The sequence below is a fragment of the Panthera tigris genome, chromosome E1 (assembly GCF_018350195.1).
Source record: "Panthera tigris isolate Pti1 chromosome E1, P.tigris_Pti1_mat1.1, whole genome shotgun sequence".
NCBI classification, from domain to species: domain Eukaryota; kingdom Metazoa; phylum Chordata; class Mammalia; order Carnivora; family Felidae; genus Panthera; species Panthera tigris.
In genome coordinates this window covers 19651114-19721972 of record NC_056673.1, presented here as the reverse complement: position 1 = coordinate 19721972, position 70859 = coordinate 19651114, and the positions used below count along the sequence as shown (strand labels likewise).

The window sequence follows — 70859 nt, the reverse complement described above, 5'->3', positions numbered from 1 at the left end:
CCAATATTCCCAGATAGAATAAGTTACCAATAGTGCATATGTGCTTGTCTACCCTATTAGCTAATGCCTATTTCATCTGTGCATCTCTACAGCCTGTTATTCAATAGGCATGCAACAAATCTTGGTTGAACTAGTCAACAAAGGAATGAACATATGGACATAAAGTTGTTTCTCTACTGCTTGGTGGACATCAGAGCTTGCCCTTAGGTGAATATTTTAAGTATTTTGAGGAAAAGTATGAGCCAGGATACCTAGGTCCTCTAATCCTAGCTCAGCCAACATCTATGTAGCCTTAGAAAAGTCACTTCAACTTTTCAGGCCTATTTCTCTACACAATTCGAAGAATTTTTTTTAATGTTTAATTTTGAGAATGAGAGAGAGGGAGAGAGAGTGAGAGAGAGAGCATGAGCTGGGGGAGGGGCAGAGTGAGGGGGGCGCAGAGGATCTGAAGCGAGCTCTGTGCTGACAGCAGAGAGCCTGATTCGGGGCTGGAACTCACAGACTATGAAATCATGACCTCAGCCCAAGTCAAATGTTCAAGCGACTGAGCCACCCAGGTGCCCCTGCACAATTCAAAGATTCTACTAGATCGTTTATTCTCACTTCTGAAATAGGATCATCGCTTAAAATATTTTGGGTCAGAAAAATCTTGTTAACTTAGATTTAAATTTAAAAAATTCTCAGAAACTATAAATTGTTTGTATACATTTGCAGATCTAGAAATCACTTATTTTTGAAACTCTGGCAGCAAATCAGAAAGCACAAGTAAAAAGTAGGACAAAGCCAATGCTGTGTTAAGTGAACTGAATGGTAAAGAAACTATTTTATACTTCAAAGGAGACTAAGTTTATTAGTGAGCAAGGGCCAGGAATCCAATTTGTGAAGATAACTGGAGATTATACATATGACTCCTTGGCTCTGAAACACTCTCCTGAATATAATAGGTTCTAGAGGCCTGGAGAAAAGAAAAGAAAAAAGAAAAATCTTTGTGATCTTCTGATGATTACTAACCCTATGAAATCATGAAATATATGATTTCTGTCTAGCCTATAGCTCATTATATCTTTCAAGTATATTTTTCCACTGCCTTATACTCTAATACTTCCATTTATTTTTCATATTATTTCCATGACATTTCTTCCATTCACATTTGTAAATACTTCACAAACTTAGCAGCATATACTTTAATATTTCCACCTTTCCCATACACTGATAGCTTAAAGAAATCCTTTGTTGGTTCACTCTGAAATTTTTGTCCTTAACCGAATAAACCAGCAGTTTGTTCTGAGGACATCTCTTTTCACTTAAAAAAAAAGAGAGAGAGGGGCGCCTGGGTGGCTCAGTCGGTTGAGTGTCCCACTTCAGCTCAGGTCATGATCTCATTCATGGCTGGTGAGTTCGAGCCCCGTGTTGGGCTCTGTGCTGACAGCTCAGAGCCTGGAGCCTGCTTCAGATTCTGTGTCTCCCTCTCTCTCAGCCCCTAACCCAGTCACATTCTGTCTCTGTCTCTCTCAAAAATAAATAAACATTAAAAAAAATTTTTTTTTAAAGAGAGAGAGATTAGCAGTCTTCAAAATGAACTCTTTTTTTTACCTTTAGGGCTTGTGATGAGAAAGCATATAATGCTTAACGAAACAAAAACCCCAACCCACTAGTAGACCTAAAAGACAAGGAAAGACAAACTGAGTTTTTCCTTGGCAGATCCCCCATGCTGAATTAGTCATTTGCTAGGCATTCCTATAGTACTTGTGCATGGTGTGTGTGTGTGTGTGTGTGTGTGTGTGTGTGTGTGTGTGTGTGTTTTACGGTACTTATCACATTCAATAGTATGTAAGTTTTTCTTCTCCTACGCTGGGAGTATCTCAAAGAAAGGAAATGTATATTATTCATCCTGGTATCCTCACTCTCTTGGTTAAAACCTTGCTTATAGCAGATGCCTGATCAATATTTGTTTAATAGACAAGTAGGAAAGGTGGAATGTGAATTGAGGGTTAACTGTTGAGGTTTTCAGTAGGCAGAGAAACAACAAAGAGTTTCACTTAGGGAAGTAACGTGATCAGAACTGTGTTTAAATTACTCTGATTTGATTTTACTATGTTAGGGACCATGATTTTTTACTTTGAAGCAGTAGTTTGCAGGAACTGGCTCCTACCAGTTTGGAAAAACCAATTGTTGATTTTTCAGGAATTTTGCAAGCCATTTGTTAAACACAGTCATTATTAAAAGTTCAATTATATAAAGCTACAATTAAATATATTAAAAACAAAAGTAATAAGTACTAAAAACTTCTCACTTCCAAATTACTCTCCTACATATATTATCTATGTTCTTGAGATTATTTGTCTGTGGTGTGTATATGGTAGAAACACTAATACACTACCATGCCTCACTTCCAAGTCTGCATTCAGTGATGTCATTTGGTAGCTTGCAAATCAGCCATGGTGAAAGTATTTACACTACGGAAATGGGCAAACAAGGCTTTTTCCTCCCCTTCTAAGAGCTGCTTGTTAGACATTTACTAGCACACCATTATTTAGAAGACAAAATGGAAAATAGAAGATGAAGAGTTTAGAAATAGAGTTGAGAAAATTTGCAGACAATAAAAAGAGCAAGGAGAAGTGAAAGAAAAAATGATTGAGAGGATTAGGATTATTTACAGATCCCAGGATACAAATAACAGGAATTTGTGAAAGTGAGAACAGAGGCACCTGGGTGGCTCAGTCAGTTAAGCACTGGACTTCGGCTCAGGTCATGATCTCATGGTTGGTGGGGTTAAGCCCCGTGTCGGGCTCTGTGCTGACTGCTCAGAGCCTGGAGCCTGCTTTGGATTCTGTGTCTCCCTCTCTCTCTGCCCCTTCCCTGCTCGCACTCTGTGTCTCTCTCTCAAAAATAAAATAAACATTGAGAAAGTGAGAATGGAAAAGTTAGTTAAGCACTGGACTTCGGCTCAGGTCATGATCTCATGGTTGGTGGGGTTAAGCCCCGTGTCGGGCTCTGTGCTGACTGCTCAGAGCCTGGAGCCTGCTTTGGATTCTGTGTCTCCCTCTCTCTCTGCCCCTTCCCTGCTCGCACTCTGTGTCTCTCTCTCAAAAATAAAATAAACATTGAGAAAGTGAGAATGGAAAAGATGGGTGGGCAATAGAATAGGATAGAGCACAGATGTGTAGAGGGGAGAGATCTCATGAAGAATGCAAAGGAAAAATAAAGTAATGCAAGAAATTTGCCAGAACTGAAGGGCAAAAGTTTCTAAATTAAAAGGGTCTGTGAGTGTCTACCAAAATGAATGAAAATATCCATATCAAGGCATATCATTGTGTATTTTCAAAACATCAAAGATAGAAGATAAAGCTTCCAGAAATAGTAGTAACAATAGAGTAATACACAAAGGTATATGGGTCATGTACAAAAGTAAGAATTTCATTAGAATTGTCAGCAGTAAAATTGGAAGGTAGAAGACAATTCACAGTTCTAAGAAAAAATGAATTCCAACCTAGAATTATATACCCAAACAAATGATCACATCAGTCAAGTGAGGAGGTCAAATAAACATATGTTCAGATTTGCAAAATCTCAACAAAAAAATCTCCTTTACACCCTTTCTCGGAAGCTACCGGTGGACTGGCTGTACCAAATGACAGAGAAAAACAAAACTCGGGATCCAAGGACACAGGGCTCCCAAAATGAAGCAAGGAAAATTCCCAGGATGATGATGAAGGGAAATCCCAAAACAACAGCTGTGCAGTTGGCCTAGAGAGCAACACTTAAGATTGGAATGGGAGGAATAGTTCCAAGGGGGGAAAAACACAACAAACACACACACACACACACACACACACACACACACACACACACAAACAGACGTATTACCTGAAGAGTTTGAATGAATGGAAATTTACAGTTATGGTACAGCACTGGGAAAAAAAAATTAGTGACAGATACATAGAAAGCTTACAAAGAATCGAGACAATGATCAACCGCAGGGAAAAGAAAAAGTCTGATGAGAAAGATACCATCGTAGTATATGACACAGACCCGCTGCACAAAGTATTTTCAAATGCATTCTAACGTACATTAAAAATTGTTTAACCCACATTCTCGAGGACGGTTTGGGGAGGATGGAGGAGGATGAGTGTGTGTAGGGGAGGGGACGGTTGACGAAAGGCCAGTGAAAGTATACATTTCGTCGAAACAGACAGACCGCCACCCCCCAAACAAAGGAAATTTCCCTCGGAAACTGCTTAAGTCCTGGACCCCCTCAGCACAATAAAGGACTTAAAGAGGGGTCAGGGGAACGTGGGCGGGGATTGGTGGAGCGGTTTCCGAGGAGCAAGTCTGCGGGAGTGTGGGCCCAGCCCCCCACCTTCGAGAATGGGGGGCGGAGGTGCTCCCAGGCGCCCCAGCCGCAGGAGCCGGGAAACCCGAAGCCCGGAGCCCGCCCCATGCCGCAGGCCCGAGGCGGCAGCGACCTGGCCCGCCTCCCACCGGGAATCTGTTGCTTGGGGCCGAGGCTGTCGAGTCGGGCTGGGGCTGCGGGCGCCGAGGGGCCGCGTAGAGGAGGCCGGGGCCGAGGTCGGCGCCCGCTCCGCGCGAGTGCTGCCGCCCTGTCGAGCGCCCGCGGTACACTTCCAAAGGGCCGCGGCGGGAGCGCCGGCTCCCGTCCGCTGCCGCCCCCAGAGCCCTGGCCCCTGGGCTAAACCCAGACGGCCTGACGTCCCCCATTCCCCCTCCTTCCTCAACCGCCGCCGCGACCCCGCGACCTCAATCCCCGAGCCCTGGCCGGGACCCGCGCCCCCGCCCGCCGACCGCCACCCCCCTCCCCGACCGGACCCTGCTTCTCGCCCTCCGCACCCACCCCCGCCCCTCGCCCCACGATCGCTACCCTTGCCTCAGGCTCCGGCCCTCCTCCCGAAGTCTGACCTTCGCCCTCCTGACCCCAGCCCTCGCCACCCCCGCACCTCACCCCAGACCCCACCTCGCCCCTCGCCCTAAACCCCACTTGTTCCCAACTCTGACCTTCGTCCCCTCCCTCCCGGTCCTCGCCACCGATTCTGTCTGACCCCTGACCCCAAACCGGATCCCCCAACCCCGACCCTGGCCCTCTCCCTGCGACCGAAGTCCTTGCCTGCGACCAGGGCCTTCGCCTCAGACCCTCCTCCCTCACGCCCCAACCCTGGCCCTCGCTCCCCGACACTTGCCCCCCCAACCCAGCTGTCACCCCCGGACTCCGACTCTTGCGTGCGACACGGCCCTGGCCCCGTGATCCCGGCCCCGTGCCTCTTGACTCCGACCCTTGCCTCCCTGGCTCTCGCCATCGCCCTGTCCTCGCTCTCAGACCCTGACCGCCGCCCCCGACGCGCAGCCCGAGAAGGGTCTGGGAGGAAGGCCGGGAACCGAGGCCCGGCCGGGCCGGGGAGGGTGGTTTCTCAGCCCTGGCCAGGCTGGTTACCGCAGCGGTCGTGCTGGAGACTCAGAGTGAGCGAAGAGAGGGGACCCGACCCAGGTTTCAACCTGAGAAGGGAGGGTGACCCGGTGAAGTACAGAGGGACGCAGGGAGTTGAGGGTAGAGTGGGGTTTTGGTTACATTGTTAAATCTGCACAACGCACCGGTTATTCATTTGGAAATACAGGGCGGTAAACCAGCAGACCTAGCTTTAAAAAGTTCCAAGTAGTTGCACTGGAGAGTTGTAATAGGAGGGAGGGGACGAGTGGGGTAGGGGAACGCTGTTTTTCTTTACAAGTTTTAGAGCACTATTTTTATTTTTAAACTAGTTAACTAAAAAAAGGGGGTGGGGTGGGAGAAGAACCGTTAGTGACCTTCAGTAACCCCCAAGCCTAGATTTCCCAGCAGGCTCCCCCTCTTACTAGCTGTGTGACCTTGGGCAAGTCACTTCACCTCTGGAACCCCGGTTTGCTCATCTGTTAAATGAAACTTGACCCACCTAACAAAGTTGCTATGAGGATTAGTGACAAGGTAGGCAAAAGTGCTTGGTCAGAGCCTGTGATGGGTACAAACTAGTTGTTCAATGAACCTTATGAATGAAGTTATTTTAGAATGAATAAAGGAGTTTGTAGCCAAAAGCGGCCTCTCACCCACAATACCTGGGTGCTGAAGGGCTGGAGTGGATGTGATCCAATTTGAATGTGGGTTTTTGAGCAGACCAAGGCTGTAAAGGAGAGAGCAATAATAGAGCTGCTTGTGTGAACAACTTGAGGTCTTTTTAAATGTTAATTTGTACCTGGACAGCTCCCAGGTTGTGGAGGCTTGGGGTGAGATGGGGAGAAAAGAGAGGATTTGCGAAAGAGACAGAATATGCCCTATTTATTATGGGTATTTTATTAGCAAACAGATAAGTTAGGGAGTGAAGTTACTCACTTTACAAAGTGTTCTTCATATTTAAAACAGATCAAAAGTCCCTTAAGGCAGAATCTTCTCTGGTGTTTAAAAACGATAATGTATAAACAAAAGCTGAGATATTTCAAGCAATTGCTGTGAAGTGTCAATCTGAAGTTAAAATAAAATAAGATAAAAACAGAGAGGGAAGCAAACCCTAAGAGACAGTAACTATAGGGAACAAACGGAGGTTTGGCGGAAGGGGGGTGGGTGAGGGGATGGGGTAAATGGGTGATGGGCATTGAGGGGGGCACTTGTTGTAATGAGCACTGAGTGTTATACGCAAGCGTTGAATCAATTAATTCTACCTCTGAAACTAAAATAAAAATAAAAATAAAGCAAATTTTCATTTTAATACTTGAAGCAACTCTAAAAAGATGATGGAGCTAGGATTTGAAACAGAATTTGATTCTGAAGCCTCTTTCACTTTCCTTTTCTATGCAAATATTTTATTTAAATAGAAATCACAAACATAATTCATCTTTGTTATATTACTCAATAGTATACCAATACTCAATTTATACCAATGTAAATTTCCCATCCCACTTCTCAGAGGTGACCACCATGTGAATGGTTTGGTGGGCAATCCTCCAAGCTTTTTTTTTTTTGCTCATAACACATCTAGACACACATTTAAAATGGATTGTACAATAACTACTGTTCTACAACATGCCTCTTTTAGATTAACAATGTATAATTCATCTTATTTCATACACTCCTCATAGTATACCTGTGTACAAATGTACTATAATTTATTTAACCACTTGGCTGATAGGCAGTTGAGGGTCTTTGCTGTTACAAACATTGGTTCAGTTACCTTCCTTATACTTCTGTTTGTGCACTTTTGTTAGTACTTCTGTAGGAGAGATTTGTAGATGTCCGATTGCTGAGCCTTAAGACATGTATATTTAAAATGTTGGTAGAACTTGCGAAAATGTACCCAAATAAAGCTGGTGGTCTTAACCGTTGTGCCCCACTGCCTCTGGGAGCAGAGTAGCGAGTGCATTTTGAAATAGCCGGCTTTCTCTGTGGTAGTGACAGCTGTGTGGACCCACAGGGGAGGGCTACTAATGGAGAAGGAAAAAGAAAAAGATTGTGACCAAGTCTTTGAAGCAGAAAGCCCTTTTTCCTTAGGTGCTTTGTGTTTACCGTCGCCAATGGTATTCACTGAAACGTAGCAGGGGAACTTTAGGTTTGTGGCTCTCTTTTGGTCCATAAATCCTCACTTTTTCAAAGAATGCAGCATTTGAATTTCCGACAGTATATTGCTTTTGTAATAAGACTGATAAATAAAAGATTGTGAAAAGTGACCGAATGATAATCTATTGCTGTAAATCCAGAGTTTCAAATTTGTTTAAAGCAAGGTACACGCACGCTGTAAGTGGATTCTAGCTTGCCAATAGAGTATGACTTTAAGGGAAACCAAATGGCTCCAAAGAGAACATCCCCCTCCCACCCCACCATGCTTCTTAATAAATGCTCAAATCTCCAAGGGTCAATTGCCAAAGGCTTTGAAGAACATGTCAAATCTATCATTTGGTAGAAAATATTCTCACTCTTCTACATGTGACAGCAAGTGTATGAACCAAGAACTTAGTCAAGGTTGAGGGTTGTAAAGAATAGAGACAATCTCTTGAGGCACCCTAAGCAATTGGGTGTTATTGTAAGTTGATACAGAGAACAAGACGGATCTTCAAGAGAACTGTATTCAAAACATTTCAAAATGGGACCTCAATTGCATGACTTTGTCCCTCCAAGTTGCTATTATTATTATTATTTTAATCTTGAGAGAGAGAGAGAAAGAGCATGAGCAGGGGAGGGACAGAGAGAGAGGGAGACACAGAGTCTGAAACAGGCTCCCGGCTGCCAACACAGATCCTGATGCTCAAACCCGTGGACCGTAAGATCATGACCTGAGCCGAAGTCGGACGCTTAACCAACTGAACCACGCAGGCTTCTCTCCAGTGCTCTTATTAATGGGGTTCAGTGACTATCCATTTTCTCTTAGGTACTGTGTTCCCACCCCACTCCCCCCCTTCACTCTGTGTACCTTTTCCATATTTCCTAGTTTCTGCCTCCTTACCACTTTGCCTTGCCAAGTTCCTCAAGCTTCTATCTCTGACTCATGGATTCTCTTTGGTTTTAACTCATATGTTCACATCACGTAATTCTCTTTTTTCCTCTTAATTCAGAGTCCAAAGAGGGAGAGTTAAGTTAGCCCAGTTCATCTTTTCATGCCAGATTTTTGACCAGCCAACAGACTGATTGTCCTTGAATCAGGAGCTTACTGTCTGACCAGTAGTGGCAAATTGTCCAGGGTCAGGTGGTAAGAAAAAAAATAGCTGTGGGCAGACAGGTTTCCTTTAGGAAGGGTTCTGGGCACATTAAACATGGTGAGTGACTTTTATACCAGGTGTTATGCATAATGTAGCGTTGCTTCTTTTCAGTGAATGTTTATTGAGTACCTAATGTTTTCCATTGCTAGGTCCTAGGGACTTCAAACATAAGTAAAATACTAGTTCTCTCTCCTACGGCAATCATAATAATATGAAGGCATATAAAAAGACATAAGTTGCAATACAAAGTAATGCAACTATACAAACGTTCATTTATTCAACAAATATGTAATGAGCACGTATTGCATGCCTAACTCCAGATTCAGCAGCAAACAATTTCAGCTCCTTGGTGTTTATGTTTTAATGTATGTGTGAAGAGAGACAATAAACACTACTATATTGTAGATGGTGATCAGTGATATGGAGGGGAAAAAAGCACGTAGAATAAGGGTTGTTGAGGGTGGGAAGTGCAACTTTAAATATGAATGGCGTCCTTGAGAGAGTGACATTTGAGAAAGATCTGAAGGAGTTGAGGGAATGAGCCTTGAATTTATCTGGGAAGGAGGATTCCAGAGAGAATTCCGGCCAGCGCAAAGGCCCTGTATTGCCACATTGCCATGCTGAGGGGATACCAAGGAGGCCAATGTATCTGGAGTGGGAAATAAGGTCAGAGAGGAAAGGGAGGGGCAGGGCACCAGACCATATGGGACTTTGTAGGCAAGTGAAAGGATTCTAGTTTTCACTCTGAGTTAAGAAGCCACTGTAGGGCTACGAGCAAAGTGATGTGGTCTTAGATTTTAACTTTGGCTGATGTTAAGAATAGATTTCTGTTAAGAATAGACTCAAGAGGGGCACCTGGATGACTCAGTTGGTTGGGCACCTGACTCTTGATTTCAACTCAGGTCATGAGCCGAGGGGTGTGGGATCGAACCCCATGTCAGGCTCCACACTGAACAGGGAGACCAGTTGGGGCCATAGCAATAACCCAGGTGAAAATTAACAGGAGTTTGTACTAGGACGACAGCAGTAGCAATGATGGGGAGAAGTCATAGTCTGACTATATTCTGTAGAACCGAGAGGATTGCTGACAAATTAGATGTGGAGACAGGGACAACTCCCAGGCTTTGGCCTGAAAAAATAGAAGAATGGAATTGCCATTAACCAAGATGGAGAAGATAATAGCAGGAGCAGGTTTGGAGGGAGAGCATCAGCAGCTTGGTTTTGCACATACTAATTTTGAAATGCCTGTAAGATCTCCAAGTAGAGATGCTGAGTAGGCAGTTGCATATACTGTCATGAGTCTGGGGTTCAGGGGACAGTTATGGATTGGCGCCATAAAATTGACTGTCCAGGGGTGCCTGGGTGGCTCAGTCAGTTGAACGTCCGACTTCGGCTCAGGTCACGATCTCATGGCTCCTGGGTTCGAGCCCTGCGTCAGGCTCTGTGCTGACAGCTCAGAGCCTGGAGCCTGCTTCGGATTCTGTGTCTCCCCTCTCTCTGTGCCCCTCCCCTGCTCATGCTCTGTCTCTCTGTGTGTCTCAAAAGTGAATAAAGATTAAAAAAAAATTAAAATTGACTGTCCAGGGGCACCTGGGTGGCTCAGTCAGTTAAGTGTCTGACTTCAGCTCAAGTCATGATCTTGCGACTTGTGGGTTCGGGCCTGGAGTTGGGCTCTGTGCTGACAGCTCACAGCCTGGAGACTGCTTCGGATTCTGTGTCTCCCTCTCTCTATTTGCCCCTCCCCTGCTCATGCTGTCTCTCTCTCTCTCTCTCTCTTCCTCAAAAATAAATCCTTTTTTTTTTTTTTAATTGGCTGTCAGATGTGGCAGGCACTAGCTACATGTGGCAATTTAAACGTAACTTAATCAAATGAAATAAAAAATTTAATTTCTCTGTTGCTCTAGCCAGATTTCAAGTACTCAATAGCTTACATGAGGCTCAGGGCTACTGTATTGGACAGTGAAGACATAAATATTTCCACTATCACAGAAATTTTTATTGGACAGCACCTTAGATGACATTTAATGTTCTGAGGCTGGATAAGATCACCTAGAGAATTAGTGAGGGGAGGTGGTGAAAGGATTCAGAGACTGAACCCTTTACATAAATGGCTATAAGTACACAAATTGGTGGCGATGGTAGGATAGTGAGGTGTCAAGGGCAGGCTTCCTTTTTTTTTTTTTTTTCCATGGACTAAATGGGGACTAGGACACAAGACATTCCAGAGTAGGGAATAGTGTATTTTAAAAGAAGTATAAAATAGCATGCGTGGTATGGTGGGGAACTATAAGAAAGCTGGCATTTCTGGAGCAAGGCCATATTATTTTAGTATAGTTAAACACACACACGTACACACACACACACACACACACACACACACACACACAGAACTCTAAACCTCTTCTTTGCTTAAACAATTTGGGACAGATCATGAGGTGCTGAGGCTAATCAGTTCAGGTCTAATTGGAGGGCAAAATGAGAAGGGTAAAAAAATTTCCTCATCAACTTGTAAATTGTGAGCAAAACTGGATGTGAGAATTAAATTGAGGGAAATGGATATTTACCTCAGAACAGATACTATTTCTTTCAGTGATAAAAAATTAAGTGTGATATTCACTCTCAATTTTTTGAAGCTTTGTTCGATAAAGACCTGGGAGTTACTTCAGCAGGGAGTGGGTTTCTATCTGGAGTGGGGGCAAACTGAAAAAAAAGTTGACGTACCTAATCAGCTATGGCTTTGATGAAATGTACTCATACACAATCGCCAAGCCCCATCCTGGAAGCCAATCATTTCAGAACATGTTTTTCCAAGATGTCAGTTTGTTTTAATAGTACGTTGCTATCCCCAAACTACCATATTCTTGGTTTTCTTTTTGTTATTCTTTTTTTTTCAAGTTTGCAAAAAGCAATAACTAAGCCACAAGAAAAAACCCACAAAAATGCTGTTCACCAATTAAAAGAAACTCTTTCCATTTACATGTGTTTTGAACTAGAATAACCTAAAATTAAAAAAAAAAGATTTCATTAGAATAAAAAAAAAAAAAACTTTTCAAAGTAGACTCTATTAGAATCTCACGTTGTCATTCTATGCTCCTGCAGTTAAAGACTATGTCATTATTTCCATTATACTTACCTCCTAATTTTCAGGGCTTATTAGCCCGGCTGTAAAAACTTGCTCCAGTTGAAACTTGGCAAGCTGACAAGGCTGCGTGCCAGAAGTAATTTACTATCCAGTGTGGTTTGCAAAGTAAAAGAAGCTATATATAATAGAAAAAGAAATGAAAAGTTCCTGGTTCCAAATATTTTAATGTGTGTAATGTGTGTCACCTCAAACTTTTCAGCTTTTGTTGTTAGCAACGTGAGATAACATGAAAGGTTTGAAAAGTACAGATGCTTTGCATTCACATGAAATTGAGGGCTCCGATGTTCTTAGGCATCAAAGACCAGTCTGTGTCTATCACTTCAGCTTGACTTTGAAGTCTACCCAGAGCTCTGTGCGGGGAGAAGCAGGCAGGGGACTTCGAACAAAGTAGGGGGATGGGATTCCAGGTGTCACACCTCTCATTATCACTGACATTAGGTACCTCTCTTTACCTAATAATAATGACCATCATCATAATAATAATGGGAAAAAAAAAGAGAGCGTTCCTTTGGGGACAAGAATAGATGATTTAACTTGATCTGCAAACTCTGGCTACTGTTCATTTGTCAGAGTCCTTAAGACATTGTCTTGGGACCCTAAGTGAGACAGCCTCTTCTCTATTTTCCAAACTGGCTCATAAGCACTGTAATGAGGTCAAATGTTTCTCCAGCATGAGGTGAGTAGCATACACCTTTCTGAAATTAATCTTACATGACAATCTGGAAAAAAATCACGAAAGTTTATATTAAAACAAATATTAAGGGTGCCTGGCTGGCTCAGTCAGTAGAGCATGTGGCTCTTGATCTCAGGGTTGTGAGTTCGACCCCCACATTGGGTGTGGAGATTACTTAAAAAGATAAAATCTTAAAAAAAAGAAATTGTGAACAAAAAAATTAAAAAATAAAATGAATAATAATACATTGTGGGCTAGAATGTAAAATTTGTATGGACTCCTTTGCAGAGGGAGAGGGCTTTGATCATTTGTGTTTCAATATTTTGACCCTGCCACATATATACAAATGATAATTGAAGCTTTTGAAGAGAATGATATCCTCAAAGAGAGGGTCTGCTCATTAATGTTTTCTTTTAAAGTGTAACTTTCATAAAGTGTACAAATCTTAAGTATGTATCTCAATGGATAGATTTCTACATATTCACATATCCATGCATATGTATAATGACAACCCAGATCAGCCAGGTATAGAACACTTCCAACATTCAGAGGGCTCTCCTGTGCCCCCTCCCAGTTAGTGCCTGTTAATCAATCTGACATCCATGGTGAGTTTTAAAGATCAAATGAAAGAATAAAAGAAATGTCAAGCTTTCCAAGGCGCACCTTAGAGCTCCAGACTCAAGAGCACTTTTTCTCTGGCCTTAGGGTTTCTTAACTAGAAGGTGTGCTCAGCTAAGGATTCTGAGACTCAATGGACATTATTCAAACACAATTTCTTCTGCCTGTACTGGGCTTCCTCTAGCAGGTGTGTTTTTTTGTTTGTTTTTTTTTTTTACCTTTTCAAGAGCTCTTTGAGTTGATATTTAAAAATATTTGTGATCAGGGGCGCCTGGGTGGCTCAGTCGGTTAAGCGTCCGACTTCAGCTCAGGTCATGATCTCGCGGTCCGTGAGTTCGAGCCCCGCGTCGGGCTCTGGGCTGATGGCTCAGAGCCTGGAGCCTGCTTCCGATTCTGTGTCTCCCTTTCTCTCTGCCCCTCCCCCGTTCATGCTCTGTCTCTCTCTGTCTCAAAAATAAATAAAACCTTAAAAAAAATTAAAAAAAAATATTTGTGATCAGAGTGAGTTAATACATAAGGAACTTAGCACACATAGTGATTGGGTACATAGAAGCAGTAGATAAGAGATAGCTATTATATTGAGATGTAGAGGAAATAAAAGAAGGCTTTGCCAATATTATTATAATAATTCTTAGAACAACATAAACATAGATGCTAAATTTGAAAATAAGGGAGGAGAGTATAGTTGATTTGAAAATCATAGGTATCTATCAAATTAGCCTTGAAATGAAAGATTAAAGTCTCTCAGCTGGCTGAGCCCCTTGGTCCTAAATAAATTTAGCAAATGCCTTTTGTTATTTTCTCAGGCATTTTTTAATTGAGCACTTATTATTTTCTAGGCACTGTTGTAAGCTCCCAGATGTCTTAGTGAACAAAGCAAACATTCCCTACCCATTTGGAGTGTACTATCTAGTGACATTCCTACTCTCACTCCTAACACAGACTGGGGATTTTTCTGTTACAAGGAAATTTCATCTTTATTTTACATCCCTGAGTTTCTTCCCCTCTCTCGTGTCTTAAAGCTGAGGGATCAAGAAATGAAGCTGAAGCCAACCTTTGCCTCACTTCTGAGACCAGTGGGGTAAAGTGTGAAAGGAAAAAAAAAAAAACAGGAAAGGCACAAAGGCGGAACATGGTTACCTGTTAAGCTTATTCCCTTTCATAAATCACAAGGTGCTAATGCAAACGTTGAAATAAACAGGTCTAGCAAGAACTCCTGCTTTGGTTTTTTAACCATCTTCCAGACTTAAAAAGAACTGATTCATGTAGTTATTATTTTAGGTTTAGCAATTATACCAACAATGTTGCTTCCAAGCTGGGTTGTCTGATGGTTCCCTTAGAAATGCTAACTAACTTCCTTGGGCAATGGTTTAAGGAGGGTCCATACCTTACTGATTTAGTTTCGTAACTCCCAAACTTTTCAATACCAAGCTCCCCTTTTCTAAAAAATATATGTACTTTCTGATACCCACCCAGGGCCATGTGTTTTTGAAAAGATCTTGTCTATAAAGGCAGAATAATTGTTTAAATAATGAAAAGGTCTTCCTATTTTAAAATTAATCAGCCAATTAGAGATTCTAATTGGCAGGTGAAAAACCGGTGTTATCACACTGGTTTACTAACCTAGCCGAAAGCAAAGCTATAGTGTTATGGATATCTGGTCAGTTTCCCTACGCTTTTCATTACTGACTTTTTGAAACATTTACTACTGGAAAGCGAAGACATGGGACCGCAATAGAATACAAGGAGACAGTATTCTGCAGAAACGAGTTGCACTCCTTTCAGGTAACCCCTCTAGACACTGGGAGGCGCTCTCTCGAACCCCCGCCCACGTTTAGCCCAGGGCGCGTCTAGCCCCGCCCCCACTCTGGCCCCGCCCCTCCACTCCAGTTCACGTGAATCCTCCCGAGCCGGAGGGGTGCTCCGCGGAAGCCCCACAGTCTGCCTCGGAGAGGTGACAGCCGCCGCAAGGGCGGGAGGGCGGTCTCCGACGGCGGAGGCGGCGGAAGCGGAAAAGGCGGGACCTAGGGCGCACGTTACGTCAGCACGTGCGAACGCTAGGGCTAGGTCTCCGGAATAGATGGTGGCCGCTTCGTGCGCGTGTTGGCGGTCGAGAGGCTCGCCGGTGGGCTGTAGAGTTGTGACCTCATGGCGGAGATAATTCAGGAACGCATAGAAGATCGACTCCCCGAATTGGAACAGCTGGAGCGTATTGGATTGTTCAGTCATGCGGAGATTAAGTGAGAAAGAGCTGAGGAAGTGGAAGAGCTGGGGCGGGCTGAAGGGAGGGGGGAGCCTGGGGGGGCAGGGGTGCCGGAGCATCTAGTTGTGTTTATTTTTTGTAACATGGCAGAAGCCCATTTTCAGATTTTGTTGACTCCCAGAATTTCTCATTCGTTGCACGGTGGTCTGTTTGTACTGCTCTAGAGATGCAAACTGCAGTGGATGCCAAGAGATAAATCTTTCTAATAAGACTTGAAGATGGGGACCATTTAATTCAATTTTGTATTCTACCCCAGGGTTTAGCCAACAACGTCCGGCACGAGGTTGGCATTCAGTAATTTGTTACAATTAAGCCTAATATTTTTTAGTGGTTTTCTGTGACTGTTGCTGCATTTTACAATGGCTGGGAATGTAGTAATGTGACTATGGGGGCCTTAAAGTAAACCTTTGTTAGTGAAATGCAGCATAGTGTGGACTCAAAAAATTTTTCTTTAATGTTTATTTTTGAGAGAATAGGGGGAAGGGCAGAGAGAGAGTGGAAGAGGATCCCAAGAGGTTCTGATGCCAGGCTCTAACCCAAGAACCGTGAGATTATGACCTGGGCCAAAATCAAGAGTCCACTGCTTAACTGACTGAGCCACCCAGGTGTTCCAGCAGTGTGGACTATCAGTGCGTGTTCAGTAAATGTTACTATTACCATTAACTAGAGACAGTAATTGACCTCGTACATCTTGCATTAAATTCTCTTAACATACACATGTTATGTTTTCTCTTTAGCTAAATACAGTCAATCCTTTCCCATGAGTCCTTTGTACTGTTAATAAACCTTTCTAGATAGAGACAGTAGAGACAATCTAGGTGTTTTTTTTTTTTTTTTTTCCTAGTTTGAGTGTTGGAAAACTCGGAAGTAAGGAATTTAAAAAAGATACTTGGTTATTATTAAAACCCAAGTGACCAGAATTTGGAGGGAAAGAAATCTTTACTAATATCACATACAAATAATGTAAAGTACTTAACATTATTTGTTTTGCTGGTGGGAATGTCAATGGTCCTGGCAGCTGACTAAGATGATTTTCATGAAAATTTTAAAATACTGGGCGCCTGGGTGGCTTGGTTGAGCATCCGACTTCAGCTCAGGTCATGATCTCACGGTTTGTGAGTTCAAGTCCCCTGTCAGACTGTGCTGACGGCTCAGAGTCAGGAGCCTGCTTCGGATTCTGTGTCTCCCTCTCTGCCCCTCCCCTGCTCACACTCTGTCTCTCTCTCTCTCATAAATAAACATTTAAAAAAAATCCTGATGCACACACCCTAAGCACACAGAAGTAATCAGGTAAGAGAAAACTTGCTTATGAAGGATAATTTGGGAATTTCAGGTTTTGGAAATGTTTAAATATATATATTATGTTTTAAATATATTAAAATAAACTTAAAACTCCAAAATTATTTAACTTATGCTTTTTTCAACTGTTATATCTTAAATGGCTTTCTCCTCAGGGCTATCATTAAGAAGGCTTCAGATCTGGAATACAAAATACAGCGAAGAGCTCTTTTTAAGGAAGATTTCATCAATTATGTTCAAGTAAGTGGATAAGTTCACTACGTTTTAATCCCCTCACAAATTTTAAATCAATTCTAGAATGGTGAGCTTGATTCAGTGTTTTTTGCAAAATTCTAGAATTGATGATTAAACGGGTAATTTTTGAACAGGAATAGAAGTGGTCTGGGAATAACGTTGCCCCACTAAGGCTTTAGTCCTTGGCAAACTGAAATTTTCTTTTTTCCTTCTATGGAGTTAGTAGACCAGATACTGCCAAAGATACTGTGTATTAGGATTTAAGCAAGAGAATTGACATACTATTTCTTGTGGGGAGAAATAAAGGAGAGTGAGGTTGATGATGGTAGATGGTTGGAAAGTTAATATTTATGTGTCTGTAAGTCTGCTACCTTAGAGGGATACTGCAAATTCTTCAGTACTATAAATGAATGGGAGATTTGAGTGAATCTAAAGTTTACATGCTAGACCAATTTTCAGGTGGAGGAGAATAGCTAATATGTTAGATAACAAGATCTGGACCCAGTGGTAAGACGTAATATTATAAGACTGGAGGTTTTCTGAGTTTAGATTGGAAAAACAACAACAGGTGAACAAATGAGACCTGGCTAGGAATCTTGTACTTGGAAGAGGTTTGGGAGCTCATGGTGGATTGCTGTGTGTCAACTATACTTCAGGAATAAACTTGGAAAAGGACAAAAGAAAAAAAATAATGGACCATATTAACAAAAGTAGAGTGATGAGTAAGTTAGCTGAGCAAAGAACACTGCAAACAGTAGCCATTCAGAAGATGTTAGTTTGGAAAAAGGTGTTTTGCACTTAACAGACAGTGTCTGGAGGATTGTATGAGGCTCGAGACTGCATTTTAAGAAGGACTTGGAAAGGTTAGTTAAAAGGCAGCCAGGATGGAAACCTTGTTCTAGGAAGAATCATTGAAAGAATACAAATAGACACATTTAACCTTAAGGAGACCTGAGAAGTGGCAGATAATTCCACTCTTCAAATATTTGAAGAGGTACCTGTGGATTAGGTTGATTAATTTTAGAGGCCATAACTGAAATAAGTAAATTAAACACACACACACTCCCACACGTACATACTTTCACTCACATCCCCGCCCTGTGCACACAACTGTCACAACCATATAAACTTGCTATAAGACGTAAGTGGCATTTTAAATCAGTGAGGTTCTGGTTGTCTGCATTGAGGAAATAAAATTAGACCCCTCTCATATAATAAGCAAAGTGAAAATCCTTCTGAATGGAAAAGGTAAATTTGGGGAAAACTTTGTATCTCTACAAGAAATATGAAAGAATGACTTTGAGTAGAAGAGGTTTTCTTTTTTTTTTTTTTTTTTTAATTTTTTTTTTTCAACGTGTTTTATTTATTTTTGGGACAGAGAGAGACAGAGCATGAACGGGGGAGGGGCAGAGAGAGAGGGAGACACAGAATCGGAAACAGGCTCCAGGCTCCGAGCCATCAGCCCAGAGCCTGACGCGGGGCTCGAACTCACAGACGGCGAGATCGTGACCTGGCTGAAGTCGGACGCTTAACCAACTGCGCCACCCAGGCGCCCCAGGAGAGGTTTTCTTAAATGAGACTATGAAAGCACAATGACAAGAAGATTGATTTGGCCATGTTTAAAATAAACACTTCTGTGCAAAAAAGGTGCCACAATGTAAAAAGACAAGCCACAAAATGGAGAAAATAATTTCGGTACATAAATATATGTGTATACACACACACACGCACACACATATATAGACACTTTTTTTTTTTTTAAGTTTATTTATTTTGAGAGAGAGAGCAAGTAGGGTAGGGGCAGAGAGGGAGGGGGGAGAGAGAATCTGCACTGACAGTGCAGAGCCCAATGCGAGGCTCAATCTCACAAACCAAGAGATCATGACCTGAGCTGAAATCAAGAGTTGGACGCTTAACCGACTGAGCCACCCAGGTGCCCCGCAGCACATATATTTTGAATCTAGAATATCTAAAGAACTACAGATTCAGAAGAAAATGACAACTATGAAGGATAAAAACAACAAAAATATGAACATGCAATTCACAAAGAGGAAACACCATTCACTGATCAACTTATGAAAAGAATGTTAGCCTTATTAATTTTTTTTTAACGTTTATTTATTTTTTGAGAGACTGAGACAGAGCATGAGCAGGGGAGGGGCAGAGAGAGAAGGAGACACAGAATCCGAAGCAGGCTCCAGGCTCTGAGCTGTCAGCACAGAGCCCGATGTAGGGCTTGAACTCACAAACCACGAGATCATGACCTGAGCCAAAGTCGAACACTTAACTGACTGAGCCACCAGGCACCTGCTCATGCTCTCATTCTCTCTCTCTCTCTCTCTCTCTCTCTCTCTCTCTCTCAAAAATAAATAAGTATTAAAAAAAAACACACAAAAGCATTCAAGAAAGCATTATAATAAAATCCAAAGTTTTGCTTAAGAATGATAAATAGTCAAGATAGTCATTTTTTCTGGGGAGGGAAAAGAGTGGAATTAGACATGATACATAGGGAACTTCACCTTTACTTGAAATGTTTTATTTGTAAAGACTTTGAAGCAAGTTTAATAAAATGTAGGCTTTGATGTAGCTGTGTAATAGCTGCTTGGGTGTTCTGTGTGCTTGAATATTTCATAAAGCACTTGTAAAATGAAGCATAGAATCTTGTGAAGCCTTAAGTTTTGTGTCTCTAACAGTCTTCAAACTGAGGCTTAGAGAGGAATTGAATAGTAGTGGTTTTTAGAGAACCTTAAGAGGTTTTAAGTGGTCCTTCAGAGGGTAGGGTAGGGAGAACCAATTAGGCACAACTGTGTCTTTCATTTGCTTATGTTAAGCTAACATTTTTGCATGGTTAATTTACTCAAAGTTGGAACATGCTGTTGTAGACTAGAAAGTCTGATATTATGAACCTTATGTCTTTTTTTTTTAAGTTTTTCTTTTCTTTTTTTTAAAGTTTGTTTATTTATTTAAATAATGTCTATTCCCAACGTGGGGCTTGAACTCATGACCCTGAGATCAAGAGTTGTGTGCTCTTCCAACTAAACCAGCCAGGAGCCCCAAATCTTAGAAATATTATGATTTTAGAAACATACTTTCTTTGCATCTAAGATGTTTATATGCTTGCTAACATGGATTTATGAGTTTTGTAGATGTAAGGTGAATTATCACTGACTTTTAACAGACATTTACTACAAATTATGCTTGATAGAATATTATCTTCTTTTATAGTCTTTTTTAAAAAAAAATTTTTTTTAAAGTAAGCTCTATGCCCAGCGTGGGGCTTGAAGTCATGACCCAAAGATCAAGAGTTGCATGCTTTACCGGCTGAGCTGACAAGCTGCCCCAATCTTGTTTTATATTCTTGATTTTTATTTACTTTATGATTTTAATTAAATGCAGTTCCTGTTATAAATTAAGGTTTATAAATTAAAAGGTTATAATTTAAAAGGTTATAAATTTTTTTTTCTCTTATATGTTTTTCTTCCATAGTATGAAATTAATCTTTTGGAGTTGATTCAGAGAAGAAGAACTGTAAGTAGATATTCTGGAAATTGGAAAAAATTTAGATTAGGTAGTGTGGCTCTATAGCTAGAACTTGGGTTTGGGAAGCAGTTGGCACTGATAAATTGTGTGGTGCTGTGTTCATAATGGATGTTTGTAATCATTTGTTTTCTTTATCAGCACCTTTTTAAAAGTACTTATTTATTTAGAGAGAGTGCACGCAAGTGGGAAAGGGCAGAGAGAGAGGGAAAGAGAATCTAAGGAGGCTCTGCACTGTCAGCACATAGCCTGATGCGAGGCTTGATTTCAACCAACCGTTAGATGATGACCTGAGCGGAAATCGAGAGTCAGACGCCCAACTGACTGAGCCATCTAGGCACCCCTATCAGTACAGTTTAAGATCAAGTAGGAATGTTGTTATGGATAAATGTGATTAAATTGAGGCTTTTTTTTTTTTTTTTTTTTTTAATGTCACCTTTAAGCGCATCGGGTATTCATTTAAGAAGGATGAGATTGAGAATTCTATTGTACACCGGGTACAAGGTGTCTTCCGGCGTGCTTCAGCAAAATGGAAAGTAAGTGATCAGAGCATCTTTAATTGTAAGAGATATAAAGATACGTATTATATGTATTATGTTTCAGTATTCAAATGTATTGTTTATTCTTGGGTGTCTCAATATTTAACCTAATAATGGTATTATTTGAAACCACTTATCAAACCGTGAAGAAAATTGATCTCATTACCTTATAGTTCTTCTTTGAGGATGGTACTGAAAAAGGTGGATTTGATACATGGTTAAGGATTAGAAATTTGGGATGTATGGATAAATCTCTAAGTGAAGAACACTGAAGACTTGGAGGTGGAAGATAAATGGTTAGAGTAGGGGCAGCACCTTACTAACTTGATGTTCTTCAAGTTGGGCTCTGGGACTGGGAGTACTTTAGATCCTGGGAATGACAAATTTGGGGTTGCTACCCCTGATTGAGACCATTTAAGAACTGCATTGAGCAAGGGGCGCCTAGATGGCTCTGTCTGTTAAGCATAATTCAGGTTATAATCTTGCGGTTTGTGAGTTTGAGCCCATGTCAGGCTGTGTGCTGATAGCATGGAGCCTGCTTTGAATTCACATTCTCTCTTTCTCTCTCTCCGCCCTTCCCCTGTTCTTCTCTCTCAAAAATAAATAAAATATTTTTAAAAAGAAAACAAAGGGCGCCTAGGTGGCTCAGTTGGTTAAATGTTTGACTTCAGCTCAGGTCATGATCTTGCGGTTCGTGAATTCGAGCCTCACATCAGGCTCTCTGCTATCAGCATGGAGCCTGCTTTGGATCCTCTGTCTCCTGGCCCCCTCCGCCGCTGCCCCTCCCCCTCTCCCCCTACCATTAAATATAAATACACATTAAAGAAATGAAAACAAAACCGCATTGAGCAAATTGGATAGACAACAAATTTTGTCTTGGAGCATGGTAGGTGAGAACGGGTGGCCAGATGGAGTTAACACATTTAAGAGATCTAAGACCTCAGTGAGTAACAGCCTAATAGGCTGAGCAATGTGTAACACATTGGCTTTCCTGAAATCTCCGTCTCTTTCTAAAAAAAGTTAATTAGTGCAAAAGTGTATTATGTATTAAGTTCAAATTCGAGCAGCTTACTACATTGCTTTTCTTGCAGGATGATGTTCAACTTTGGCTATCCTATATAGTCTTTTGTAAGAAATGGGTGAGTATTGCGCAGTTGTGTCTTGCTTCCTTGTTCTTTTAGTAAGTCTGCCTTTTAAGCTCCGTGCTTGAGTACTGAACTCCATGTTTGCTCCAAAGTTGTGGGGTTAGTAAATCAGAAAAGACTCCAAGAAGGCTGAACTTCAGTGTAACAACATTTGCATATCTGAAGACTATATAAATGGTTTCTAAGTCAGAAGATGATCTTTGTTGTGTGTATTTATTTAGTAAAGTTAGATTTGTTTAGATACTTAGAATGTTTGCATGTAGTGGTTTAGGTAGAAAAAACTATGAGTGTGTCTATATTTGTTTCTATGTCCCTACAAGAGCATATCTTGCCCCATTGGATTTTGAGTTGGTAAGGAAACAGTACAGATCACTTAGAGATGACTAATAATGAGTTCAGCGTATAGGAAGTAGAATTGCTTTTTCTCTCTTACAGGCCACCAAAGCTCAACTTAGCAAGGTATTTTCTGCCATGTTGGCCATTCATTCAAACAAGCCAGGTATGGTGAGATCCTTGTCAGTTCTTCTACCTTTTGTGTAGACTCAAGCTATTTTGGCATTTATTTTGCTTCATAAACCTAAAAGAAATTAGTGTGAGAACTTGAGCATAGGTACTAGGCCTCAGCAGTTCTGGTTTCTGAATAGCTGCCTCTTAGTTCATCCCTGTATATTGTGTATCATTTATTGTGTTGAGTATTGTACCTGTGGGCAAGAAGGACTAAATTTCTTTTTTATTTACTTATTTATTTACTTACTATTTATTTATTTATGTTAAAAAGTATTTTATTCATTTATTTTTAAAGTATGTTTTACTTTATTTTATTGTTATTTTTAAAAATATGCTCTGTGTAGGGCGTCTGGTTGGCTCAGTACGTTAAACCTCCGACCTTGACCCAGGTCATGATCTCATGGTTTGTGAGTTTAAGCCCCATATCGATCTCTGCTGTCAAGTGTGTAGCCTTTTTGGGATCCTCTGTCTCCCTCTCTCTGCCCCTCTCCCACTTTCTCTCAAAAATAAACATTAGGGGCGCCTGGGTGGCTTGGTCGGTTAAGTGTCTGACTTCGGCTCAGGTCATGATCTCGCGGTCTGTGAGTTCAAGCCCCGCGTCGGGCTCTGTGCTGACAGCTCAGAGCCTGGAGCCTGTTTCGGTTCTGTGTCTCCCTCTCTCTCTGCCCCTCCCCTGTTCATGCTCTGTCTCTCTCTGTCTCAAAAATAAATAAACGTTAAAAAAAAAAAATAATAAATAAACATTAAAAGTTTAAAAAAAAGTTCTGTATGCAACATGAGACTTGAACTCATGACCCAGAGATCAAGAGTCACCTGCTCTACTGACTGAGCCAGCCTGGCACCCCACTAAGTTTCTTTTTAGATGATGATAAAAGAAACTCTTTGGTCCTTTGAGAGGCATTCTATTTGGATGTATTCACATTTAAGGGGCACTTAGAGGGGAAAACTTAAAAACTTAAAGGGGAAAATGTTAACTCAGATTTTGCAAGAGTGCCTGGCACATATTAGGTACTCATGTTTTGTAAGAGAAAGACGTCTCTTGTGAATACTGTGTGAAATAGCACATAATCTTATAGGGGAGGTACTCCAGTGCCTATTCTCAAGTATTAGGCTCAACCAGGTTCACGCTACACAGGCTAAGATAGGCCACATTTGGCACCAGTTAATTCACCAGAGGATACAGCATTAGGTGAGAGTCTTTAGTAGAGTACTCTTAGCAATTTGGAGGCCAGTCCTTGGTCCCCAAGATGACAGTTCAGGTGTGAGGGAATGAGACCATGTGAATGGGTGGAGGAACAGCTCTGATTTAGAAGTCCTGTGGATGGGCACAGCTTCCAGGGATCCTAGAAAGGACTGTGCTCAATTTCAGGAGTCACATGCTCAGGAAAGCCCAAAGCAGTCATGCTCTCTCATTAATAACCCTTCTAGTCCAGACGTGGTTACTAACCATGAGTCATTTTTACCGAAGGCAGTCTTGTCTGGTAACATAGCTGACTTTTATTAAGTTTCTAGGGAAATAGCTGGAATGTTAACTCGACGTTGATTTCCTGTGTAGAAAGACAAAGGTTTTTGTTTTTAAAGCCTTTATTCCCAACAGGTGTGATAAAAATTTTATTTTTAATGTTGAGCCATTCAAAAGAAATTATAAGCTACTTAAATAAAGAAAAAGAGTGAAATATTTTTATTTCATTGATTCTAAGATGCACAATTTCTTCCAGTATTTTTATAGTTCTAAAGTTTATATGTGACTTATAGTGATGTTGATCTTAGATTGAATGAGGCACATACGTACCCACAGATGTTATCATTTACCTCTTCGCTTCAGAATATTCTAATTTTTATTTATTTATTTTTATTTTATTTAAAGTTTATTTTGAGAGAGAGAGTACACATAAGCATGCGGGAGGGGCAGAGAGACAAGGGAGAGAGAGAATCCCAAGCAGGCTCTGTGCTATTAGCTCAGAGCCTGACACGGGGCTTGAACCCATGGACTGTGAGATCATGACCTGAGCTGAAATCAATACTCGGATACTTAACACACTGAGCCACCCAGGTGCCCCAGAATACTCTAATTTTAGGTAAAGCAGCAATACTTTACAAATAACCATTGAAATTCCCTCTCTCCATCCCTTTCCTCTTTTGGGAAGATTAAAAAAAATTCTTTGAGTATTAAAATTGGAGCATTGATCTTTTTTTTTTAGTCTGACTTGATTGATTTATTGAAATGAAGTCTGATGTTTTTTATTTATATAGCTTTGTGGATTATGGCAGCCAAATGGGAAATGGAAGATCGCTTATCTTCAGAAAGTGCAAGACAACTATTTCTTCGAGCTCTGCGCTTTCATCCAGAGTGCCCAAAACTTTATCAAGAAGTGAGTTGTGTACCTGTAAGGTGAAAGAGTGATGTCTCAGTTTTGGTCCTCTGTAGACTTACATTCTTGATTAAGTTAAAAAGACTTGCATTTGTGGAGGCTAGGGATAAGTAGAGGAGCTGCTGGAAAAGGAGAGTGGCGAAGCTGTTTCTTGGCCAGTATTAGGTGTTGACCGTGTGCATCTTGCAGGTTGTTAGTGAGATATTAGAACTCTTACTGCCCATTATGGTTGGGAGGGGTGGGGAACTGGACCCTACCTATTTTCGTTGTGGGGCCAGGGTTCAGCCATCTTTATACCTTTGTTGTTTTTTCCCTTGCATCTACCTTCCCTACTTCTTATCTTCTTTCTCTCCTTCCTTTCTCTCTCTTTTTCTATCTTCTTCTTTTGGCTTCTCTTCATTTTTCCCCACTTATTCTTATTGTCTCTTTTTTCTTGAGATACATCCCTCCTTCCCCTCTTGCTGGACTTAACGCCTTAGAGGGAGGCACTAGAACAGTGATGGCCAGACTTTCAATTAAGAAAAAAGCAAGTGATAAAAATGGTGTATTATTAGAAGCTGCCCTTTTTTGAGGTATTTGTCAGGATAAGGGAGAAACTACTGTCTTGTCTTCAATTGAAGATGAAGCCTTATTTGATGGAAAAAGATGTGGGTCTTTTTTTTTTTTAATTATTATTATTTTTTTTTATGTTTATTTTTGAGAGAGATACAGAGCGCTAGCAGGAGAGGGGTAGAGAGAAAGGGAGACACAGAATCTGAAGCAGGCTCCAGGCTCTGAGCTGTCAGCACAGAACCCAACACGGGGCTTGAACTCACGAACCACTAGATCATGACCTGAGCCAAAGTCAGATGCTTAACTGACTGAGCCACCCAGGCACCCCGATTTGGGTCTTTATGCTTGTAGGTTCTGTAGTTGTCCTAACTAGTGATTTTTGGTCTTGTAGTTCTTTAATGATGTTTTATATTGCAGCTCAGCATTTCTTCCCTTGTTTTCATATTCTTTTCGATATCCCTTTGCTACCTGTAGTATTTTGATTGAGAAACAATAAGTATCACTCCTCCCTGCCGTTGTAAGGTTATTTTATGGAAGTATTGTTTATGTTTTTTGGAAGTTTTCCTAAATACTCAAACTGGTATTTCCAAAAATAGAAATAGGTTTATTGCTTATTCTTTTTCAAAGTAAATTAGAGGGTGCCTGGGTGGCTCAGTCAGTTTAAGAGTCCACCTTTGGCTTAGGTCATGATCTCACCGCTCGGGAGTTTGAGCCCTGTGTTGGGCTCTGTGCTGACAGCTCAGAGCCTGGAGCCTGCTTCGGATTCTGTGTCCCCCTCTCTCGCTCACGCTGTCTCTCTTTCCTTCAAAATATAAATAAACTTTAAGAAATTTATAAAACTTTTTTTTCACATTTATTTATTTTGAGAGAGAATGCAAGTGGGGGAGGGGCAGAGAGCGAGGGGGAGAGAGAATCCCAAGCAGGCTCTGCATTGTCAGCATAGAGCCCAACACAGGGCTCGATCCCACAACTGTGACATCATGACCTGAGCTGAAATCAAGAGTTAGTCCCTCAACCGACTGAGCCACCCAGGCACCTCCTGATGGTTAATTTTATGAAATTATAATACATATATTAAAATCAGGAAATTGACATTGGTCTAATGTGTGCATATGGTTGGTTCTCTGTCATTTTTTTTTTTTACATGTGTAGATTTGTGTAACCACCACCACAATCAAAATGCAGAGCTGTTCTACCATCACAAGGAACTCCCTTCTTGTCAGTGTCATCTAGTTTCATAACAAAAAATATCACGCTATCCCCAGACTTTCACAGATCTGATATTTATGGGTAAAAAATGGCATCTTATATATTTCCAATTAAAAAAATATATATTTCCAAAGATTTTCAGTTTATAATTTCCCTTGTGTAGTACTTTAGGATGGAGCTGATGCATACTGAGAAACTGAGGAAGGAAAAGGAAGAATTTGAAAAGGCCAAAATGGATGTGGTAAGATCCGAACATGTCATCACACATTAACAATTAATAGTGCTTTGAGCCTTCTTAGGAATAAGAGACACTTTTTTAAATGTATTTTTTATTTAATGCCAGTTTTGAAACTTTGAGATGAATCTAGAGTTGATTTAATTAAACGGGCTTAGTAATAAAAATGGAATTCTGTGCTTTAAAAATACACATTTGGACTGTTTGAAGTAGTCCTCAAAATAATTTATTACTGATCGAAGGGTAAATGGTTTCCCTAATACTTTATGGTTTCATTAAATGACATACTAATGGGTTGAAGGAGCTCGAGGAAGGTTGTGAAATGTGTGGTTCCTAGCTTTTTATATAATTTTTTTGGTGACGGTAATTTTAAAGAAAAGTTTTAGAATGTTTGAGCTGAAAAAGGAACTTTGCTGTCATCTGTTATTGTGGTTTCCAGCTGTGAACTTTTTTATTCAAATAAAAGTTTACCCAGAAGGGTAAACAAGCCATGTAAAACCTGACCTGCTCTGGTCTAAGTAGAGTCAGGCCTTAAGCCATGTGATCTTGTTATTGCTCTAGGAGCCTGAGAGAACACATTGGGAAGATCAGTGGTCTTGTTCAGGCTGCACATTTTACAAGTGAGGGAAGTGGCCCAGAGAGAGACGTGGTTTGCCAGAGGTCATATGGCACAGATAGTCTAGGGCTGTTAATTTTTATCCTAGTGCTTTTTCTAGTTACTGGCACTATCTGTTATGTTTACTATAATACTCTTTAGGGGAATCTTGATTATCCTGAAGAAATCCTTAAGGGCGAGTTGGCACGGATTATCTACAAAAATTCTGTGAACATAATTAAAGGTACGTATGTTTTGAATATTTATGATGGAAAGTGCAACATTCTATTTATTATGTTTATTTTGAGAGAGAGAGAATGCAAATATGTGTGGGCAGGTTGTGGCAGAGAGAGAGAGAGAGAGAGAGAGAGAGAGAATATGAATCCCAACCAGGCTCTGCATTATCCGTGCAGATAGTGCAGAGCCTGACATGGGGCTTGAACTCATGAACTGCAAGATTATGATCTGAGCTGAAGTTTGATGCTTAACTGACTGAGCTACCCAGTCACCCCACAATGTTCTATTTAAAATGAGGAAGACTGGGGCGCCTGGGTGGCTCAGCCGGTTAAGCGACTGACTTCAGCTCAGGTCATGATCTTGTAGTTTGTGAGTTTGAGCTCTTCATCGGGCTCGGTGCTGACAGCTCGGAGCCTGGAGCCCGCCTCAGATTCTGCGTCTCCCACTCTCTCTGCCCTTCCTCACTCATACTCCGTCTCTCTCTCTCTCTAAAACATAAGCATTAAAAAAATTAAAAGGGAGGAAGACCTTTAGCTAATGTTGAAAATTTATGTTAGAAATTCTGTTAGAGTGTATATAAGATTCTATGGGAATAGTGTCCTGTTTCTTTCAGAAAACATTGATAGCCCCTTAGGGTATACTTGAACATTTCAGTAAGTTTATCGAGTATTTAATTCACATGGAGAGTTGGAAAGAAATAGGTGATTTAGAACATTTCTTTATGCTTTTAAGATGTTTAGAAGAAAAGAAGTACTTATGAATACTCTAAAATATCACTAATGACTTTGCTTGTGTAGTGGGGCTATGGGTGATTTTTTTTTCTGTTTTGTCCTATTTCTCAAATAATACAAAAGAATTAGCTCTAGTACATCAAGAAAGTGGTACTTTCTTGTAGAAGAAAGTGGTTCTTTACAGTAAAATGACACTTGACAGTCTTACTCCCCTTCCCAATTTTTAAAATTTTAGGTGCAGAATTTCACGTGTCACTGCTTACAATTGCACAGCTATTTGACTTTGCCAAAGATCTGCAAAGAGAAATTTATGATGAGTAAGTAAGTTCGTGGAAAGGTGAATATGTCTATTTCCGATCTTGTGGTAAAAGTTTGAGGTTGGGTGTTTAGAAAGAGGGAAAGAAGACACTGTGCTAAGTCCTTGGAAGAAAGCAAGGTTTTAGGGCTTTTGTATCATAGTAAGTCATAGAAAAGTAAATATCTCTGGAGAACTTGTTTGACTCACTTCTGGGCTTCTCTTGGGAGTTAGTTTGTCTTTACTCAGTGACAAACATATCGTACAGCTGATATTAAGATGTATATTTCTGCTGTGCTGGCATGTCTTTTGTCCATAGAATGAGAGTGGTCCTCATAAAGGTTTGCAGTGATTGCTGTAGGTTATTTTATTCTTCAATGTTGGAGCATATTGTTTGAGAATTTTTTGCAGCCTGCCTTGTGGGTACATCACTCTTAGGTAGCACCCCTTACTTTCACAGGAGATAAAACAGAACTTGGCTTGTTTGCCCTTTGGATGCCTTCAGAGCTTTGGTAGAGGTTTAGGTCGTGCTTTTTTTTTTTTTTTTCCTTGCCTCTGTTACAGAAAATCAAGAGCCTGGATATAAGGTTCTCCAGGGCTCGAGGACTGTCTCATCACACATACCTGTTGATTTAACTTTGAGAGCTAACTTGTGAATGAAATCTGAAACATTCTGAAATCTAATAAATGTGCCACAACTCTGATTGATTGACAAAATTTATACAGTGAGCGTGAAGATCTCTGGAGGGCTTGCTGGGGAATTGTCTCCTGGTGATGGAATTGTTAAAGGGGTGTCCCGAGTGCACTCTTAAAATTTTTTTTTTTTTTTAACGTTTACTTTTGAGAGACACAGTGTGTAAGCAGGGAAGGTACAGAGAAAGGGAGACAGAATCCGAAGCAGGCTCCAGGCTCCAAGCTGTCAGCACAGAGCCCGACATGGGGCTCGAACTCATGAACCGTGAGATCATGACCTGAGCCCAAGTCGGTTGCCCAACCGACTAAGGCACCCAGGTGCCCCTGGGTGCATTTTTAGAGCATTGGGAACTCTGTTTGATACTGAGTTAAGTTTCGTGTCATAGGGCTGATGCCAGTGAACTGCTTTTCAGCCTTCAGGCTCTACACACAGATGACCCTCTCACTTGGGATTATGTGGCACGGCGAGAATTAGAGATAGAGTCACAGCCAGGAGGAGAGCAGCCTGCGACGAAACAAGCCAGAGCAGTGGAGGTGGGCCGGAAGGAGGAGAGGTGCTGTGCTGTGTATGAAGAGGCGGTGAAGACTCTCCCTACAGGTGAACTTCACCAAACCTTGGGGTGGTGTCGAAGTTAGTATTCACGAATGGGAAGCCGAAGCTTCCGTTCCCATTACCAACGTCAGTTTCAGGATTCTCTCTGTGCTAGTTTACAGTGTGCCTGCCTTTCCAACTTGTTCTGTGGTGGTCAAAGATGGAGCTTTGATGACCTTCTTCAATAGTAATGGTATCCGTTTGGGGGAAATGGTACATAGGAAATGATAATTCAGAAGATTGTCATTCTCTAATTCTCTTTTCATACAGACTTGCTTCCAAATTTTATATATTGGAGTGTTAATGTTTAATTTTTGAGAGAGAGAGCGTGAACAGGGAAGGAAGGGGCAGAGAGAGGGAGACACAGAATCTGAAGCAGGCTCCAGGCTCTGAGCTGTCGGCGCAGAGCCCGACGCGGGGCTTGAACTGAAACCAGCCATGAGATCATGACCTGAGCCGAAGTTGAATGCCTAACCGACTGAGCCACACAGGCTGCCCTTTACTTTTTATAGCTAAGTCATTACTCAGTATTTGAGATGTTTGATTAGCTGTAATCAGAATAACTAGTTTTTTCCACCGGACTAGCTTAAAACCTTTTTCAGAGGAATTTCCCTTCAAAGGAAAGATGTATGATGACTGTTAAATGGAGAGAACTAGTGATGTGATCCGCATAATCTGACTTTTCCAGAGGCCATGTGGAAGTGTTACATCACCTTCTGCTTGGAAAGATTCACCAAGAAGACAAGCAGTCAGTTCCTCAGAGAGAAGGTGAGGACCTACGTTACATGGTTATAGTGGCTGACTAGAAAGTGACTGTTTTCTGTAAAAAGAGCAGACACGTGGCTCCTTTGGGGCCTGGGACAGCTTCCAAGAACTTAACCTAAGCTCTTTCCCCTTGTGGTTGACCTGTCATTCTGAAGGTCTGAGCCTGCTGTATCCTTTTTCCGGCCACCTGATTAAGAAGCACCCTGTTACTGGGCTGTGTTTGGTGTGCTGTTTAGCGGGTCTAATCATAAGGGAAACTACCTCAAGTTCCTTTTCTTGGTTGCACTTGTTCCTGTCAGAGGCCACAGACCCCTGTGGGGATGTTTGTAACGAACTGAGAGATTTTTCTGATTTCAGAGGCTGGAAAGAACCATGATGGCGTTCAGGAAGGCACATGAACTCAGACTTCTACCGGAATTTCAGTACAAGCAGTGGGTAAGGGCACATTCACTGCCAGTAACATGTACTTGATTCCAGTTGGCTCATGATGGTGTCATGTGTTTTAATATATTGTTATGTGTTATGTGACTAAACCCATTTGGATGTTTGGTATGGAAGATGAGTGACATTACATTTGACGCTCGGTATTTGGTATATGCCGGAAATGAAATCTGTACAGTAAAGAATGTTACGTGGTGGAAAATAGCCAGAACAGGGAGTTGCAACTTGGGTTTATTTTGTTTACCCATACATCTTGTCCTGAACATCCCTTTCCTGAATATCTGCCTAGCCCAGATTAAGCATTGGTACGATAAAAATAAAGAGAGGTTAGATGTGTTCCTGTGTTTCAGAAGCTGACATTCTAGTAAGAAACCTGTTAACCCATGCCTACTTTCTGGGGTGGGTGAGGATTGGTATGGAGACCAGGATAATGCGCTGAGGTATTTCTACATTGGGTTTTGTCACTTACTAGCTAGACAACTTGGGCAAACCACTTAACTTTTCTGAGTTTGTTTACTTGATTTTAAAACAGTGTTAGTGAGGAGCGTCTGGGTGATTCAGTCAGTTGGATGTCCGATTCTTGATTTCGGCTCAGGTCATGATCCCAGGGTTGTGAGATCAAGCCTGGCCTTGGGTTCCGTGCTGAGCATGCAGCCTGCTTAAGATTGCCTCTCTCTCCCTCTCCCTCTTTCTTGCGTGCATTGTGTGTATGTGTGTTCTCTCTCTCTCTAAAATTAAAAAAAAAAAATAGTGATCCTTGTTTTTGGCAGCTCACAAAGTTGTTAACTTATAAAAAAATGTTCGTACGTTAACATTTAAAAAATACTTTTTAAGAGTTTTTGTTTTTGAAAAAGATACAAAGGGCAAACGGGGGAGGGGCAGAGAGAGGAGGAGACAGAATTCCAAGCGGGCTCTGCACTGTCAGCACAGAACCCGATGCGCGGGGCTCGAACTCACCAACCCTTGAGATCATGACCTGAGCCAAAATCAGGAGTCGGATGCTTAACCGACTAGGCTACCCAGGCAACCCTTAAAAAATACTTTTTAGGGGCGCCTGGGTGGCTCAGTCGGTTAAGCAGCCGACTTCGGCTCAGGTCATGATCTCGCGGTCCGTGAGTTCGAGCCCCGCGTCCAGCTCTGTGCGGACCGCTCGGAGCCTGGAGCCTGTTTCAGATTCTGTGTCTTCCTCTCTCTGACCCTCCTCCGTTCATGCTCTGTCTCTCTCTGTCTTAAAAATAAATAAATGTTTAAAAAAAAATTTATTAAAAAAAAATACTTTTTAAATGTTTATTTATTTTGAGAGAGAGTGAGAGAATGTGGGGGCAGACATGGAGGAGGGGTAGAGAGAGGGATAGAGAGAACCTCAAGCAGGTTCCACGCTCAGAGCCTGACGGTGGGCTTGATCTCATGAATTGTGAGATCATGACCTGAGTCGAAATCAAGAGCCTGATGCTCAACCAACTGAGCCACCTAGGTGCCTCCAAAATACTTTTTATTTAGTTTTTATTTTTTATTTATTTATTTTTTAATTTACATCCAAGTTAGCATATGGTGCAATAATGATTTCAGGAGTAGAATCCAGTGATTGATTCATCCCCTATGTATGACACCCAGCGCTCATGCCAACAAGTGTCTTCCTCAGTGCCCCCTTTCCCATGTAGCCATCCTCCCACCCACAGCCCCTCCAGTAACCCTCAGTTTGTTCTTTGTATTTAAGCGTCTCTTAAGTTTTGTCCCCTTCCTGTTTTTATATTATTTTTCTTCTCTTCCCCCGTGTTCATCTGTTTTATATCTTAAATTCCACATATGGGTGAAGTCATATGATATATTTGTCTTTCTCTAATTTTGCTTTGCATAATACTCTCTAGTTCCATCCATGTTGTTGCAAATGGCAAGATTTCATTCTTTCTGATCACTGAGTAATACTCCATTGTGTGTGTGTGTGTGTGTGTGTGTGTGTGTGTGTGTGTGTGTGTCTGTGTGTCTGTCTGTATGTATATACATATATACAAACATACATACATACATACATACATACATACCTATGTACACACATACATTTCTTTATTCATCCATCGGTAGACATTTGGGCTCTTTCCATACTTTGGTTATTGTCGACAGTGCTGCTATAAACATTGGGGTGCGTGTGTCCCTTCGAAACAGCACATCTGTGTCCTTTGGATAAATACCTAGTAGTGCAGTTGCTGGGTCGTAGGGTAGTTCTATTTTTAATTTTTTGAAGAACCTCCTTACTGTTTTCCAGAGAGGCTGCACCAGTTTGCATTCCCACCAACAATGCAAAAGAGATCCTCTTTCTCCGCATCCTCGCCAACATCTGTTGTTGCCTAAGTTGTTAATGTGAGCCATTCTGACAGCTGTGAGGTGGTAGCTCATTATGGTTTTGATTTGTATTTTCCTGATGATGAGTAATGTTGAGCATTTTTTCGTGTGTCTTGGCCATCTGGATGTCTTTTGAAAAGTGTCTATTCATGTCTTTTGCCCATTTCTTCACTGGATTGTTTTTTGGGTGTTGAGTTTGATAAGTTCTTTATAGATTTTGGATACTGACTCTATCTGATATGTCATTTGCAAATATCTTCTCTCATTCCATTGGTTGCCTTTTAGTTTTGCTGATTGTTTCCTTCGCTGTGCAGAGAAGCTTTTTATCTTGATGAGGTCCCAGTAGTTCATTTTAGAAAATACTTTTTCTGTATAGCTAGGTAATGCATAAACTATATGCTAGCCTGCTGTGTTATACCATGAGTGAGGTACTGTTTTCCCATTATGACATCTGGGAAAAATCCCAGGCTTGGATGAGTTCAGCTGCTGCTGTTTGAGCTATTGAATGCTGGCAAGATAGTCACACCCTGTAAATTTAGAGGGGCCTTGGCAGCCCTGCTCTCTTTCCATTATTGCTATCTTGTCATTCACCACTCTGGCTATTTCAGACATCCTCTCCTTCCCAGATCTCTGATGCTGCCCTTCCTGAGCTTACGACTTCATCACTCTGGTGACTTTGCCTTTAATGAGAGTTCCTCAGTACACTGCCTCTAAACTTAAAATGCTTAGCTGATTTCTGCATCCATTGTTTTCCCAGATTATTCTCTGCAAAATGATCTTCTAAAATCGATGATCAAATTATTCTGTGGCTTCCCATGGTCTTTGGATAAAGCTTGTCAGTCTCCCTAATATGGCCTTGGCCTCACCTGCCAGTTCTCCAGTATACATTCCACTCCTCCAGCCATGTTGAACTTGGATTTCCTTTTGTATCCAAGCTCTCTCTTCAGTTCAGCCTCGTGTGCATGCCAGTTGGGAGAGCCTTCTCTCACAAATCCCTCTTCTTAATCCTTAGCATAAATGGTGTTTCCTGTCTTATCGCTGCCATAGATGGGTGCTTCTGCTTTTTACTCTTACAGCATATGATTCTTTTTCTGTCATGGCAGGTATCAAACTGTGCCTGTTAGAGGCTCTGGGGGTGGTAGAGAACATACCTGATTTCCTGATAATTGAATCTAGCATATATAGTGTACAATAAAAATGCTTGCCAAATGAGCAGATTACATGCTGCCTTTTATTTGCTCTTCCACAGTTTTAAAAATTGAATTGGTTTTAAGTTTCTTCCCCCCTGTTAAAATAGTTAAAATAAGCATTTTGAACACATATGATTTCCTTCTGTTTACTTGCTTGTTCAGTAATTTTTTTTTAAGTTTATTTATTTATTTTGAGAGAGACAAAGACAGCATGAGTGAGGGAGGGGCTGAGAGAGAGGGAGAGAGAATCCCAAGCAGGCTCCTCGCTGTCAAGCACAGAGCCCAATGTGGGCTCGAACCCACTTAACCGCGAGATCACAACCTGAGCCGAAACAGAGTTGGACACTCACACCCCTGAGCCACCCAGGTGCCCCATATTTGTTAAAGTAACATTTCCAAGTTTAAGACAGGAGTACTTCCATGACTGTTGTTACATAGTGTCAAATATATTTCAGAAAAATTGTATTAGTTTATTGTGTGTCCAACTCCATTTGAATGAATAAGCTGAGCCACTCAGGCACCCCTCACAAATACTGGTTTTGTCTACTGATTTTTATATTCTATTTTCGTGGGTGTGGGGTTTATTATAGTGAACTATATTATTAAAAGTTTTACTTTTTTTTTAAATGTTTAAAAAAAAATTTATTTATACATAATCTCTACACCCACTGTGGAGCTTGAACTGACAATCCCAAGACTGAGTTGTAAGCTCCACTGACTAAGCCAACCAGGTGCCCCTAAAAACTTAACTTTCAATCTAAGTTATTTAGGCCCTCTACTTTCAACATCGTCTCTGTTTTTTGGTAGCCATTAGGAATAAGAGCAGGCAATGAAAGGAATTTCAGATTGTTCACTTTATGCCCCTTTGGCAGTAATGGTAAAAGGCTTAGTGGAAATGCTGTGGAAATTATCACCTTCAGTGAGATGTAGCTTTGGGGCCCCTGGGTGGCTCAGTCGGTTATGAGCCATGATCTCATGGTTTGTGAGTTCAAACCCCAAGTTGGGCTCTGCACTTACAGCACGGAGCCTGCTTGGGATTCTCTGTCTCTCTCTCTGTCTCTCTCTCTGTCTCTCTCTCTGTCTCTCTCTCTCTCTGTCTCTCTCTCTGTCTCTCTCTCTCTCTTTCTCTCTTTCTCTCTTTCTCTCTCTCTCTCTCTTTCTCTTTCCCCTCTGCCCCTCCGTAGCTCATGCTGTATTTCTCTCTTTCTCTCAAAATAAATAAGCTTAAATTATGTTTAACAAAAAAATGAGGGGCGCCTGGGTGGCTCAGTCGGTTAAGCATCCGACTTCGGCTCAGGTCATGATCTCGCAGTATGTGAGTTCGGGCCCCACGTCGGGCTCTGTGCTGACTGCTCAGAGCCTGGAGCCTGTTTTAGATTCTGTGTCTCCCTCTCTCTCTGACCCTCCCCCGTTCATGCTCTGTCTCTCTCTGTCTCAAAAATAAATAAACGTTAAAAAAAAAAAAATGAGATGTAGCTTTCTGCAGTTAATTTTCCAGTAATCCTTTGTCTTCTCTAGATTGAGTTGTTGCTGCATCACAACTTCTTGAAGGAAGCTCTGGAGGTGGCAGTAGCCGGGACTGAATCGTTCAGAGACTCTGTAACGATGTGGCAGATGAAGCTGCAGGTGCTGATTGACTCCGAGAGCCCCGACGTAGCTGTGCTTTTTGAAGAAGCTTTTGCACACCTGAAAGCCCAGGTCTGTGAACTGGGTCCCTTGTACTTTCTCCTGTCTGGGAAACCTTTTGAGACTCGAGAGGCAGAGATCCTTTGCAGTGTTGCGTACCTGACGACGGCTGGCTCCAGAGTGCATTTGTGCCCGGGGGTCAGGGGTCAGGCGTGGAAGGATTTACTTTGATTTACTAGCCTATTTCTAATTCACTATTTGAAAAATGGCTAAATCATATGAACGTTTTCTGTTTTGATATCTTACAAGTGAGAAATATTAATAGAGAATTATTTTCACTTGCTTCCAAAGATGAACTTAAGCCTGATTTTTATTTTTTTATTTATTTTTAAGCCTAATTAAAAAAAAAAAGTTTTTTAATCTTTATTTTTGAGAGAGACAGAGACAGAGACAGAAACAGCGTGAGCGAGGGGAGGAACACAGAGAGAGACACAGAATCCGAAGCAGGCTCCAGTCTCCAAGCTGTCAGCACAGAGCCTGACGCGGGGCTTGAACTCATCTCAAGATCATGAGCAGAGCCAAAGTTGGATGCTTAACCACCTGAGCCATCCAGACGCCCTTAAGCCTGATCTTTAAACACACACTTTTTTTAACGTTTATTCATTTTTGAGAAAGAATGTGCGCACGGGAGGGGCAGAGAGAAGTGGGGAGACAGTATCCGAAGCAGGCCCTGCACTGAAAGCAGAGAGCCCAATGCAGGGCTCAAACTCATGAAACCTGAGCCGAAGTTGGATGCTTAACTGACTGAGCCACCCAGGTGCCCCTAAACACACATATATTCCTAAACCTTAAAGCTTTGCAGTGAATCTTTTTTTGTTTGTTTTTAAAGATTTTATTTTTAAGTCATCTCTACACCCAACATGGGGCTCCAACTTAAAACCCTGATATCAAGAGTTGCATGCTCCACTGACTGAGCCAGCCAGGTCCTTTTATATTAACAGGCCCTTTTGCACTTGTGTGGCTTAGTTGGTTAAGCAGCCAACTTCAGCTCAGGTCATGATCTCACGGTTTGTGAGTTCGAGCCCCATGTTGGGCTCTCTGCTGACAACTCAGAGTCTGGAGACTGCTTCATATTTTGTGCCTCTGTCTCTGCCCCCTCCCTCATTTATGCTCTCTCTGTCTCAAAAATAAATAAATGTTAAAAAAATTTGAAAAACAAATATATTAGCAGGCCCTTTTATGTTAGTAGGAGAAAAGTGTTCTGGAAGTAAAAGTGGGAAAGTAAAAGTGGGAAAAATTCTTAATTATTTTACTGCTCATTGGTGTGTGTTTCTGAGACATGAATGAAGATGAGATCGTTGAGCCTGGATTGGGTAGTACTTGTGTGGTGGGTCCCCAGACAGCAGAGATGTGACCTGGGTAGCTGTGGGTCTGACCAGCTATGGACTCTTCATTGCTTAGTTCAGAGATGCCTGAGGATAGCTGTAGGCAGTGCTGTCCGACAGAAGGGAGCCAGCTCTGATAGGAGAGCGCTGCTTTGGGGGTCTTGGTCACAAGTCTGTGTGTGCTCTGGCCTGCCATTCCTACTGGGCACTGAGTATTTATTTGGTCACAGCGAGGACAGACTGGGAGTACATCCATATTTTACATATTGGTTATCTTAGCAGGACCCTGTCTCTGTAGTGACTAGTTTTCAGAGCACAATGCTAGGCCATCATTTTCTAACTTTTTGTTTTTCTTTTTGTGACCAGATTTGTCTACCATTGTGGATTTCTTGGGCAGAGTGGAGCGAAGGTGCCAAAAGCCAAGAAGACACTGAAGCCATTTTTAAGGTCTAGGCCCCATGTTGTGAGTCTTGTGGTGGGCAGAGAAAATATGCTTTGATATTTATAAATTTCCTCATGCAGTTTCTTTTTTCTTTTTTTTTTTTTTTTGTAGAAAGCTCTCTCAGCTGTCAAAGGTGCCGACTCCGTCACTCTGAAGGATAAGTACCTGGACTGGGCTTACCGAAGCGGTGGCTACAAAAAGGCCAGAGCTGTGTTTAAAAGGTCCTCTTAGGGGCGCTTGGCTGGCTTAGTCAGTAGAACGTGTGACTCTTGATCTCGGGGTTGTGAGTTTGAGCCCCATGTTAAAAAAATAACACTCATATTCTTTCATTGCTGTTATTCGTCTCTCCACCCCATACTCAGCCCCTCACACCCAGATTGTGTGTGTATGGCAAATAGTATCTGAGGAAGTAATCCAAGAGACTTTCAAAAAGTCTTTCTTTTTTTTTTTTTTTTTTTTAAATGGTTATTTAGTTTTGAGAGAGACAGGGACAGAGCATGAGCAGGGGAGAGGCAGAGAGAGAAGGAGACACAGAATCCGAAGCAGTCTCCAGGCTCTGAGGAGTCAGCACAGAGCCCGACATGGGGCTTGAACTTGCGAACCGTGAGATCATGACCTGAGCCAAAGTCAGACGCTTAACCAACTGAGCTACCCAGGTGCCCCAAGTCTTTCTTTTTTTGAACAATAAAAGCAGTTCATGCCTATTGTGGAAAATTAAAAAAAAAAAGGGTGATAACTAATAACTCATTGTAATCCCATCATCAAGAGAAAAAACACATGGTTAGTATATTCTTTAAAGATTTTGTTTTCACTTATTTGAGATTATACTATAATTACATTTTGTTGGTGAACATTGCACTGGCCTTTTCAGTAACAATTCTGCATGAACATCTTTTATTGAACATAGTTATGTATATACTGCTCTGTCGATGCACCATAATTTATTTGGCTTTAGTGAACATTTCTGTACAAATATTATTTGCCCATGTTGCAAGTTATTTCCTTAGAATATATTGTTAGAAGTGGAATTATCGGTCATCTTCAGAAAAGACTTGAGATGTGGCAGAGGGAACTTTAAACTGTAAAAGTGTGGAAGGAGACAACAGGAAAAACTGGATAGGAAGGAGTTTGGTGGGGGTGAGGGGTAAGTTATTGGACACTGAAGGTGTTGTTGAGTGACTGGTGGTCAAGTCCAGGCCTTGCCCTGCGTCGTGGCCAGGTCTTTATTAAACCATGTGTTGTGGAGGCGCAGGCATATATATTTATTAGATTCATGGGATGTAAGAGGCTTTGTGTCTTTGTGGAAGGTAACAGTTTTCTCCCTTTATTTTAGTTTGCAGGAAAGCCGTCCATTTTCAGTTGATTTTTTCAGGAAAATAATCCAGTTTGAAAAGGAGCAAGTAAGTGTGCTGTCAGTGTGTTCCTTGTCTGGGCAAATGAATTAATGGTTACCAATCTCTGGCAGCATTTCATCATTTAAAAAGCTCTTCTTATGTATATGGTGTACATTTCTGGTCTCTTCATCTAACCATTTTTTCAGAGAGATGGCTAAGGAATGGTAATCAAGCAAAGAAGACAAAGTACATGTCTGGAAAGTGGAAAGCTCAGCTGTTACCTCATACAGGAAACTCTCCCTGCCAGATTGGGAGGTGCTGCTTCCTCCCACCCGAGCATCCCGTTTGTCTCTTGTATTGGGTTATGAGGTAGAGAGTAGGCACTCAGCAACTGTTGCTGGTGGGTTTTTTTTAAGTTTTATTTATTTATTTTTTTGAGAGAGAAAGAGCATGCGCATGTGTGAGCGAGGGAGGGACAGAGAGGGAGAGAGAAAATCCTAAGTAGGTTCTATGCTGCTAGTGCGGAGCCGGATGCGGGGCTTGAACCCATGAACCATGAGATAATGACCTTAAGCCAAAACCAAGAGTCAGATGCTCAACCAACTGAGCCATGCAGGTGCCCCTGCTTCAGGTGGTTTTAACTGAACTTGTAAGTAAGGAAAATTACAAGAAAGTCTCAGTTTAAAAAATAATATAGGAAGGGGTGCCTGGGTAGCTCAGTTGGTTAAGCAGCCAACTTCAGCTCAGGTCATGATCTCGCGGTCTGTGAGTTTGAGCCCTGCATCAGGCTCTGTGTTGATAGCTCGGAGCCTGAGCCAGCTTCCGATTCTGTGTCTCCCTCTCTCTCTGCTCCTCCCCTGCTTGTGCTCTATCTCTTTCTGTCTCTCAAAAATAAATAAATGTTAAAAAAAATTAAAATAATATAGGAAAATCCAAATGTGTCTGTAATTCTGTCACAGTAATGCAGCCGACCATATTTATTTTAATTTTGATTGTTTAATTTTTTTGTTTACACATATACACATAAGATTTTTTTTTCATACAAGAATTATTTCTGACATACGTGCCATGTGGAGGTTCTTTCTTCTTCTTTTTCTTTTTTTTTTTTTAATTTTTTTTTTTTAACGTTTATTTATTTTTGAGACAGAGAGAGACAGAGCATGAACGGGGGAGGGTCAGAGAGAGGGAGACACAGAATCGGAAACAGGCTTCAGGCTCCGAGCTGTCAGCATAGAGCCCGACGCGGGGCTCGAACTCACGGACCGCGAGATCGTGACCTCAGCCGAAGTCGGCTGCTCAACCGACTGAGCCACCCAGGCGCCCCTTCTTTTTCTTTTTTAAATATTATTTTGTAAACACGTTTCCTGTGTTTTCACATGGTTATCATTTTTAATGGTTGCAGTATTATCCTTAAACCTGTAGTTTTCTTAACCAGTCCATTACATACAGGTTGTTTCCAGATTTTTGATAATGAAAATAAGAGTGATGTAAGCATTTTGTTTATACAGCTTTTTTTCCCCTTTGTTCTTTTGAATAATAATTCAGGTTCTTGAGATAAATTTCTGGGACTGGAGATAATAGTTCTTTTATGGCTCTTTGTATATTGCAAGATGGTCCTCCCAAAGAAGTACATTTTTTTAATTTGTTTCTTTAATTTTTTTTATGTTTTTATTTTATTTTTGAGAGAGAGAGAGTGCAAGTGGGGAGGAGCAAAGAGAGCATAATAATAACCAGGCTTCAGATTAATAACATAATAGTTATGTGTCTTGGGCAATTCTAAACCTTGGCATCCTCTTCCATAAAGGAGGTCATGATACTGGTTTCAGAGACGTGCAGGTTACAAGACCAAAAGGGGGTACCACCAAGAAGGGACTTTGCATTGTCCTTTGCCTGTTACGAGCCTTTAACAAAGAGTGATTCTGTTTTTCATGCATGTGTATGACATGAAGTTAAGTTGATTTTTTATAAACGGATACAGTCTTAGGTGAAGAGAAAGTTTTTTTTAGTTATTTTGAGCGGGGGAGGGGCAGAGAGAAAGGCAGAGGGAGAGAGAATCCCAAGAACCTGCACTGTCAGTGCAGAGCCTGATGTGGGGCTCAGACTCAAGAACTGTGAGATCATGAGCCAAAATCAAGAGATAGACACTTAACTGACTGCACCACCCAGGTGCTCCTAGTCAGCATTTTAATTTAATACTTGTAGTTGCTCTAAGAGGTATTAATGTTTTATGGGTGGGGAAACTTAAAGTCAGAGGGTTTAAAAAACTTGCTGCAGGTGATATAATTAGTATTTATATAGGCTTTGCTTTCACATAATAAGTTTTAAGGTGGACATAGCTAATATGTGCCAGAGTCCAGATGCGCCAAAGAAAGAAATCCTTAGCTACAGGGAGTAAACCTTCCCAATTTACTTATTTAAATCCTCCTCTTCCCTCAGGTCATTCACATATATTTTCCTGTGAACCTGCCTGTGTTCCCCCAACTGAGAATTAATCAGGCTTTTTTCCATGCTATCATAGCAAAGTGCTTTTATCACTGTTTGACATTGACTTCACTCTGGTGTCTCCTGTATTTTGACTTTCCTCTGAATACGTTGAGAGCCAGGCTGTGTTCATCCTACATCATGAGCCTTCTCCCCTACAAATACCTAATGGGTGGTAGCTGTTTAACAATGTGATTGAAATGAATTTGTGACATTCTGAATTAGGCTTTTGAGGCAAGATTGTCTGATTATTTTGTTAGGAATCCTGCAAGATGGTGAACTTGAGAGAATATTATGAGAGGGCTTTGAGAGAGTTCGGATCTGTAGATTCTGGTAAGTAAACTTCAGTTATAGACATGTCTGTTTGCATGTGTGGTCTGTAACCCATCAGTGTGGTTAGAACAGTGTTTAACTCTTTGTGGGTCATGGCCCTTTTTGAGAATAAAGGTGGTATCCTGTTACTGCCCGCTCCCTCCCTTTGTGCTTAAATACTTACAGACATAATTTGGCTTATAATTTCAAGTTCACAAGATTAAGAGTCTGTGGGTCTTCTTTTAAGAACTCTGGATTAGAGAAAGATTTGCTGGGTTTGATACTCTTAAAAAATGTATTTGTAAAGGAAAGGTTAATGTAGGTTAGAGTAAGAGTGGGAGTGATAGCAAAGGTGGAGTGGGATACTAATTGACATTAGTTGTCACTGGCTGTTGCCACATCGTCCTCATTGAGGACCCATAAAACGTATTTCTGGCTGTAGGTATGTCATATAAACCCGTTTACTTATGAAGTCAAAAATATTATATAGTGCTTAAATTTAGAGTAAAAAAATACGTTAGCTTTTACAAGGTTTTTAGCAGACTTTCTCCTGGTGAGGTGAATAAAAATGGCATTTTTCATAACCTAAGCAAGTTTTATTAAGCATTATAAGAAGGTTATAATGAATTCGTTGAAACTCACTTTCACCTTGAAAGAGACTCAGCAAAATCCTCCCGCTAAAATATTTAGTATTTTTGGTTTATGAAATACGTGGATTGTCTTGATTTGAAATGAAGGTTTTCACTTAAAAAAAAGTTTTGATACTTCTCAGTGTAAAGAAGCTGAGAGAGGCATTGTTTCACGTAGGGCTCTAGGGAGATAATAGCAACAAGTTCAGCTTCTTAGAAATCTTATATTGAATCAGTATTAAATAGTTTATATAATAAAGCCTTATCAATGATCTAGTTATATGTTTACAGTAATAACATACTGTTTCCCTTTAAAGATCTTTGGATGGATTACATCAAAGAAGAACTGAACCACCCCCTTGGTAGACCTGAGAACTGCGGGCAGATATATTGGCGAGCCATGAAAATGTTGCAGGGAGAGTCAGCAGAAGCATTTGTAGCTAAACACGCTATGCATCAAGCCGGCCATTTGTGACAAGAGGAAGAACGTAGCCCGCTTTGGGAAATAGCATTGTAAGCCCTCTTGGCCAGATTTGTATTAGCAGTTCATCTGCAGTTTGTTGAGAGATAGCAGACAAGATGGCTGTCTGATTTTGGGACATGCTTTTTTAGTTTTGTTAGCGTGTTAATTTTTAATTCCAGAAAAGAGAATTGCTATTTAGTGGCAAGAAGCTACTTGTTAAGGTCTGACCTACTACTGTACGGTCCTAAATGTTTCTCAAAATATATGGAAATCATACAACTGAGTTTTTCTTGTTACCTTTGGTCAAGAATGAGTAGCTCTAAACTGTACCTAGGGGCCAGTATAATGGAGGAGAAAGTACAGTTCCATTTGTTTGTTCTCTCCTTATTAAAAAAGTATACATGGGGCCCCTGGGCGGCTCAGTTGGTTAAGCGTCCGGCTTCGGCTCAGGTCATGGTCTCAGGGTTTGGGAGTTCGAGCCCCGCATTGGGCTCTGTGGTAACAGGGTGGAGCCTGCTTGGGATGCTCTTTCTCTCTCTCTCTGCCCCTCCCCTGAGAGCATGTGCACACCTTCCCTCTCAAAAAATAAACATTAAAAAAAATATTTTAAAGTATACATGGTGTACATTTGTTGTAGGAAATATAGAGGGAGCAGAGTAATGTGGAGAAGAAATTAAAGCATCCTATAACCTCATCATCTGGAGTTAAACTCTGATTTCCTTTATGACATTGGATTTATACTGTTAGATCACTTATTCATTCACTCATTAAGTGCCCAGTATTAGCAGAAAAGAAGGGAAGCTTTTGGGATAGAGGTAGGGTTTGGCGGGACAGCTGGACATCCTGAGAGAGCTTGTTGAAGCAGCAGAAGAGGATGCTGGGTATTGGGGGGAAAAGTCCTTTAAGAGGATAAAGACTTTACAAAAGTGGCTTCTGTCTGGGACTAATCTTCAGAGAAGTGTCTACAGTGGGGAGGTCCAGCAACAAAAGGAGGATGTGGGTAGGGTGTAGATGAGGGCAGTAGAGAAGGCCTTCAGAAGCCAGAGTGGAGGATGGCTTGGAGCAGAGAGGGCATTCTGGGAGTAGGGTAGGTAACTGTTTGAATTTTACATCCTTTAACTTAACATTGTGGTCACTGGGAGAAGTGTAGTTTCCTTAGCAGTATGTTTCACTTATGTTATTTTTCTATGTCATTAAATAGCCTTAAAAACATGTAATGAATTTATAACATTCCATTGTATGGATGAGCCATGACTTATTTTACTAATGCCTTGTGGTTGGATCTTGTATATCTGATTTTTTCCTTATAAATGCTGTTGATGATTCTTATAAATCTTTGTTCACATCCCTGGTTATTTCTTTAGGAGTGTGATAATTTGCTGGTAGAATTACTGGATTAAAGGGTGTAATTTTTAAAAAAAAAAATTTTTTTTTAACGTTTATTTATTTTTGAGACAGAGACAGAGCATGAGACCCTCAGAGAGAGAGGGAGACACAGAATCTGAAACAGGCTCCAGGCTCTGAGCTGTCAGCACAGAGCCCGATGCGGGGCTTGAACTCACAGACCGTGAGATCATGACCTGAGCCGGAGTCGGCTGCTTAACCGACTGAGCCACCCAGGCGTCCCAAAAGGGTATACCTGTTTTAAAGATACCGATATGTACTGCCAGTTTGCAATGTATGAGAATACTTGCATGCAATGTAGGAAAAGGTCAATACTTTACCTGCGGTGGGTATTAATGAAGTTTAATGTGTTTTTTCCTGGTTCTCTTGTTTTTTCACGTTGACTATTTTTTGAACTTTTTTCTTACTAATTTAAAAGAATTTTTAAAATATTAAGAATATTTTTAGTTTGTGTCTCCTTTGTTGCAAATAATTTGCCCCGAGCTTTTTTTTTTTTTTTTTGTGGTGTTTTTTGATACCCAGAAGATGTGTGTGTATGATACCTATTCCTCTTGCCTTAGACAACTCCTTTTCTTCCCCCCAACCAGTTAATTAAATTTTCTACAACACCATTTGTGGCTAGCCCTTTATCTCTACTGATTGTGGTACTACTTTTATTATATGTTGAGTTCCTAATGATATGAGAGTCTATTTTAGGGCATTTTTACTTTGAGATTTTGTACTCTAAATGTTGTTTGCTTGTCATTTGTTTTAAAATAAGAACAGTTTCCTCTTTGACCTTTTCATGGAGTCCTGGGAAGTTTAACATTCCCAATCCCGACATGGCATTTTTGTTTCAGGAGGGAGATAGATACATGCTTGTAAGAGATGAGAGTGAGGGTGGTTGACTCCTTAACAAAAGGCGATGAAGGTGGGTCACCTGGGATCATCCCAACACCTAGGTTTGGGGCTCGTTATGCAGGTTGCGAAGGTGCATCTGGCTAGTTCACCTAGACCTGCCATGTGTGGCAATTTACATCTAATGAAATTATTTTCTCATTTACGCTGGCCACATTTCGAGTTCTTGATAGCCACACGTTTACCATAGTGGACAGCACAGATAATAGAGCTTTTATTTCTGCCATTGAAAGTTCTATGGGAGAGTGGTGACCTGGATCCCATTAGATTTGGGGAAACTGACTCATGGATCAGAACAGCTCACACATTAGTTGGCCACATTCTTTTCCCTGCAGGAAGGTCTACATAGAGGAGAGAAAAAATACTGTGTATCAGCGGTTACCCTAATTTTTTTGTAGTAAAAACTTTTATTTAAATTTTTAAATTTGAGTGTGGTTGAGACAATGTCAACATTATTTCATGTGTACAACAAGGATTCGACAACTCCTGCTGTGTGGCTGTGCTCACCACAGCGTGGCCACCATCTGTCACCATACAGGTCCACTACAATACCATTGACTGTATTTCCTGTACTGTATCTTTTATGCCCATGACTTACTCATTCCACTACTGGAAGCCTGTATCTACCACTTCCGTTTACCCACTTTGCCTCTCCCCCCACCCCCCATAATGCTAGTTTTGTTCAAATGTCTTTTATGGTTTATAAACACATCCTTACAGGGAGATGAAGGAATAAGCTCCCTAATGTCCCGAAAGGTTGTCATAAAGTGGCCTAGTGAGCAGGGAATCCCAGCTTCTAGCTTTTCTATTTCATTCTTTTTTATTATTTTTTTTTTCAACGTTTTTTATTTATTTTTGGGACAGAGAGAGACAGAGCATTTTTCTATTTCATTCTTAAAATGAGTATCACACCTTGAGCACCGGTATGTTATTAAGAGTTTAGGCAGCGTGGGGAAAGGCAGGGAAGGGTTCCTCCCCAGCTCAGGCCCTGCCGATCTGCTACTGCCCTCAGCTTGTAGAGGGCCAGACTTTGAGCATTAAAAAATTGGAGCCCAGCCAGACTACAGTGACAGCACCAAATGTTTAGGGTTACTGTGACCGTCATACCGTGTCTGGACATCGTTTTCATCATCTGTCCTGGTTTCTAAGAACCGTCATTAACTTAACGTGGAGAATCACTGAGCTGCTGAGCTGTCTCATCCATTTGTGGGTGGGTTATAGCCCAGTTTCAGCCTGAGTTATACGGAAACCTGTGACAAATGTGGTTGGGTCTAAACTGCATTCAAACTTTTGAGAGCTGAGCTTTGTAGACTATCAGGTAGACTGGGGTAACTGATTAGCCTAACCAGGGATTCGAGATTTGGGGGCTGAGGCACATCATCAGCGTGGTGGGGTAGGGATAACAGCTGGCATTTCAGACCCTGCTAGTCGCCAGCCCTGGGATGTGCACCGGCAGGAGCAGGAGCACGAGGAGCGAGAAGAATCAGAACCCGGGACCCTAGGAAGGGGGCTTGGCTGTCGGGCGCGCCCCGCCCCTCCCGTGCCGCCCCGCCCCTGGCTTCCTCGTGACCCGTGTCCCGCCCCGCTCGGCCGGGAGCACCCCCGGCTGATTGGCCCCTCCGCGGCGTATCCTCCGGCTGGCAGCCAGGCGGGCGCGTCACGTGGCCGAGCAGCGTCCAGGGCGCGGAGGCGCGGGCCGCCAGGCATGGACCGTCAGGCCGCCGGAGCCCGGGCGCTGGGGGCCGCCGAGCCGCCTCGGGGGCCGCCGCTGCCGAGCGCGCGGGAGGCGCCCCCCAGCCCGGGGGTGAGCGCGGCCGCCGCCTGCGGCGAGGGGCGGGAAGTTGCGGGGCTCGCGGGCCGGGCAGGGCCGGGCGAGGCGGGGCCGGGCGGGGGCCGCGGGGCCGGGCGGGGGGCGCCGTTTGGGCGCGCGTTCGCGCTGGAAACGGCCGGGCCGCGGCGGCACGGGGCCGCGGGGCGGGGCCGCCGAGGGCGTGAGTGGGCGAGCGGGAGCGGAGGGGAGGCTGGCTGTCCCGGGGGCGCCTCCTCCTACTTGCTAAACGGGAAGCGATGCCGATGACCGAGCGCTGGGGGCCATTGCCCCGGGCCTGGAGCGAGGCCAGGTGAGGGCGGCGAGGAGCCCGCCGTCCCCGCAGGACCTGTGTCCATGGGTGGGGATGCACAGCTCACCCTGAGCACCACATGATGTCTCATGCGCTCTCCTTTTCTGTTTACTGAAACCAAAGGCCCGGCTTGACGCAGGGTTTCCAGAAACTTGTTTTCATTTGCGCGCCAGACAGCTCCTGGTTTTCCAAAGACCGTTATTACGGGCATCATCTGCCCTTGTTTACAGTCAGTAAGTTCTGCTAGATGGCGAGCTCCGTGAGGTAGGAATCCCCTGGTTACTGCTGTTAACCCGGCGCCTAGCTTAGGGCCCGCCACGATAGACAGCTATTAATCGGAGGAAGGAATGGAATGCTTGTTTAAGCATCGAAGATGGTACTAAACCAGAGTAAGATACGAAAGATGTAGCGCTAGTGAAAAAAACAAAAAACTTCCGCGTGCAGATAGGATGGACTGATTTTGTCAGGACGTAGCAGGAAGGGATGTGTGCTTTCTCTCCAAGGTGACACGGTGGGGGTGGGGGTGCCTGCAGAGGTGTGGAGGTGAGGCAGTACCCGACAAATGGCTGGGAGCTGGGACGCAGAGCCTCAGGGCCAGGGGAGAGACCGGTGCTCAACAGGTCGACGGGCTGTGATGGGGAGGTGGGAAAGCCATGGTCAATTTTATACTCCTGCATGGAGGGCTGTTGAAGATTTTTGAGCAGAGTGGCGATTGATGCTGTCAGCTGGGCAGGGGCTGCGACAGTGGTCCACCCGAGGCGTCCGACCAGCTGACCTGCAGTAGTGACCCCGGGTTGTCATTGACTAAAGAAGAGGGAGTTTATTCCTTAAATCTGGGGATGACGACATCATGAGCTAATTGGGGCAGGTGCCAAGTACAGTTTCGATGTAGGGGCAAAGAAGGTGGATTTAAATTCAACAAATGTTACATTCCTGCTCTGTGCTAGGTGTTTTCATAAGTGTTATCCCCTCATAAGCCCCTTGCAAGGTCAGGACAGTCATCTCTGCTTTCCCCAGAAGGAAACCCAGGTATGGTGGTTCAAGTGATGTATCCAAGGTCACACCCTGAATGAATGGCAAGAGCTGGGATTAAAACCAGGTCTTCAGATGCAGGCTGCGAACATCTCTTGTTCCATTTAAAGTGGTCTTGGAAGGGACAGAATTTCAGCAACTTCTGAGTGATGGGAGCAGAGAAGCATATGGTTGGCTGTCGGGGAAGAAGATTTCCCTTCAGCAACACTTAGGAACTAAAGCTCTGTTGCCCCCATGTATCAGGAGACAGAAGTTGAAAGAATGTTGAGTTACTGAAAAGGTATAAATGAACGTGGAGGTAGCAATTGTGGGGAAACAGCTACCACCCCTAGGGCTGAGGGAACAAAGGAATGAGGTTGGAATGATTACAATTTACAGGCTCAGGGGCACCTGGGTGGCTCAGTCAACTTAGCATCCGACTCTTGGTTTTGGCTCAGGTCATGATCTCACTGTTTGTGAGTTCTAGCCCCGCGTCGGACTCTGTGCTGACAGTGCATAGCCTGCTTGGGATTCTCTCTGCCCCTCCCCTGCTCGCTCTGTCTGTCTCTCTCAAAAGAAATAAGTAAACTTAAAAAAATAAAAAATTACAGGCCCAGAAGAGAGCCTTAGCAGAGCTGAAATTCCAATCTCGGAGGAGGAAGCACAGCCCCCAAGTACTGCTGGGGTCTCTGAGCTTGGAGGAGGGGTCCTGAGGGCCTCGGAGAGAGAGCCCTGAAGAGAGAGCCCAGTGCTGAGGTTGCCTCTGCAAGTGTTAGCAAAGTGTAGACGGGATCGAGCGGAAGGGGCTGCTGCCGCAGGGGCGGAGTGTCGCTGGGGTGGTGTCTGCTGAAGGAGGAAAGGGCGAAGCCCTTGGCTCCCCAGCCTTGCCACATCTATAGGGCAAAGCAGAGATGTGGGTCGCAGCGTCCCAGCCCCACCCTCACAAAGGTGAGGACGGAGGGGTGGGTTTGGGGCTGCAAGGCAATAGCTTAATACTGGGGACACCCCAGATATCCGAGTCCTGGGTAATTGTTTCTTCTTCCTGCAGGCTGGCTTTGTCCCAGCTGACCACTCCGGTCAGGAGAGAGACACTGAGAAGGCCGTGGATCGGCTAGGCAAGTAGACGGTGGAGACTGGGCTGGATGTGGGGGGAGACCAAGGACTCGAGGAGAGGGACAGTCCCTGTGTCTTGTTTACCTTCTCTTCCTGGCCAGTTCTCTTTGCTGCCTTTTCTGCCTAGTGTTTCCGTGGCATCCTCCTTTGGAAGCCCCGCTGGAGCTTCCTGAAGGGAAGGCCTCACCTTGTGACCAAACCCTTCCCTTCTATTGAGAAAGACACCACAATCCTGTCTTCATATTCCAGATGAGGAAACCGAGGCTCAGAGTAAAAACGAAAAGAAGATTGTGGTAAAACACAAATACAAAATTTACCACTTAATAATTTTAAAGCGTACAAGCCAGTGGCGTTTTGTACCTTCACAGTTCTGTGCAACCACCACGCTTATTTAGCTCCAGAACATTTTCAGTACTCCAAAAGGTCACCCTGTGACCGATAAGTAGTCCCACCCCATACCCCCTTCCTTGAGCGATTCCGCACCCCCCCCCCCCCCCCCCCCCCCCCCCCCCCCCCCCGCGCCAGACCATTAATCTTCTTTCTGTGGATTTACCTGTACTGGACAGGCGAATGTGAGTTGCGTGCAAATGGAAGGGTACGCTGTGTAGCCTTTTGTGTCTGGCTTCTTTCACTCAGCATGATATTTTCAAGACTCATGTAGCATGAATCAGTACATTCCTTTTTATGGCTGAACGGTTCCATCGTCTGGATGTACTACATCTTGGCTGCTTATTCATCAGTTGATAGGCATTTATGAGTTGTTTATACCCTTTGGTGATTGTGAATGATGCTCTCATGAACACTTTTGTACAAGTCTTGCCTAAATACCTGCTTTTGATTCTTTTGGGTAACCGTTCAGGAGTGGAATTGCCGTGCTGTGTGGTGATTTTGTGTTTAAGTTACTGACGAGTCGGTTGAGTACATTTCAGCTCAATCACACAATTCAGAATTGACAGAACTGGGGTTTGGAGCAGGGTAGTTTGGCTCCAGAACCCATGCCCTGACCTATGACTTTTGTGCTTATAGCTGGTATTACTATACAGCGTTAATAGCATGGCTGTTTTTAGGCTGATTCTTTTCCCAGCTCTGAACTGGCATCACCATGTACTTGGGGTCCATTATCCTTCCCCAGACTTTTATTCTATTATCTTGATACCTTTTGAAAATAGACCTTCCAGCTCTCCCCAATATCAGGAGGAGGAGACGTGGTGGCTGCCTCTGTGGCTGATGAGTTCTGCTCTTCTGCCTGCTTTCCTCCCACTGCTCCTTGCCGTGTGCCCTTTGATGATGAAGAGAGAAATACACGAGTAAAAATTAAAGTTTGTATTGTGAAAGCTTATCATCTGCCAGATGTGCTTTGCCTCAGTTACCTGTAAACTACTTAAATATATAAACTGTGCTTGATTTGCTTGATTCCCTGTGTGCATAAGACCTGACAGTTAATGGCCTCGTTTAAGGCAAAAGATTTTATTGAAAAGAAATGATCAATCCTACTTCGAAAAATGTAAACAGAACTTTTTTTTTTAAGTGCTCAGGTGGCTAAAGAATTCTGTATGCTTGTTTTACTCTTGCCCTCTTAGTATGTCTGCCAGACATTTTCCAAGCACGTGAGTAGTCCCTGTGTAGTTGCTAGTGGTTTTAAAACCTTCCTTCTGTTGACTTCTTAGCCAGTGGAGCACAGAGCATCCCTAATGGTAGTCCTGCCCATGGTGAGGGCACCCACTCGGAAGAGGAAGACTTTGCCGTGGAGGATGAGGATTCTGATGGGGACCTGAATACCTGGGAGCTGTCAGAAGGAGTGTCCGACTGCCCGCCCAAGGAACAGGCTGCTGATCTTTTTAACGAGGACTGGGACTTGGAGTTGAAAGCAGATCAAGGGAATCCGTATGGTAGGTGTGGTGTTTCTAGGGTCCCAGACCAGGTTACCTACCAGGCTGCCCCAAAGGCTGACAGTTTGGATGAAGGACCCACATCTGTGAGCTCAGCCTGATAACCTTTTACAGAGCTGAAATTTCTGTGACAGCTTCTCTTTCATGTTGGGGGGAAAATGCAAATTTCACAGTTGACTTTATAATGCATCAGTTTTAACATGAAAGCAGTGTTACTCTCTTAGAAATGTCTGTGTGAATCTAGCTGCTGCAGACAGCAGTGCTCTTCTGCGGTTGCTTCCTCTGCACTAAGAACCGTCCTCTGAGAAGCACAGCTTGGGCATGCAATCCTTGAAGGAGGGCTCTGCCTGCGTACTGAAAAAAATTTTTTAATGTTTATTTGTATTAGCGCAAGCGCGCGTGAGCAGGGAAGGGGCAGAGAGAGACGGAGACAGAATCTGAAGCAGGCTTCAGGCTCTGAGCTATCAGCACAGAGCCCGACATTGGGCTTGAATCAAGCACGAGCCGTAAGATCATGACCTGAGCCGAAGTCAGACGCTTTGGCTGAGCCACCCAGGCACCCCGAATGTGTATTTTTAAACAAAGACATGGCTAGTGTCTGTCCCCTAGACATTTTTTTGGCTATGTGTCTCACCTCCCCTTCTCCCTTTAATCTGTTTTTTTTTTTTAACTGCTTGCAGATGCCGATGACATCCAGGGTTGCATTTCTCAGGAGGTCAAACCTTGGGTGTGCTGTGCCCCGCAAGGAGATATGATCTATGACCCCAGTTGGCACCACCCACCTCCGCTGATACCCCACTATTCCAAGATGGTCTTTGAAACAGGACAGTTCGATGATGCTGAAGATTGAGTGTGCAGCTTTTTTGCCGGGGGGTGGGTGCACCCTCCAGATGAAGGCCTGTCTTCCTTTGTTTGAGGTGAGATGTCATATTTGAGGACACATTCCCAGTGATCCCCGAGTCGGGCACACAGACTGGTGTTAAATAAGGTCCCGATGTCCTCCAGTTCTGCTATTGTTGTTGTTGTTTTTATCGAGCTCCTCCTTGGAACGTGTGAGTGTTCGTGTCTGTGTCAGGAGGAGCTGTGTTCTTTATAAATAAAGGTAGAAAAAATTTGATTCGCTTTTGTCTCCCCCACACCCCCCCCACCCCTTTAATTAGATACTTATAGATAAAGCCTTACTCCTTCAGTTAAAGTTACCTGGCTTACATTTTTAAGGCTTGAGGTACTTGGACCCTTAAAAGTACTCTGTAAAAGAAAATAATGTTTTGGCCAGGGATTGGAATCCAAGAGACGTTGGTGACTTTGTGACTGATTTCTCTTCCTGTTGATGAAAAATTGACCGTTTACTCAGTTAACAAGGGCTTTCTGCAAGTTGGAACACTAAATGGCAAATAAATTAAGCCAGCAATTATATAGCCCTCAACTGGTATGAAAGGATTTTGAACTCTGCTTTCCATTTAATCTTTTACTCTTTATAATTACTTATATGAAGTCACTGTTTTTTTATTTTTTATTTTATTAAAAAAAGTTATTTTTATTTTTGAGAGAGAGCGAGTGAGCGAGCGCTAGTGGGGGAGGGGCAGACAGAGAGGGAGACACAGAATCCGAAGCAGGCTCCAGGCTCCGAGCTGTCAGCACAGAGCCCAGTTCGGGGCTTGAACCTGTGAACCATGGGATCATGACCTGAGCTGAAGTCGGTTGCTTACCTGACTGAGCCATCCAGGTGCCCCTGAAGTCACTGTTTTTTTAATTGCCTAATTTTGTTTTATTTTTTCAAAAGTTTTATTTATTTAAGTAATCTCTATACCCAACATGGGGCTTGAACTCATGATCCTGAGATGAAGAGTCATGTGCTCTGTGAGTGAGCCAGCCAGGTGCCCCTAAGTTGCCTTATTTTAGAGATGAGGAAAAAAGACAAAACGTTTGGACTTCTCCAAGATCTCACAGCCAGGAAATGGCAGGACCGTGCCCTAAACCCACACGTGACTTTGGAGTCTGCTTTCCTTGGCTGCTCACCCCTGTGTGAGAACACGCCTAGAGGTGGGATCTGGGGACCATGCGTTGGCAGGTCTGCGATGCACCAGACTAAGTCACCTTTGCCTCTCTGGCAAGCTCAGGGATTGCTTCTTAACCTCCCTGCCTCCCTGTTGAAGCTGATTCAAGAACAAGTTTCAAATCTGAAATCTGAGTCAGCTCCATAGCGGTTAAATGAGCATTTAACCATTTACATGATTTTTCAGAGGCCCCACAAAGTGTGTGAGCAAGGCAGAACCTGATGAGGGAAAGCAGTGGCTTTCACTGTGAGGGGCCTCATGACCAAAACTGTCCTAGGGAGAAAAAAAATGTCCCCTCTACTATCCTTGCTGATGGGACAGTCATAGACCCTGTCACTATACTGCTCTGCCTTGTCTCCTCTTCCCAGTGTCAGAGCTGATTAGACCGGCATGAGAACAAGCGTTTCTTTATTCTTTTTAAAAAAAAATTTTAAAGTTTATTTATTCTGAGAGAGAGAGAGAGAGAGAGAGAGAGAGAGAGAGAGCGAGCGCACAAGCAGGGGAGGGGCAGAGAGAAGGAGAGACAATCCCAAGCAGGCTCTGCAGTGCACAGCCTGATGCGGGGCTTGAACTCACGAACTGTGAGATCATGACCTGAGCTGAAACTGAGTCGGACACTTAACTGACTGAGCCACCCAGGTGCCCTGCAATGATTTCTAATCAGTGTCCTAAAATGAATTGTGCTTTTACGTACTCAAAATGAAAAAAAACAAACCCAACAACAAATATCTATCTTTTTAAATCTCTGAATGCTGAGCTGAGAAGTATCAATTTCATAGGGAGAGACTATTAATATTGCTTAGTTTGGGGGCACCTGGGTGGCTCAGTTGGTTAAGCGGCCGACTTCGGCTCAGGTCATGATCTCACGGTCCGTGAGTTCGAGCCCCGCGTCGGGCTCTGTGCTGACCGCTCAGAGCCTAGAGCCTGGAGCCTGTTTCAGATTCTGTGTCTCCCTCTCTCTCTGCCCCTCCCCTGTTCATGCTCTGTCTCTCTGTCTCAAAAATAAATAAACATTAAAAAAAAAAATATTGCTTAGTTTGGCCTTGTGCCATGTGCAGGAATCCTTTCTTCTAGTCACTGCCTCAGAAGGGGCCCATCCACTGTTGGCTAGTGGTCTTTGTGAGAAAATTCTCCTTTGTTTTGAGTTGGAATCTACCCCCCCATGGTCCTGGTCTGCTCTGTGGTCCTGATTTCCTTTCAAATATAGGAAATTAGCAATCTTTTTTTTTTTTTTTTTTTAAGTTTATTTTAAGAGAAAGAGAATCCCAAGCAGGCTTCTGCACTGTCAGCACAGAGCCTGATGTCGGGCTCGAACCCATGAACCCTGGGATCATGACCTGAATCAAAATCAAGACTCAGACATTCAACCAACTGAGCCACCCAGGCACCCAGAAATTAGCAATCTTATCCTCTCTGTGGCTTTTTGTTTTCTAGCTAAACCATCAATAGGCAGTTGCATATATGTGTCTGGCATCAGAAGGGACAAGGAGGAGGGCGGAAGGAGAGGGCATGTTGTGGGGATTTTTGAGGTTTTGGAAGGTGTTGCAGCACTGACAGGTTGAGATTGTTCTGTGAGGGTGTGTAGTGAGGAGAGGGCTGAGGACAGAAGCTTGCAGTGCATTTGCAGCGAAAGGCTAGATGGAAGGTCGGACCCAGGGCCAGGCTGTGACAGTGGAGGAAAAAGAGAACCAGGTGAGCATAGGTGTCAGTCAAGCCAAATCTAAGAAGAGAGTTTTGGTTTTTTAAATTTTTATTAAAAAATTTGTTTTTCTTTAACATTTATTTTCAAGAGACAGAGACAGAGTGTGAGTGGGGGAGGGGCAGAGAGAGAGGGAGACACAGAATCTGAAGCAGGGTCCAGGCTCTGAGCTGTGAGCACAGAGCCCAATGCGGGACTTGAACTCACGAACTGTGAGGTCATGACCTGAGCTGAAGTCGGATGCTTAACTGACTGAGCCACCCAGCACCCCTAAGAAGAGAGTTTTAAGGAGGGAATGGCCATCTTTCACAGAGAGCAAGTAAGATGAAGGCTAAAAAGGGCATTTTGGGATGTAGGAATTAGAAAGTGTTCATATAATGAGGCGCCTGGGCGGCTCAGTCCATTAAGCATCCAGCTCTTGACTTTGGCTCAGGTCATGATCTCACGGTTCATGAGATGAAGCCACGTGAGCGTCGGGCTCCAGGCTAAGAGTGTAGAGCCTGCTTGAGATTCTTGCTCTCCCTCTCTCTCTCTCTCTGCCCCGCCCCTGCTTGCACCCTCTCTCAAAAATAAATAAACATTAAAAAAAAGAAAGTGTTCATATAATGTACTGGCTTGGGGCAGGTGCAGGGGTGGGGGCATGGACATTTCAGGCTAAGATGTTTTGGGGCATGCACGTGGCCACTTGAGCTGTGCCTTTGGCACTGTTGTGTCTCTTGACTGGGGGCAATGGTGACTTCCAGCCAGCTTCTCTCGGGATGTGTGAGCCAGCCTGGGAAGAGGCAGCGATGGGAGAGACAAGAAGGGAACGGAGAGAAAGAAGCAGAAGGAAGCCAGTGGAGAAATGTAGGTGCCTGAGGGACTGTTCGGAGGAACAAGAGAGAAAACTTGATTCTGACCTTTCTTTCAAACAATGTCATTTACCAAGCAAGGAATCACAACTGACCACAGCAAAAATCTTGAGTGAGGGAAAGGAGAGTAAATACGTGTTTATCAAGTGACCAGATGACATTTGTGATATGCCTTTGTTTCTCTCACGCCCTCTCTCCATGTAAGCATGCTGTTCGTTGCCTTAGTGGAGGCATGTGACACGGTCAAAGACAGCCAAGACATTTTTCTATCTTCTGTTTTACAAAAAGGGGCTTATTTTCTTTCTAAATGTTTCTTTTTCTTTTCTTTCCTTCTCCCTCCCTCCCTCCCTCCCTCCCTCCCTCCCTCCCTCCCTCCCTTCCTTCCTTCCTTCCTCTCTCCCTCTCTCTTTCTTTCTATTCTTGTAAAGAGGCAACAGGTTTTGGACCAACAGACTATGTGTCTTGAAGAAAGACAGTCCTCAGTCCCTCTCCCCCAAGCCCCCTGGGTTATGAGAAGAAAAATGCAGAAGACAGATCTGGGAAGGCTAAGAGCAGGTGGCACATGAGCCCTGCTTCCTGGCATGTCCTGGGAAGTTAGGTCCTCAGAGCGTGACAGCTGTTGGTTCTCGTAGGCAGTCAGGACCATCTTGCAGGAAGGTGCTCAGGCCTCAAGCATGCAGAGAACCTGATGGACCCAGAGGGGCCGTGGGACAGGGAGAACCTTTGAAGATGGACATGAGCTGACCTTGTGCCCACTGCCCCCACTTGGTACTGCATGAGGATATAAGGAGAACCGCAGAGGCCCCGGTGGAAGCTCAGGGTTGGAAAGTAAGATGGTCAGAGAGAACGTCAGTTTTGCTTCTCGAACGCCGCAAATGCAAGAGAAGCAATATTAACAGAAACTTACCAGATGAGAACAAGTTACTGCTTGGGCCGGGGGATGTAGGTCATCAGCTCGGCAGAGATGGTGTATGGAAAGTATCATCATGGAGCGGGGGCACCTGGGTGGCTCAGTTGGTTAAACGTCTGACTCTTGATCTCAGCTCAGGTCTTGATCTCAGGGTCATGAGTTCAGGCCCGTCGCTGGGTTCCATGCTGGGCGTAGAGCCTACTTAAAAGAAAAATTCAAGTATCATGGGTTGATTAATACCAGAGTGCTGGTAATTTTTTGTTTTTATGTTCTGTCTGGATGGAAATCTTTCAGTTTTGGCACTGAAGCAGAAGAAACAGAACCATGCCATTCATAATTTCTGTAGGTAATTTTGTGGGGGTTTTTGATGGCTCCAGTGTGTTTCTGTCTGTTACGACTTTCTTCCCTTTGGGAAATTCTGAGGGAAGGCACCCTTTCACTCTACCCCTAAATTAGTTTGGTGCTGTGCTTAACGTGGGGACAGTTTGGTCATCATGAGACCCCAGGAGGGTATAGCGGGTGAGTAAGTCTTCCCTCACTTTGTTCTCAAATACCTGAGTAGCTGGGTGGGTTGACCGTAAGGGCTGCAGGCGACCACTCCTACATATAGAAGTGACTGGCTGGACTGAGCAAAGTTCCACTGCACTGAAGAAATTTGAGACTGCCTTCCAGGAAGACGGAAGCACATTCATTGGCTAAGTAAATACCTTGGTGCTGCACTGCCCTTGGTTTTCCAGAGTTTACCTTCTTGGACCCAATCTTCCATAAGATGGTTGGAATATGGAGAAGGAGAAAACCCCAGACCCTGGCTGTAGCCTATCTGGATTCTGCCTCCCAGTTCTCCCAGGCAGACTCCCCATGCAAATAACAATGCTGGATCCAGAGGACTGTGTGTGTGTGTGTGTGTACACGTGTGTGTGAGCGTGGCAGGCCAGGGAGAAGAAGTTGGAGGGTGTGACAGGAAGGCAAGCAGCGGGGCTGGCTCCAACTTTGTTGACTTAGTGAGTCTGGCTGCAAAGCAAAGGTCTTTGGAAAGAACGGCCTCTCCGCTTCTGGCAGTTTCTACTGAGCTGGTTCCAGGACTGAGCTAGATCCTGCAGGTGTTTATGGGCAGGAGGACAGTTCAGTTGGGTTCCAGGGCACCAAGATTTTCAGAATGCTGCGAGGGTCTGTACTTGACAATGGCCTGTGGAGTAAACATAGCCATGGTTTCTGAAGAAGATCCTCCCCTCCACCTTACAGGGTTTTTTGGTCCTCCCCTTGGAGTCCAGAGAGAGAACATTCCCCAGGAGGCACGTTTCCAATTCTGACCATTGCAAGGTGCAGTTGCTTTGCCTTAAAAAAATTTTTTTTTTTTCTGGTGAGAGGATTTTGATTTCAGCAGCAATTTCCTCTGACCACTTCTGAGCTATTGAATAAACGTGGCAGATAGAAGTTAGGGCCGTGTGTTTGGCAACCGCCGGCAGGTACCTGAATTTCTCCTGGCTGCTGCCTGTGGCCTTATTCCGATTCTCCAGCTGGTGGCGGTAAAGACCCATCGGTGCACTGCCTTCTGCGAGATCCACTGGACGAGGGTCGCTGGAGCTGAAGCTGAGCTGGCTCAGGGCTACTTTCCTGCGAACGGGCTGCCTGAGGGTTGGCAATCCACTTGTGAATCCAGAGGCAGGATTTACTCCTGATTTTATAGATGACATCTGTCAGGAAGCATTACTGTGAAATCTAAGGGAAGGGTCATCCTCGTTACGTGCCCCCCAACACCTACCCCAGAGTCTGGCGCATGGTGGGTGCTTAGCATATGCTTGCTGACTTCAAGCAAAGTGTGCACATATGCGAAGGAAAGGAAAACACGCTGTGCTGCCTCCCTGTGCCAGATGATATGTTAGGTGGTTTTCCTTACGAAGGAAGGCTTATTAATTCTCATTTTACATAGGGAGGAGTTGAGGCTCAGGGAGGTGAAATAATTGGCCCTTTGGCCTCACAAAGGTAGGATTTGACCCGTTATCTGGGCTTCTATGCTTGCTCTGCCAAGATGGGAAACACTGAGATTTAAGATTTTTTAAAAATGTTTATTTATTTTTGAGAGAGAGAGTGAGAGAGAGAGAGCACGAGTGGGGTAGGGACACAGAGAGAGGGAGACACAGAATCTGAAGCAGGCTCCAGGCTCTGAGCTGTGAGCACAGAGCCCAACGCGGGACTTGAACTCACGAACTGTGAGATCATGACCTGAGCTGAAGTGGGATGCTTAGCAGACTGAACCACCTAGGTGCCCCAAGGAAAACATTGAGATATAGCAAAAGTCTAGGGCGAATTTTGTTTCAGAAAAAGCAAGGGAATGCAGTGCGGGTTTGATCTTTACTCATTGGTTTCTTTCTTTTTTTTTTCCAGTTTTTTTTTTTTTTAATGTTTATTTATTTTTGAGGGAGAGAGACAGAGTGCAAGCAGGGGAGGGGCAGAGAGAGAAGGAGACACAGAATCCCAAGCAGGCTTCGCACTGTCAGCACAGAGCCCGACATGGGGCTCGAACCCACAAACTGTGAGATCATGCCCTGAGTTGAAGTTAGATGCTGAGCCGACAGAGCCACCCAGGTTCTCCAATCAGTTTCTTTCAGAGCACCTGCTGTATGCCGTGTGCTGAGGATGGAGGGGTGGGGGACCTGGTTTTTGCTCTTGGGGGGCTCAGAGCCACAGGGCAGGGTGGCAGCACAGGAGGACTGCCCAAGCCCAGCGTGCGGTGGGAACCCAGAAGGGGAGGGCGCTCCAGGTGACCACTCCAAGAAGAGGGCCCCGGGGCTGAGCCCTTGAGGACTTGGCCAGGCAAGTAGTGGGGGGGATTGTCCAGGCAGAGGCACTGTGTGTGCTTCGAGAGGACTCGTGTATTTGGAGAGCTGGTGAGGGATATGGTGATGGTGACGGCAGGTGATGAGAAAAGGAGCCTGAAACCTATGCCAAGGGGCTTGAGAGGTGTGCAGCAGGAATGAGCCACGGGCAGACCCTCATTTTCAGAAGATCCTTCTAGTTCCCGGTGGAGCATGGTGGTGGGGGCCAAGATGGAAGGCAGGGAGCGTCTGGGGGCTGCAACCTAGTGAGAGAGGGTGGTGACCTCAAGCAGAGTGATAGCTATGGAGACAGAGGGACACTGACAGATCGGAACTGGTTATGGAAGGTAGAGCTGGCAGGAGTGGGGACGGACCGAGGGTGGGAGGAGGGATAGGAAGGAGTCTGGGAGGACCCTGGGGTCCTGGCTTAGGCAACCGGGTGGATGCCGTGGGCTCCTCCGTGTGCATGATCTTTGCAGCCCCTGGACACTTGCACACCCACTGTTTGTAGAGGAAGGTTCTCTGTGCTCCACATGTTCAACTTTGTTCTCAGGGTTTGGAGGATACCTCTGGGCGGTGCAGCCCTGTACCTCCAACGTGTGAAGGTCATGCCTCGGAGTAAGTACCCTTTGTATTTCCTATGCTTTTCTCTCTTCCAGAGAGAGTCCGTCAGATGCTCAGGAGATGGCACTCTGTCTTTACAGGGTGACTGGGGTGGATGTTCTGGTTACCTTTCCTACATCCATCCCTCCTCCTCTTGAAGACCACCCCTTTCTCCTGCGGCCTGTGGACCTTGGGAAAAGCTACCCCCACCCCTGGACATAGGGGCAGGGCATGGAGTTCAGGCCTAAGTTAACCCTCATCATGGAATCTCTAGTCCCCTGTATTAGTCTCCTAGGCTGCCTAACAAATTGCCATGAATGTGGTGGCTTAAGACAAAAGAAATTTATTTTTTCATGGTTCTAGAGTCCAGAAGTTCAAAGTCAAGTTGTCAGCAGGGCTGTGCTTCCTCCAGAGGCCCTAGGGGAGATTATGTTCTCTGACTCTTTCAGCTTTTGGTGGCTGCCAGAATTCTTTGGCTTGCAGCCACTCACTACAGTCACTGCCTCCTCTCCTTGTGGCCTTCCTCTCCGGGTCTGTCTTCTCTTCTGTCTCTTATAAGGGTGTATGTGTCATTGGATTTAGGGCCCACCCTCTAGTCCCGGGTGATCTCATGGTAAGATCCTTAACTTAATTGTATCTACAAAGACCCTTTTTGCAAATAAGGTCACATTCAGAGGTTCCAGGGCTTAGGAGGGAGGCATATCTTTTTCTGGTGGGAGGGGGCTGCCATACAACTCAGTGTAGCCCCTGTGGATGGCAAGACAGAATGAAACTGGGACCGTGATGACATCATTGAGCCCCTGTCAACCAGCCCAGAAGCCTGATTACTTTAGGACTTCCAGTTATGTTATTCAGTAAATCCTCCTTAATGCTTCAAGCCCATCTTTTTTTTTTTTTTTTTTTAAATTTATTTATTTATTTTTGAGAGAGAGTGCAAACAGGGGAGGGGTAGAGAGAGAAGGAGACAGAGAATCCCAAGCAGGCTCTGCACTGTCAGCACAGAGCCCGATGTGGGTCTTGAACCCACAAACTGTGAGATCATGACCTGGGCCGAAATCAGGAGTCAGATGCTCAATCAACTGAGCCACCCAGGCGCCCCGCTTTAAGCCAGCCTGATAGAACCTTCCCCCATCACTTGCAGCTGAATGTGCCCTGACTCCTGTATGTGCCCATCTGTAGGTCGTTGGGTGTGAGGTCACGGCAGTTGGAAGTCTCCTCTGCTGGGCTCTATTGTTGTCACTCTGTGTGACTTGGGCGAGTCACAGCCCTGCTGACCATCGGTGTGAATATATAAATGGGGCTCATGTCCCTGTAAAAGGCTCTTCAAAATGGAAGCCACTGTGGTTTCTGTTGTTACGGCCTCTGCATTCCAAGAAAGTTGTAATAGAACTGGAAAGGGGCCAGACAGTAGAGTGATGAATGGCTTTTACCACGAGGGCAAGCTCCCCAGTTAGGATTCTTCAGCCTGGAAGAATGAGGGCTGAGGAGGACGTGTAATACCAGTCCTTTATATGATCAGGCATATCGACAAGGTGGAACAGCCTTGTTCATTAAATCCCAGGATGCTTAGAAACCTAGGGCGCCACTCCTAAAAGTTTGAGAAGCTATTTCAGGGTGGACAATAGAAGATGCTGCTTTGCGTGGTAGGGAGGTGAACTTGAGGCTCTCGGGCAGCCGGGTGTGGTGCACCTGCAGTCAGGCCGACCAGGTTTCCACTTCTGGCTCCAGCTATGTGAGCGTGGGCAGTCTGCTCTTCTCCCCGACTGTCAGACTGCTCACTGGTGAACTGGGGGCAATAACCACTGCTCCCCAGCTCTGACACTCATGTGATCAGTTTCCCGCTTGTTCCTGTGGGTGGACTGACTGCAGACCCCCCACTCCCGCACGAGACCTCGGGTCCTCCGCCTCGCTCAGGGTCCACTTGAAGCAATTCTCTCCTACCTTTCCCTCGTTGTCTGCTTCCTCCTTCCTTCTTAGATTATTCTTGTGTGCACAAAAACCATGACTGTCTCAGGGGCTCCTGGGTGTCTCAGTTGGTTGAGTGTGTGACTTCGGCTCAGGTCTTGATCTTACAGTCATGGTTCTCTTACAGAGCCCTGAGTCGGGGTCTGTGCTGACAGCTCAGAGCCTGGAGCCTGCTTTGGATTCTGTGTCTCCCTCTCTCTCTGCCCCTCCCCTCCTCGTGCTCTGTTTATCTCTCTCTCTCTCAAAAATAAACAAACATTAAAAAAAAAAAAAAAACCCACTATGATTGTCTCTCCGATCTGAAAACAATCCTCCCTCCGTCCTACTTCCTCTATAGCTCCTGCCCACTTTCTCGGCCCCACTTTGCAGCAAAACTCCTTGAAAGAATTGTCTTTACTTGTCTCTTTGGCTCAATGATTCTTTGCAAGATGGACACACTCATGTCACTACCATACAGGTTTAAAAAAAGGTATATTACCAGCACCCCCGGCATCCTGTGCTTCCTCCCACACAGCCCTCTCTATACTCCAAGGTAACCACTATCCTGATTATAACACGACCCATTAGTTTTATCTTTTTTTAGTTGATTGTGGTAAAATACATATAACATTTACCATTTTAACCACTTTTTTTGGTGTTTATTTTTGAGAGAGAGCACAAGTGGAGGAGGGGCAGACAGAGAGGGGGACAGAGGACTGGAAGTGGGCTCTGTGCCGACAGCAGTGAGCAGCCCAATGTGGGGCTTGAACTCCTAAACCTTGAGATCATGACGTGGGCTGAAGTCAGACGCTCAACTGACTGAGCTACCAAGGTGCCCCAGCTATTTTTTTAAAAGTAATCTCTGTGCCTAGTGTGGGGCTTGAACTCACGACCCGAGATCAAGAGTCACATGCTCTTCTGACCGAGCCAGCCAAGTGCCCCCATTTCAACCACATTAAAGCATGCAATTCAGTGGCATTCAGCACACTCATAATGTTGTGCAGCCATCACCATTACCTAGGTCACTTCAGAAAGGAAGTCCCATGACCATTAGCAGTCACGCCCCATCCCCCATTCTCAGCCCCTGGCAACCACTCATCTGCCTTTTGTTTCTATGGACCTGCCTGTTCTGGATATTTCATTATAAATGAAACCACACAATATATGGCCTCTGTACCTGGCTTATTTTACTCAGTGTAATGTTGTCAATGTTATCCATGTTGTAGCAGGTACTGAAATTTAATTCTTTATTATGGCTAAATAATACTCTATCATATCACTATATACCACATGTTTTCATCCACTCATCTGTTGATGGCCATTTGGGTCGTTTCCACCTCTTGGCTGTCACGAGTGGTGCTGCTGTGGACATTCATGTGCAAGTTTTTGTTTGAATACCTGTTTCATCTGCTTTTGAATAAATTGGCCACCGGCTTTTTATTCTCTCTCTGTCTGACTTTATACTCTGCAAAGATTATATTCTGTGACCGGAGATTCATCCACGTGATTGCATAGCAATAGCTTGGTTATGTGCATTGCCGGATAATACATCATTATGTGAATATGTCACCATTGAATCCACTGTGGATGGATTTTGTCCAGTTTAGGGTTATTCTGAGGAATGCTGGCTGGCTATGAGTGTTCTCCTTCACATCTTTAATTGCTATCAGGCACGCACCTAGGGATGGAGTGGCTGGGTCACAGATGACACACATGTTTAGCTTTAGTAGGTAACTGACAAAGGGTTCTCCAAGGCGGTTCTGACTTTCGCTCCCCTAGGAGTGTTCGAAGGTTCCAGTGGCTCTGCCTTTTCACCAACACTTGACGTTTCCCCTTGAATGTTTAACAGACATCGCAGCCAGCAAGTCCCAAACTTAACTTCCTGTTGTCACCTATAAACCTGCCCCCTATTCAGTCAGTGGCAGTTTTGTCCTTCCAGTTGCTCAGGCCAGAAACCTCGGAGTCATTGTGATCTTTCCTTCGTTTGATACCTTACACACAATGTCAGGAACCTATTTGGCTTCCAGGCACATTCGCAATATGACCTCATCTCCTCTCCTGCTATCATCCTTACTGGAGCCAGCATCATTTTTCATCTAGATTAGTGGGAATACCTTTCAATTTGGTCTTCAAGCTTTCATTCCACATATTCTGAGCACAGGAGCCAGGGTGATCATTTTTTTTTTTTTTAATGTTTATTTCTGAGAGACAGAGCATGAGTGGGGGAGGGGCAGAGAGAGAGGGAGACATAGAATCCGAAGCAGGCTCCAGGCTCTGAGCTGTCTGCACAGAGCCCGACGCGGGGCTTGAACTCACAAACTTGGAGATCATGACCTGAGCCAAAGTCGGTTGCTCAACCGACTGAGCCACCCAGGCGCCCCCAAGGTGATCATTTTTTTAAAAAAATTGTGGTAAAATACACAGAATATAAAATTTACCATTTTAATGCATACGGTGCAGTGGCATTAAATACATTCATATTCTTGTGCAGCCATCACCACAGGGCAATCCTTTTATTTTATTTTTTAAGTTTATCTATCTCTCTATCTATCTATCTATCTATCTGGAGTACACGAGACTGAGCTGGGGCGGAGCAGAGTGGGAGAGAGAGAGAATCCCAAGTGGGCTCTACAACGTCAGCTCAGAGCCCCACGCGGGGCTCAAACTCACCGACCCATGAGTTCATGACCTGAGCCAAAATTAAGTGTTGGATGTTTAACCTACTGAGCCACCCAGGCACCCCAGGGCAATCCATTTTTTTAAAGTTATTTATTTTTGAGAGAGAGAACACAAGCAGGGGAGGGGCAGAGAGAGAGGGAGGGAGACAGAATCTGAAGCAGGCTCCAGCTCTGCATTGTCAGCACAGAGCCCGATGCAGGGCTTGAACTCACGAACTGCGAGATCATGACCTAAGCTGAAGTCAGACACTGAACGGACTGAGCCACCCAGGTGCCCCAAGGCAATCCTTTTAAAAAAAAAAAAAAAATTTTTTTAACGTTTATTTACTATTGAGAAACAGAGAGAAAGCTTGAGTGGGGGAAGGGCAGAAAGAAGGGAAGACACAGAATCCAACGCAGGATCCAGGCCCCGAGCTGTCAGCACAGAGCCCAATGTGGGGCTGAGCCAAAGCCAGCCCCTGACCTGAGCCAAGTCAGACGCTTAACCGAGTGAGCCACCCAGGTGCCCCCCCAGGGCAATCCTTTTAATGTGTAAGTTAGATCACCTCACTTCTTCGCTCAGACTCTTCCAGAGGCTTGGCATTTCAGAGAGTCCATGGTTTTACAGCGGCACACCAGGCCTTGTCCAACCTGGTCTCCTGTTACTTCTGTGACGTCATCTTCTCCTTCCCCTTGGCTGTCTCCATTCCAGGCCCTGAGGCCTGTTCTTGTTCCTGGAACAAGCCAGGCATGGCCCTGCCTTAGGACCTTTGAATTGGCAATTGCCTCTCCCTGCCTGGAATGCTCTGCCCCTAGACAGTCATATGACTAACTCTCCTGCCCCCTTAAAGCCTTGCTCAGTTGGCTTGAGGAGTTTTGCCCACCATATGAATTTAAATATGAGAGCTGGCTTGTGGTTAAAGAATTCTTAGGGTAAAATTTTTTTTTTCTTTCCACCCACTTGCAATGTTTACTTAACATGGGCAGTTTTCCTTGTTCCTCTGTGAAGAGTTTTATTTCATGAACTTATTTCTAGCCCACTCCGGTCCTGGAGATAGGGCCCAGCTTCGCAGAAAGTTCTCTGTCAGATTCCCCACCTTGCCGGCGCGAGGCTTTGTCTCCCCTTTCATGTGCCCAACAGGCCTTGAAAACCGAAGCCCAAGGTTGCTTGGCTTTGGCGTGTTTCCTCGGGGAGAAAGCCAGTGTCCACATCCTGTCCGGGTTCCTGCTTTCCCTTCTTTTTTGGCCTCTGACCCTTTTCGCCAGCTCACTTGGTGCCTTTAAAGGAGTGAAACATTTTATCCAGCAGTTTTAACGTTTCAGCAGGAAGTAGTTCAGAGTGTCTAGTCGGCTCTTTTGCCAGAAACAGAAGTGCATTAAATGTCAGATGCAGGAAGGCAGCACATTATAGGAGAAAAGCCTGGGGTTCAGGAATCCTGGGTCCTGATCTCAGCCCCGCCTTCAACTAGCTGTGATCTTAGACAAGTCACATGGACCCTGTGGGCCTCAGCTCCTTACTTAGAAAGGCTTGGAAAGGCCCTTTGCAAGGGCTGAGGGGTGGGTGGCCTCATAGATTCTGTGACTCCGTGTTACTGGGAGACTCTCTGTTTTGATGGAGCTCATGAGGGGGCCAGGGGCCAGAAGCTCCCAGTTCGGGTGGCCTTTCTGTGGTCTCTCAGTGGTCTGCCAGGCCCTGGGTCTGGTTTTGAAGAAGAGATGTCAAATGTAGAATGTCGGTGGTAAGAAATACGAAATGAAGAGCAATTAATCCATTCTTCCTCAAAGATTGGGGAGGAAGATTTAGGAGGGCAGGGGAGAGACCAACTTATAGTCAGGGCCACTGTTTCTGGGTACGTGGGCAGGACGAGAACGACAAGAACACGGACGTGGTCAGTCTGTGGTTGAGGATCTGCCATTGTGCTGGTAACTTGCCCCCCTGCCCCCTGCTGCCCCCACACCCCAGGAATGTCCTGAAAACTGAGGCTTAGGGCCTGGCCCACATCCCCTCCCTGTCTCCCCGCCTTCTGTTTTGACACCTTACATTCAATGTCAGGAAACTTCTTTCCCTCAATCCCTTAGTCCCTTTTATCCTTCCTTTACTATATGTGTGTATATATTTAAAAAAAAAATTGTGATTTTATATATAATTATATGGATTTACGTAGATACACTTATTTATATGTAATTTTAGTTTTTAGAGTTTATTTTTAGATTTTATTTTTTTTAATTTCTTTTTTTTAATGTTTATTTTATTTTTGAGAGAGAGAGAGAGAGAGAGTGCAAGCAGGAGAGGCCAGAGAGAGAAGGAGGCACAGAATCTGACACAGGCTCCAGGCTCCGACCTGTCAGCACAGAGCCTGATGTGGGGCTCGGATCCACAAACTGTGAGATCATGACCTGAGCTGGAGTCAGACACTTAAACGACTGAGCCACCCAGGCACCCCTATTTTTAGGTTTTCAGAAAAATTGAGAGGATAGTTCAGAGTTCCCATCTACCCCACACTTAGTTTCCTTCTTTACTAACATATTACATTAATATGATACCTTCGTTATAATGAACGAAGCAGTGTTAACACATTATGATTAACTGAAGTCTACGGTTTATATAGATTTTCTGCAGTTTTGCCCAATGTCTTTTTCTGTTCCAGGATCCCATCCAGGAAACCACATTACATTTACTTGTCAGGTCTTTTTAGGCTCTGCTGGGCTGCTGTTGTGGTGGTGTCTCATTTTTTATTCCGTTTATTTATTTATTTATTTTTAAATTGCAGCAAAGGACGCCTAGGTGGCTCAGTCGGTTAGGCGTCTGGCTCTTGGTTTCAGCTCAGGTCATGATCTCACGGTTCGTGGTTTGAGCCCTGCATCAGGCTCTGCGCTGACAGTGTGGAGCCTGCTCGTGATTCTCCCTCTCCCTCTCTCTCTCTGCCCTTCTCCGACTTGTGCTGTCTCTGTCTCTCTCAAAATAAATAAATAAACTTAAAAACATAAAATCGCAGCGAGACACACAAAACATAAAATACAACCATATTTCAGTGTATGGTTGAGCAGCATTATGTCCATTCACATTGTTCTACAGCCTTCACCACTTTGCCATCATCCCAGAAAAACTCCGTACCCGTTAAACAACAACACCCTGTTTTCCCCTCCTCCCAGCCCTTGGTAACCTCTATACTAACTTTCTTTCTTTCTTTCTTTCTTTCTTTCTTTCTTTCTTTCTTTCTTTCTTTCTTTCTTTCTTTCTTTCTTCCTTCCTTCCTTCCTTCCTTCCTTCCTTCCTTCCTTCCTTCCTTTTTTAGTTTATTTATTTATCTTTTAAAGTAATCTCTATACCCGACGTGGGGCTTGAACTCAGGACCCAGAGATCAAGAGTCCCAGGCTTTCCTGACTGAGCCAGCCGGGTGCCCCTGTACTATTTTCTCTATGAATCTGACTATTCTCAGCACCTCGTAGGAGCAGAATCATGCAGCATTTGTCCTTTTGTGCCTTCCTGTTTTTGTTGACCTTGACGTGACAGTTTCACGGAGAACTGGTCAGGTGTTTTTCTCATGATGAGTCTGGGTATTTGAAGTACGTTTATTACTCTGTGCCAAACAAGATGCTGTTGTGCTAAAGATTCAGGGATAAAAGTCTAGGGTCTTTCTTAGCTTACGCCTCCTATTGCAAGTGACACTTAATCTCAGAGAAGTTTATTCTTTTTATCTTAGTTTATAATAATAATAATAATAATAATAATAATTATACTTAGGGTTAATTTTGAGAGAGAGAGAGGCAGAGTGCGAGCGGAGGAGGGGCAGAGATAGAGGGAGACACAGAATCTGATGCAGGTTCCAGGCTCTGAGCCATCAGTACAGAGCCCAACGAGGGGCTCAAACTCATGGACCACGAGATCATGACCTGAGCTGAAGTCGGACACTTAGCTGACTGAGGCGCCCAGGTGCCCCAATCTCAGAGAAGTTTAGTTACTTGCCCAGAGTCCTGCAGTCAACTGGTAGCCAGATGGCATTTGAACTCAGCCCTCTAACTTCAGACGTGCACTTTGTCCTCTGCACTCCCTTTCCTTAGGCCAGCCTGCGCCCATACCCTCCCTCCTCTGGGCGTTCACAGTCAGCAGGGCTGGTCAGAGCGGGGCCGGCTGGCCAGTGTGGGGCCACCTCCATTTAACAAGCAACAGCTCACTAATGTGATTTTTCTTGAGGTTTCCTTTTTAAATCTGAAGTATTTTATGTATACACGTGAGTGTATATGTAATGCATGGGGTCAGCTCAAAGAAAAAGAATGAAGACAAATACCCAGTGCCCAGCACCTAACTCAGCAAAGACACTATTCCCAGTACTTTCAAAATGCCCTGTGTGTCCCACATTCTACCTTGTCTACTCAGTACCCTTGCAGGTGACCACCATGAATTTTGTGCTTGTCATTCTCTCACTTGTCTGATTTCACAACCTGAGCCTGCGTCCCTAATCAAGATGTTGTTCGGTCTGGAGAGTTTTTTGGACTTCTTCTAAATGAAATCACACTGAATATATTATATGGCGATTTGCTTTATTTTACAATGTGTTTGCAGTGTGCTTATGGGATTCACTCGTTTTCGTGGCTATATAGTATTTCAGTATATGCATAGACTGTATATTTTTAAGTTTATTTATTTATTGGGCCGGGGGAGAGAGAGAGAGAGAGAGAGAGAGAGAGAGAAAACATGAGCCCGGGAGGGGCAGAGAGAGAGGATCCCAATCAGGCTGTACGCTGCCTGAGCAGAGCCCAATGTGCGACCCGAACTCACAAACCACGAGATCATGACCTGAGCCAAAATCAAGAGTCAGACACTTAATCAACTGAGCCCACTCAGGTGCCCCATATATATGTGGGGCCCCAGTGTGGGACTTGAACTCACAGCTCTGAGATCAAGAGCTGAGCTGAGATCAAGAGTTGGACATTTGACTAACGGAGCCACCCAGGCTCCCCTAGAGTATACATATTTTTGGTACATTCTCGTGTCCATGGATGTTTAGGCCTTTTGTGGCTTTTGTTTTTATGAGGAGCACTGCTACGAACTTTCTGGGGCCCATGTGGTGGAAGGGCTTCTCTGAGTATGTTATGATGGGCAGAGTCACTGTGCCACAGGATGCGTCCCAGGTAACACTAAGCTGTCTTTCAAAGGCCTGGGTCCAGGGTCACTTGTACCAGCAGTGTTTGAGGGTCCCCAATATTCTATATCCTCAGAGCTCTCTTTGGGGCCGGTCTTTCCACTCAGCTCTGCCCGCAACCTAGATGCCCTCTGACCATTC

General features: G+C 43.8%; 2 protein-coding genes across 2 annotated transcripts; both read left to right on the top strand.

Moving 5' to 3' along the window:
* The first annotated feature begins 15153 nt into the window (after window positions 1-15153).
* On the top strand, window positions 15154-43882 carry UTP6 (UTP6 small subunit processome component). Its single transcript, XM_007076034.3, has 19 exons — window positions 15154-15400; window positions 16878-16962; window positions 20443-20484; window positions 20937-21029; window positions 22124-22171; window positions 22613-22676; window positions 24938-25056; window positions 26981-27058; window positions 27810-27891; window positions 28851-28932; window positions 30017-30201; window positions 30884-30963; window positions 31318-31395; window positions 36450-36629; window positions 38309-38389; window positions 38496-38605; window positions 39718-39784; window positions 42460-42532; window positions 43458-43882. The coding sequence occupies exons 1-19, from the start codon at window positions 15309-15311 to the stop codon at window positions 43613-43615; spliced, it is 1797 nt and encodes a 598-aa protein (XP_007076096.1). The 5' UTR covers window positions 15154-15308; the 3' UTR covers window positions 43616-43882.
* Window positions 43883-47576: 3694 nt separating this feature from the next.
* Window positions 47577-53154, top strand: COPRS (coordinator of PRMT5 and differentiation stimulator). Its single transcript, XM_042967489.1, has 4 exons — window positions 47577-47708; window positions 50084-50150; window positions 51816-52037; window positions 52718-53154. Exons 1-4 carry the CDS (start codon window positions 47610-47612, stop codon window positions 52885-52887), a joined length of 558 nt encoding a protein of 185 aa, XP_042823423.1. The 5' UTR covers window positions 47577-47609; the 3' UTR covers window positions 52888-53154.
* The last annotated feature ends 17705 nt before the right edge of the window (window positions 53155-70859 follow it).

Bases quoted from the DNA above. Each gene is read 5' to 3' on its own strand.
- UTP6 (XM_007076034.3), top strand. From the start codon at position 15,309: ATGGCGGAGATAATTCAGGAACGCATAGAAGATCGACTCCCCGAATTG. The intron at 25,057-26,980 runs GTGAGTTGTGTA...TCCCTTGTGTAG, and splicing joins GCCCAAAACTTTATCAAGAA to TACTTTAGGATGGAGCTGAT. The intron at 30,964-31,317 runs GTGAGGACCTAC...TTCTGATTTCAG, and splicing joins GTCAGTTCCTCAGAGAGAAG to AGGCTGGAAAGAACCATGAT.
- COPRS (XM_042967489.1), top strand. From the start codon at position 47,610: ATGGACCGTCAGGCCGCCGGAGCCCGGGCGCTGGGGGCCGCCGAGCCG. The intron at 50,151-51,815 runs GCAAGTAGACGG...TTGACTTCTTAG, and splicing joins GAAGGCCGTGGATCGGCTAG to CCAGTGGAGCACAGAGCATC. The intron at 52,038-52,717 runs GTAGGTGTGGTG...AACTGCTTGCAG, and splicing joins AGATCAAGGGAATCCGTATG to ATGCCGATGACATCCAGGGT.